Source organism: Triticum aestivum, chromosome 1B, assembly GCF_018294505.1.
Source record: "Triticum aestivum cultivar Chinese Spring chromosome 1B, IWGSC CS RefSeq v2.1, whole genome shotgun sequence".
Classification (NCBI taxonomy): domain Eukaryota; kingdom Viridiplantae; phylum Streptophyta; class Magnoliopsida; order Poales; family Poaceae; genus Triticum; species Triticum aestivum.
Window position 1 is genome coordinate 683,414,560 of NC_057795.1, and position 72,089 is coordinate 683,486,648.

Here is a 72,089-nt window from a genome sequence, read left to right on the forward strand (position 1 = left end):
CTCTCACCAACAACTGGGAGGTTATTTCTACTAAGAATATGATGAACAGTTGAAAAGGATGGGTGACCTAAGCGATTGTGCCACCTTTCAGCAAAAAGCTTGATGGCATCATACACTTGTTTATTGTACTGGCAATACTTGGGAAGCAGAGCATAGAGACCTTCGACACAAACACCCCTATGGAGAATTTCCTTTGTGACCTGATCCTTGTTCAAAAAGAAGAATGGGTGAAATTCTAGAAACACATTATTGTCAAGAGCAATACGGTGGACAGATAGCAAAGTTTTGGAAGCTTTAGGAACATAAAAGATATCATTGAGTTCAAGATTTTTGTGTGGGGTTTTGATAAAAGATTGACCAGCATGACTTATCTCCATACCTGCATCATTTGCTGCAGTGTAGACTTGATCATGGCCATGGTATTTTCATGCATTGTCAACTTCTCCAGTTCTCCAGTGATGTGATTTGTGGCGCCTGTGTCCATATGCCAATTGGTATCTTCTCCATATGACACGTCAGCTGCAGCTGCAATTTTCTTTTTTCTGGGCATTGTTGTCATCGGCATAGCGCCAATTACAATATTTTGCAATATGATTTGTTTTCTTGCAAATTTGGCACTTGTTTTCATAACCTTCATACCCTTGGAAGTTGCTCCCTCAATTGTTGTTGCCAGGGAAGGGGGGGCGCCGATTGTTGTTGTTGCCACCATCGTAGTTGTTCTGATGGTAGTGGCCACCACCACCACCACCTTGATTGGCCCCACCATTGTTCTGTTGGAAGCCATAACCCCCGCTAGAACTAGGGTTAGGGTTTTGGTAGCCACCACCACCTCCGGCGCCATAGCCGCTGCCAGCGCCGTGGCCGCTGCCACCACCAGCGCTGTAGCCGCCGCCGCTGCTTGTGCCATAGTCACCACCGCTGCCTGGGCCATAGCCTCTGCCGCCGCAAGGGCCACCAGAACCCCTGCCCTTGCGGTAGCCACCCTTGCCGCCACCACCACGGCCGCGCAAGGCAATGTTGGCGGCCGACTTGAAACCGGTGGTGCCGTGAAACATCTCAACCCGTTGGTCATAGTTGGCCACGAGAGAGAAAAGGCCGTCGACGGTTAATGGGTCGGTGCGGACGTCCAGCACGGAGATGATGGGTCGATAGTCCATCCCCGAGTGGTTTGCCCGCCGCTGCAAGCTCATCGGAGAGGGAGCGCATATGGCCGAAGTACGCTGTGGCCGACAAGGAGCCTTCTGGGCGTTCATGAGCGCGGCGCGAAGATTGTTGGCGCGGGATAGCGACACCGCAGAGAACATGGTGGCCAAGGCTGTCCAGATCGCATGGGACATTTGAAGGGATGCGACCTGGACGAGGACCTCCTTGGATAGGTTGCGCAAGAGGTAAGCGACAATCTGTTGATCCTGGAGGAGCCAGGGGGCATAGGCAGGGTTGGAGATGACCTGATCCTTGCCGTCTTTTTTTTGGTGGTGAACTGGTGATGATCTTGGGAGGCTCCTCAATGGTGTTGTCGATGTAGCCATACAAGCCGACGCTCATTATCTGGGATCGTGCTTGAGCTTTCCAGAGGACATAGTTCGTCCGGGCAAATATACAGGAGAAGTTACATGGTGCGTAAATGACTCTTACGTATATCGTGGCGCTCTCAGCCGTTCGCCACGTGTCGATCTCTGGGCGCTTCCTTCGGATTTTGTTTTTTATTTTTCCGCACGCGTTTTCGTTTTTTTAAACATTTTTTGATTTCTTCGGCGTTTCGGTCTTCCACCGGTCTTTCTTAGCCTTTGGATCGAAAACAAATTTTGAAAAGAAATATTTTTTTTGCATGAAAAAACGCATTTTTTTTCCTTTTGTGAGAGTCACGGTTTTGGTTTACGAGAGACACGGGTTTGCTTTCGCGAGAGTCACGGCCGTGCCTCTCGGAAACGAAAAAAACGCTTTTTCTGTTTTTTTTCTTTCGCGAGAGTGTCGCTTTTGCTTCCGCGAGGTTGTGCCTCTCGAAAATCGAAAAAAACCATGTTTTCTTTTGTTTCTTTCTTTCGCGAGAGTCACGGTTTTGCTTCCGCGAGAGGCACGGTGGTGCTTTCGCGAGAGTCACGGCCGTGCCTTTCGGACACGGAAAAAACATGTTTTTTGTTTTTCTTTCTTTCACGAGAGTCACGGTTTTGCTTTCGCGAGAGGCATGGTTGTGCTTTCGCGAGAAACATGGTCGTGCCTCCTCGAAAACGAAAAAAGCGTGTTTTCTGTTTTTTCCTTCCGCGAGAGTCATGGTTTTGCTTCTGCGAGGGGCACATTTGTGATTTCATGAGAGGCACGGGCGTGCCTCTTTTGAAAAGGGAAAAAAACCCGTGCTCTCGGTTCGGTTTTTTCGTCCAGTTTTTTTCAAAAAAAAAGTTCGTCAAAACCTATCAATATGGGATCTAGTTTTGAAGATCTCGACACGAGGAATCCAACGATGAAAGCAGTTCAATAACACTAGGTAATGCGCTTCTACATTGATAAAGAGAGAAAGATGGCGACCCTCAGCAAGAAATAAAGCATGCTTCGCTAGGTAATGCGCTTCCATATTGATAAAGAGAGAAACACTCTAGCAAAAGAAATGCAAAGAAAATGCAACTAAGAAGGGGAACTGGGCCTGTGCATATGGATATGGTTCCATTTTGGTGGGCTGGGAGAGGATCCGCTCTGGCCTAAGAAACTGGGCCTGTAGTCCCTGCCCAGACGACTCTTCCATCTTGGTGCCGTGTCTCTGATCCACATTCCCCGCGCCGTGCGACTTCACCTAGATCACAGCCGCCGCCGGCATCTTGTTCATCGCCGAGCTCCAGGTATGCTGACCTCCTCTTCCTTCTGATCTTGAAAGAGAGACATCCGAGAGGAGTGCATCTCAACCCTAAACAAACTGCCTCTACCACTCGTAGCAGGAGCAGGCCCGGGGCACGGGATGGAAAAGAGGAGGAGGAAGGAGGAGGAGGAGGAGGAGGAGCAGGCCGTGGAGGGCCTCCCCAACGACCTTGTCTGGGAGTTCCTGTCGAGGGTGCCGTACCGGTCGCTGTGCCGCTTCAAGTCCGTGTCCACGTCATGGCTCACGCTGTGTTCCGACCCTACCGTCCGTCGAAGGTCGCCGCAGACGCTCTCGGGTTTCTTCGGCCTCTCACGCAGCGGCAGCATCCGTTTTGTCAACCTGTCCGGGAGAGGCCGGCCGCTGGTCGACCCTTCTCTCCCTTACCTGCACGGCTTCAAAAGCGTAAAGCTCCTAAACTGCTGCAGCGGCATCCTTCTCTGCCACGGTATGCAAGCAGACGGCGCGCAATACATTGTGTGCAACCCTGCGACCGAGGAGATCTGGGCCGTGATACCCGTGCCTGATAGGCATGAGACACCAAACCCTCTTGTTTACCGCACCATCTGCTTGTGTTTCGACCCGGCCGTCCCCTCTCGCTTCGCGGTGTTTGTAATCATTGATAATGGTCACGACATTACCATTATGGAGGTCTACTCGTCAGATACCGCAGAATGGACTTCAATGTCGAGCCGATGGGGTCACCGAATTGTGTTGTTTAACTATGAACCAGCATACTTCTTCTTAAATGGTGCTCTGCATTCGGTTGCCTATGATTCTCGCTTGGAGACATTTGACTCGAATGGTAAATCAATAAATATGGTAGTTACGGTGGACACGGGCGGGAATACTTGGAGGATAACTGGACAACCGCTCACAGCTAAATTTACTTTCATTGGGTTCTCTCAGGGACGCTTACATGGTATTGAAATGGAAGATGGTGGTGGTTACCGGATATCAGTCTGGATTCTAAAGGATTATGCTAGTGGACAATGGACCTTAAAGCACACAACCAGTGTGCAGGAGCTGCTAGGAAGGCCTTGTATAAAGAACAAAGAGTGCTACGCCTTTGTTGCGCTCCATCCAGAACATAACCTGATTTTTCTTAATGGTGGGGTGGATCCGGAACATACACTTATGTCCTATGATATGGATACCCAGAAGTTGCATGTTATCTGCAATCTTGAAGATTATGAGATGGAAGATTTTCGACCTTACATTCCCTGCTTTGTGGAATGGCGGCCGTCAAATGCTCCCTGAAGTTCAGAGCAGCTTCACATTTGGTTAGTTGGCATGACTCCTTCATGAAAATCAGTTGTTCGGTATGGTCAAGATCTTTTAGTTTTGGGCAGTGAGTTGAATAAGTCATCTACTCCAATTTGGTTTTCTTATAAGTTGGCGTCCAGGTGCATGCGTTCTTGAGGCTTTGAACAATGTTGGCTAGGCAATAAGAACTAGTAGGCTACTTTTCACTTTTGAAAAAACAAGTAAGCTACCCTTCAATCCATTATGATTTTGATGCATTTGAAATTGTTATGATCTCATTTGTTATTTGAAATGGTAATCTCTTGTTGTAGTATTACAATTATATGTTGGCGCCAACTTCTCTAGTTGCTGTATCTTGTCTGTACGAACAATATGTGGTAAACAATATGCATGCAGGGTGTTCCACTGACGGTCCCAAACAATATGTGCTAGACCGAGTTACAGAATCCTAACTTTTCTAAGGAGAGAAAACAACACACCTAATGTCATGAGTCATGACATGTTTGTAGTTACGACATGGCATGTGATGTCATGCGGGTTCGCCGTTCATTACTATTGCTCGTGCAATCCGTCGTGTGTGATGTTTGTTCTTGTCCTGACTAAGCTAGCAGTCCATGGCCAATATGTCTGTCTTGGATCCATGTTGTATGGCTGAAACAATTTCTGAAAAATCCGCCATGTAGCATTCTGAATTGCACAATGGAGTTCTTAAATATGCAAACTGGACCCTGTGTAAACTGCTGTACAACGGTTTTGAGTACGACTTCATTTGTTCAACGGCCCGGATGCTGTCGGACAAAAGATGAAGATTTACAGCTTCAGTTCAAAACGTCGGACTTTATATTATCTCAATAATAGAACTCCCCACCTGAATATATTTCAAAAAATAGTAGTTCAGAGAAGACGAAAGGTCAAAAAATAGTATGGCTGAAACAGAGCACTGGGATTACATACTCTGATGATGGTATGCTCTCACTGTGTGTATCATCGCCTTCCTGATTCGATGGCTGGCTATCAGGCTGACCATCTTGCACATGTCACTCTGCTTGGTTGATGGGCTCTGCACTTGAACATCACCTGCAAGCTGTACTCTGAACTTCTGAAGGGGGCAAGACAAGTTGTCGATGTCGAATCCATCGACTGGGTTGCTGGATTTTTTCTTCAGCAGTGTCGGCTCCGAGTGATGACGACGAAAACGACATTTGTAGCACAGGATCCTGACTTTTGTGGACGTGATGGCAGCACCACACTCCGAGGCCATAGAACGCACGCTCGCTCCGCAAATACATACTGTAGGTACCAACTGATTCAGTAAGCCTTCAGTTTTTTGCTCACTGAAAAAAATACAGTTGGACAGTCTTCAGTTATAGTTCGAGGAACGCCGGTCGGCCGGCCACCATCCCTGACGATGTGGCCGGCGGCCGCCGTGGCCCCGGTTTTCTGGTTTCAGCTGAGCAACGTCTCAAGGTCCTACTCGCACGCTCTCCTGAATCACACTCTGAAGACAGTGTTGACTGGAAGTAGACACGAAACGGTTCAGTCGTTCAACGGCCCGGATGCTGTCGGACAAAAGATGAAAATTTACAGTTTCAGTTCAAAGCGTTGGTCTTTATATTATCTCAATAATAGAACTGTATTGCCAGAGTGAGTTAACTGAAGTGCTCAAAACAAGAGTGAGATAACTGAAAGTAAACAAAGTCCCTTAAGAAAACTCCCTGTAAACAAATCCTCAATTGTGCTCTACTGTCACACCATATATGTTGGCAATTGGCGTGACTACGAAGTACTCCCTCCGTCCGGAATTACTTGTCATCAAAATGGATGAAAATTGATGTATCTAGAACTAAAATACATCTAGATACATCCATTTCAATGACAAGTATTTCCGGACGGAGGGAGTAACAACTTATTTGCACATGAGCACGTTATTGTATATCCTTGACGCCTGGATGATGCACCGCAACTTACGTCAAAGTAGCCTCGCAGGAAGCACGATTCAGAGCAACCCTTACAAAAAAAATAGACGACTTGTCTTTATTTACAGGCCAGCGCTTTTCGCCGGTCGACCGGCGCAAGCCTCGGCCAGAGAACGCCGACTGCCTAGGAGCGCTCAAACAAGAATGCGCCAAAGGGAGTAAGGAAGGAGGCTGGTAGGACATGATGGCTCGGTGAACATACAGAGGCACAACCCGTACAACTTGGTATTGTGTCGGGGAAGGTTCTTCAGACTGAGCAAGGGGGGCTTCAGCTCAATTGATGGCAATGTTTTGTGCACACATGGTAAAGTGTCGACCATCAAGAGAAGAAAGCAAGGAGAAGGGGATGCATAGGAGGGTGATGATTTTATTAATGAAGTGGTCTCCCATGAGGAGGATCACCGGGCCCAATGAGCACCCAGTGTTAGAATTATTGCGTGATTGGCGACCCCATGACAGTCGAGAGCTCAAAGAGCTCATTTGGGAGTGTGTGTTGGAGGTGGTATGTTTGTTCTAGGCGCAGCTGTCGAAACATTGGGTGGAAGGCCTCACAAGTGTGTTGGGTTATGATGAAGGTATATGGTGGCTAGCAGTGGGAGAAGTGGAGGTTTTGTCGTGTTCTGGAGGAGCCCGGTAACCTTAAGATTGCTGAATTATCCTAAGTATCACATTGAGACAGCTTGGCCAAACCAGAAAAGGAAGAGTGGAGATTAACTTGTTTTTATGGCGAGGCAAACAGAAGATTACGACAGAAAAAATGGGACATGGTGGCCTTCTTGCGCCGGGGGGGGGGGGGGGTCAACTCTGTCGTGGGCTTGCATTGGAGATTGTAGTGAGATTCATCGAAGGGGAGAACAATTGGCGCCAAATGAGAGGGATGTTGTGTAGATGGTAGGGTTCAGGGAGGCGGTTGATGTGTTGCGGGATATATGATCCGGTTGATATTAGAGTTGACAATAATTTTGAGAAGAAGGTGGCGGGTCATTATTATCAAGTCCGCTTGGACAGGGCGCTGGCCACAACAAGTTGGAGCGCCATGTTCCCTTTTGCATCGTTGTGGCAGTTGCAGCTAAGTTAGTTCATTCGCCCGTAATTCTATTTAATGATATGGGCACTGCAAATAGGAGGATAGCTATGATTGACCTTTAAGTTATGAGCAGATGTGGGAGACTCATGTTGACTTCTTTCTGATGCTTGAAAAGGTGTGGTTAGTAGGGGGGAAGGCCAAGTCTGTCATTAATATGAATCAAAAGATTGAAGCAGTGGCAGGTTTGTTTGCCGCATGGGGGGAGGTATCTTTTGGCCATGTCAGGAGTGAATTATGAGCACTAAAAAGTAGACTTTAAGATCTTAGATCTGAACCAAACCGAGAAAGCTAGTCTTATGAGGAGAAGAAAATCGAGCATCGAGTTGTGGAGGTGGACTATAGGGAGGAAATTATGTGGAGACAAAGGTCCCAAATCAAATGGTCGGAAGAAGGGGACGGGAGCACATTTTTTATTCATCGGAAGGCATATTTGTGGAAGAGGAAGAATATAATTGCTCAACTGAAGTGTGGTGATGGAACCACATGTGATAGTGATATTGAGAACGGGTAATGATTAAATATTTCTATAAAAAAACTTTATACTTCCGAGGAGACAGTGGGGGAAGGGAGGAAGTATTATCTCATATACCTTGTAAGTTTACTAATGAAATGAATGATATCCTTTGTGCCCCCTTTTCCAAATGTCCCTACAAAGGTTCCAGGACTTGATGGTTTTTTATGCATTTTTTCCAAAGGAATTGGGTTTTCTGTGGTGATGAAATTACTGAGATGATTTTGCGAGTACTTAGTGGTATAGAGTCTCCGGAGGTTATAAATAAACGTTCATTGTTCTTATCCCTTAGGTAAAAAAAGCTCAACCTCTTTTGTTAGTTTGTGCAATGTAATTTTTAAGATTATATATGAAGTGGTTAACCAGCTGAAAAAGATCTTACCGGAGATTATTTCCCAAAAGCAATCCACTTTCATCCCAAGCATGCCGATCACTGACAATGTGATTGTTGCATATGAGTGCCTTCACCTTATGAAAGTATCAAAAAGAAAAAATAAGGCTCGTCGTGCATTGAAGCTAGATATGATGAAAGCTTACGATATAGTTGAATGGAACTATACTGAGGCAAAAATGTTGAAAATTGGCTTGCATCCAAGCCGGGTCCGGAAAGTTATGCAAGGTGCAACTACTGTATCTTTTTCGGTCCTACTAAATGAGGTCCGGTTGGAGGAGTTCAGGCCAGCTAGGGATATTAGGTAGTGTGGCCCAATTTCACCTTACTTTTCTTATATTTTCTTGTTTATTAAAGGCCAAGAGTGGTAATAAAAATGTCAGAGGTGTGATGTCTGCACCCTTGGCACATTTGTTTAATCATATTCTGTTTGTTGATGATAGTTTAAATTTGGTGATGTTTAAAGCAAATCTTGAAGGAGCTACGATCATAAGGGACACTGATAAGGAGTATTGTAATGCCTTTGGTTATAGAAGGTAAACATGGCTAAATCTTCCATCTTCTTTGGAAATTGCCGGAGGACAATAGGAACATGATCAACCACACTAAATGTGCCTAATGAGATGTTGGTTGAACCGTATGTTGGTTTACTGTCTGATGTGGGGAGGTGCAACAATGTATCTTTCCAATACCTTAAGGACTGAATATGGGCGAAGGTGCAAGGATGGTGATAAATATATGCCATCGTTGGGAAAATAAATTTTGATCAAGTCGGTAGTGCAAGAAATCCTCACGTACTCCATGTTATGCTTTATAATGCCAAGAGGTTTATGTAATCATATTAACACAATGCTCAAGAAATTTTATTAGGGATTTAAGGATGGCATGTAGAAAACTGTGTGGGTCTCATGGGAGGATGTGACAATGCCAAAGAATATAGGCGGTTGGGGTTTTTGTAACACCGAGCTCTTTAGCTCGACCATGTTGGCGAAGCATAGATGGAAAATTCTACAAGAGCCCGAGTCACTTAGTGCGAAGATATTGAAAGTTTTTTCTTACCCCTTTGCAGATTTTGATTTAGAGCTTGACAACCACCCTCCGCACAGGTGTGGTGCGCTATTCATGTAGGGATGTCAAGACTTAAACATGGATTAATTCAGAGAATTAGTGATGGAGAGTCAGCAAATATCTGGAATCATAACTGGCTACCATGCAATAATATGATGTGGGCTTTATAACTGGTTTTTGCTAATCATCCATAGTTGGTTTCAGTGTTGATTGATGGTCGGTCAAGGCAACCGAATGGTGTGTGTCATCATTGAACATCTCTGTCCTATGAATGCACAAACTAAAGGAAATATGCCCTAGAGGCAATAATAAAGTTATTATTTTATATTTCCTTAATCATGATAAATGTTTATTATTCATGTTGAAATTGTATTGATCGGAAACTTAAATACATGTGTGAATATGTAAACAAATACCGTGTCCCTAGTGAGCCTCTACTAGACTAGCTCGTCGATCAAAGATGGTTAAGGTTTCCTAACCGTGGATATGTGTTGTCATTTGATAATGGGATCACATCATTAGGAGAATGATGTGATGGACAAGACCCATCTGTTAGCTTAGCATATTGATCATTCAGTTTATTTCTATTGCTTTCTTCATGTCAAATACATATTCCTTCGACTATGAGATATTGCAACTCCCAGATACCGGAGAAATACCTTGTATGCTATCAAATGTCACAATGTAACTGGGTGATCATAAAGATGCTCTACAGGTGTCTCCGAAGGTGTTTGTTGAGTTGGCATAGATCGAGATTAAGATTTGTCACTCTGAGTATCAGAGAGGTATCTCTGGGCCCTCTCGGTAATATACATCATAAGCTTGCAAGCAAATGACTAAGGAGTTAGTTACGAGGTGATGTATTATGGAACGAGTAAAGAGACTTGCCGGTAACGACATTGAAATAGGTATGAAGATACCGACGATCAAATCTCGGGCAATTAACATATACCGATGGACAAAGGAAATTATGTATGTTGTCATAATGGTTCGACCGATAAAGATCTTCATAGAATATGTAGGAGCCAATATGGGCATCCAGGTTCCGCTATTGGTTATTGACTGGAGAGGTGTCTCGGTCATGTCTACATATTCCCGAACCCGTAGGGTCCGCATGCTTAACGTTCGTTGACGATATAGTGTTATATTAGTTATATGATTTGGTGACCGAATGTTGCTCGAGTCCCGAATGAGATCATGGACGTGATGAGGATTACCGAAATGATCGAGAGGTAAATATTGATATATAGGACGATGATATTCGGACACCAGAATAGTTTCGGAGTGCACCGGGTAGTCTTCGGGTCACCAAAAGGGGTTCCGGACACCCCCGGCAAGTGTATGGGCCTTATGGGCCATAGGAGGGGACAGACCAGCCCACTAGGGGGCTGGTGCGCCCATCTACATGGCTGGCCGGCCCTAGGGGAAGGAAAGAGGAGGGATGGCCCCACGTGCATTTCCCTCCTCGGGAGAGAAAGGAAAGGGGGGCGCCACCTCCTCCTTCCTTTCTCCCGCACTCCAAATAAGGAAGGGGGCGCCACTTTGGGGAGGACCCCAAGTAGGATTCGACCTACTTGGGGGCGCCTCCTGGTTGCTTCCTCCACCCTGTCACCTATATATATATATATGTGGGAGGGGACGCCTAGCACAACCACAACATTGTCTTAGCCGTGTGCGGCACCCCCTGCTACGTCTTGAGCTAGCGTTGGTTTTCCCCGAAGAGGAGAGGGTGATGCAGCAAAGTGTAGCATAAGTATTTCCCTCAGTTTTGAGAACCAAGGTATCAATCCAGTAGGAGGCTCCTCAAAAGTCCCACGCACCTACACAAACAAACTGAGAACTCGCAACCAACGCAATAAAGGGGTTGTCAATCCCTTCACGGTCACTTACGAAAGTGAGATCTGATAGAGATAGTATGATAAGATAAATATATTTTTGGTATTTTATAATATAGATGCAGAAAAGTAAAGATGCAAATAAAAGTAGATTAAAAGCAAATATGATAAGAGATAGACCCGGGGGCATAGGTTTCACTAGAGGCTTCTCTCGAGAGCATAAGTATTACGGTGGGTGAACAAATTACTGTCGAGCAATTGATAGAAAAGCGAATAATTATGACATTATCTAGGCATGATCATGTATATAGGCATCACGTCCATAACAAGTAGACCGACTCCTGCCTGCATCTACTACTATTACTCCACACATCGACCGACTCCTGCCTGCATCTAGAGTATTAAGTTCATAAGAACAGAGTAACGCCTTAAGCAAAATGACATGATGTTGAGGGATAAACACATGCAATATGATATAAAACCCATCTTGTTATCCTCGATGGCAACAATACAATACGTGTCTTGTAACCCTTTCTGTCACTAGGTAAGATCACCGCAAGATTGAACCCAAAGCTAAACACTTCTCCCATGGCAAGAAAGATCAATCTAGTAGGCCAAACCAAACCGATAATTCGGAGAGACTTGTAAAGATAACTCAATCATACATAAAAAATTCAGAGAAGATTCCAATATTATTCATAGATAAACTTGATCATAAACCCACAATTCATCGGATCTCGACAAACACACCTCAAAAAGAGATTACATCGAATAGATCTCCACAAGAGAGGGGGAGAACATTGTATTGAGATCCAAAAAGAGAGAAGAATCCATCCAGCTAATAACTATGGACGCGTAGGTCTGTGGTAAACTACTCACAACTCATCGGAGAGGCTATGGTGTTGATGTAGAAGCCCTCCATGGTCGATTCCCCCCTCCGGCAGAGTGCCGACGAAGGCTCCAAGATGGAGTCCCGCGGATACAGAAGGTTACGGCGGTGGAAATTGTGTTTTGTGGTGCTCCTGCATGTTTTCGGGGTCCGTGGACATATATAGGAGGAAGAAGTACGTCGGTGGACGCCCGAGGGGCCCACGAGACAGGGGGGCGCGCCCTATAGGGGGGCGCCCTCTATCTCGTGGGGCCTTCGGAGCTTTCTTGACTTGCACTCCAGGCTTTCTGGATCAGATTTGTTCCAAAAATAGCGCTCCCGAAGGTTTCATTCCGTTTGGACTCCGTTTGATATTCCTTTTCTTCGAAATACTGAAATAGCCAAAAAAACAACAATATGGGCTGGGCCTCCGGTTAGTAGGTTAGTCCCAAAAATGATATAAATGTGTAGAATAAAGCCCATAAACATCCAAAAGGGGTAATATAATAGCATGGAACAATAAAAAATTATAGATACGTTGGAGACGTATCAAGCATCCCCAAGCTTAATTCATGCTCGTCCTCGAGTAGGTAAATGATAAAAAGAGAATTTTTGATGTGGAATGCTACCTAGCATAATTCATAATGTAATTTTCTTTCATTGTGGCATGACTGTTCAGATCCCAAATAATACAAAATAAAAGTTCATAAAGACATAAGAAATAGTAATACTTCAAGCATACTAATCAAGGTAATCATGTCTTCTCAAACTAACATGGCTAAAGAAAGTTATCCCTACAAAATCATATAGTCTGGCTATGCTTCATCCTCATCACACAAAGTATTTAATCATGCACAACCCCGATGACGAGCCAAGCAATTGTTTCATACTTTAATAATCTCAAACTCTTTCAACTTTCACGCAATACATGAGCGTGAGCCATGGACATAGCACTATATGTGGAATAGAATGGTGGTTGTGGAGAAGACAAAAAGGAGAAGATAGTCTCACATCAACTAGGCGTATCAACGGACTATGGAGATGCCCATTAATAGATATCAATGTGAGTGAGTAGGGATTGCCATGCAACGGATGCACTAGAGCTATAAATATATGAAAGCTCAACAAAAGAAACTAAGTGGGTGTGCATCCAACTTGCTTGCTCACAAAGACCTAGGGCACTTTTGAGGAAGCCCATCATTGGAATATACAAGCCAAGTTCTATAATGAAAAATTCCCACTAGTATATGAAAGTGACAACATATGAGACTCTCTATCATGAAGATCATGGTGCTATTTTGAAGCACAAGTGTGGGAAAAGAGATATTAGCATTGTCCCTTCTCTCTTTTTCTCTCATTTTATTTTTTCCTTTTTCTTTCTCTTTTTCTTCTTCTTTTTTCTTTGGCCTTCTCTTTTTTTTGGCCTTTTCTTTTTTCTTTCTTTCTTTTTTTTCTTTTTGTAAAGTCCGAAGTCTCATCCCGACTTGTGGGGGAATCATAGCCTTCATCATCCTTTCCTCACGAGGACAATGCTCTAATAATGAAGATCATCACACTTTTATGGATTTACAACTCAAAGCTAGAACAAAATATGACTCTATATGAATGCCTCCGGCGGTGTACCGGGATATGCAATGACTCAAGAGCGACATGTATGAAAATTATGAAGGTGGCCTTGCCACAAATACGATGTCAACTACATGATCATGCAAAGAGCAATATGACAAAAGTAATGTGTGTCATATGAACGGAACGGTGGAAAGTTGCATGGCAATATATCTCGGAATGGCTATGGAAATGCCATAATAGGTAGGTATGGTGGCTGTTTTGAGGAAGGAGTATGGTGGGTGTATGGTACCGGCGAAAATTGCGCGGCACAAGAGAGGCTAGCAATGGTGGAAGGGTGAAAGGGTGCGTATAATCCATGGACTCAACATTAATCAAAAGAACTCATATACTTGTTGCAAAAATTTAGAAGTCATCAAAAATCAAAGCACTATGCGCATGCTCCTAGGGGGATAGATTGGTAGGAAAAGACCATCGCTCGTCCCCGACTGCCACTCATAAGGAAGACAATCAATAAATAAAATTGTGCTCCAACTTCATCACAAAGCGGTTCACCATACGTGCATGCTACGGGAATCACAAACTTCAACACAAGCATTCTTTAAACCATAATCACCCAACTAGCATGACTTAATATTACTACCTCCATATCTCAAAACAATTATCAAGTATCAAGTTGATCATAGCATCCAATTCACTTCCTATCATAGTTTTTATTATACCCAACTTGGATGCTCATCATTCTAGGACCAACTTTGTAACAATAGCAAATACCATGCTGTTCTAAAAGACTCTCAAAATGATATAAGTGAAGCATGAGAGACTAGCAATTTCTTCAAAATTAAGACACCACTGTCGTGCTCTAAAAGATATAAGTGAAGCACTAGAGCAAAAACTATCAAGCTCAAAAGATATAAGTGAAGCACATAGAGTATTCTAGCAAATTCTAATCAAATAGGCTTCTCCCAAAAGGTGTGTTACAGCAAGGATGATTGTGGTAAACTAACAAGCAAAGACAAATATAATACACGACGCTCCAAGCAAAACACATATCATGTGGCAAATAAAAATATAGCTTCAAGTAAAGTTACCAATGAACGAAGACGAAAGAGGGGATGCCTTCTCGGGGCATCCCCAAGCTTAGGCTTTTGGCTACTCTTGAATATCTTGGGGTGCCATGGGCATCCCCAAGCTTAGGCTCTTGCCACCCTTTATTCCATAGTCCATAAAGGCTTTACCCAAAACTTGAAAACTTCACAACACAAAACTCAACAGGAAATCTTATAAGCTCCGTTAATGAAAGAAAACAAAACCACCACATAAGGTACTGCAATGAACTCATTCTTTATTTATTTATTTTTGTGTTAAACCTACTGTATTCCAACTTCCTTCTGGTTTATAAACTAATTTATTAGCCATAGATGCATTGAAATACGCAAACAACACACGAAAAACAGAATCTGTCAAAAACAGAACAATCTGTAGCAATCTGTAACTAACGCAAACTTCTGGAACTCTAAAAATCCTACCAAAATAGGAAGTACTGTACAATTTATCTATTGATCAGCAGCAAAACGAATCAATGCAAAATCACGTTTCTGTGATTTATTGAATTTTTTCTCGTGAACGCAAAGTTTCTGTTTTTCAGCAGAATCAAATCAACTATCATCATAGTTTATCCTATAAGTTCTACTTGGCACAAATACTAACTAAAAGATAAAAACACATCTAAACAGAGAGTAGATTCAAGATTTATTCCTAAACAGGGGCAAAAACAAAAAACATAAAGAAAAATTGGGTTGCCTCCCAACTAGCGCTATCGTTTAATGTCCCTAGCTAGGCATAAAAGCAAGGATAGATCTAACTAGTGCCATCTTTGGTACTAGGTTCCTCAATAGAGCACTTATAATCTTTAGGAGGTTCTCCCCTTTCAGCAATGATTAAACCTTTGGGCAAAAATTCAAGAAATTCTGTTGTAGCAAAAGGTTCCTTAATGATAGAAAGACAATTGGGATAAACACTTATGGAGTTGAGGTCCGCGTCTTCCTTACTAGAGGTTTCACCCTTATTTTTAGGAACATAAATAAACTTGGTGGTTTTTGTAGGGGGGTTTTGGAGTGTTTTTTATGGGAGAAAACGCGGAACCTAAGTTGTTAATTATATCCTCAAGTTTACCAATTCTAACAGAATCAAGATCTATTTTTTCTTTAACTATAGGTTCTTTCTCTTTAAGATTTTTCAAAGTGACTCCAACCCTAGATTCATATTGAGTGATATGATTATGAATCTTTTTATCCAAATTTTCAACCAACTCAACAGTGGCAATTTTGTTTTCAATAATATCAAGCCGTTGCATAACGTGTTCTAAGCTTAAAACAGTTCCATTGACTAAAAGAGGTGGTGAGCCAAACAAATCTAACATAGCATTATAAGCATCAAATGTATGGCTACTCAAGAAATCACCTCCGGCGACAGTATCAAGAACACATCTATTCCAAGGAGTGATGCCTACATAAAAATTGCGGAGAAGAACGGAAGTGGAAAGCTTCCTAGTAGATCTATTCTGAGCAATGCAAATTCTATGCCAAGCATCTTTTAAATTTTCTCCCTCCCATTGTTTAAAATTGAGGATTTCATGTTCGGGAGTAATAACAAGGATAGGAAGACTAGCCATAATGACGGAGAAAACGAGCAAACACATGGGCCACGGGAAAAGGCAAGCGAAAATAGAGGAGGAGATTGGGAAAGATAGGGCGAATAAAACGGCAAGGGTGAAGTGGGGGAGAGGAAAACGAGAGGAAAATAATGTAAATGCAAGGGAGATGGGTTTGTGATGGGTACTTGGTATGTCTTGACTTGAGTAAAGACCTCCCCGGCAACGGCGCCAGAAATCCTTCTTGCTACGTCTTGAGCTAGCGTTGGTTTTCCCCGAAGAGGAGAGGGTGATGCAGCAAAGTGTAGCGTAAGTATTTCCCTCAGTTTTGAGAACCAAGGTATCAATCCAGTAGGAGGCTCCTCAAAAGTTAAACACTTCTCCCATGGCAAGAAAGATCAATCTAGTAGGCCAAACCAAACTGATAATTCGAAGAGACTTGTAAAGATACCTCAATCATACATAAAAGAATTGAGAGAAGATTCCAATATTATTCATAGATAAACTTGATCATAAACCCACAATTCATCGGATCTCGACAAACACACCGCAAAAAGAGATTACATCGAATAGATCTCCACAAGAGAGGAGGAGAACATTGTATTGAGATCCAAAAAGAGAGAAGAAGCCATCTAGATAATAACTATGGACCCGTAGGTCTGTGGTAAACTACTCACAACTCATCGGAGAGGCTATGGTGTTGATGTAGAAGCCCTCCGTGGTTGATTCCCCCTCCGGCAGAGTGCCAGCGAAGGCTCCAAGATGGAATCTCGCGGATACAGAAGGTTACGGCGGTGGAAATTGTGTTTCGTGGTGCTCCTGGATGTTTTCGGGGTCCGTGGACATATATAGGAGGAAGAAGTACGTCGGTGGACGCCAGGGGCCCAAGAGACAGGGGGGCGCGCCCTAAGGGGGGGGTGGCGCCCTCCTATCTCGTGGGGCCCTCGGAGCTTTCTTGACTTGCACTCCAAGCTCTCCGGATCAGATTTGTTCCAAAAATAGCGCCCCCGAAGGTTTCATTCCGTTTGGACTCTGTTTGATATTCCTTTTCTTCGAAATACTGAAATAGGCAAAAAAACAGCAATATGGGCTGGGCCTCCGGTTAGTAGGTTAGTCCCAAAAATGATATAAATGTGTAGAATAAAGCCCATAAACATCCAAAAGGGGTAATATAATAGCATGGAACAATAAAAAATTATAGATACGTTGGAGACGTATCACCCCCCTTCACCGTTTACACCCCGGTCATATTTTCGTAGTGCTTAGGCGAAACCTTGCGGAGATAGCATCATCATCACCGTCACCATGCCGTCGTGCTGCCGAAACTCATCCACTACCTCGCCGTCTTGCTGGATCAAGAAGGCAGAGGAGGTCACTGAGCTGAACGTGTGCTGAACACGGAGGTGCCTATGTTCGGTACTTGATCGGTTGGAGCGCGAAGAAGTTTGACTACATCAACCACGTTATTAAACACTTCCACTTACGGTCTATGAGGGTACGTAGACATAATCTCCCCCTCTCGTTGCTATGCATCTCCATGGATGGATCTTGCGTGTGCGTAGAATTTTTTTTGTTTTCCATGCAACGTTTCCCAACACAAACCATACTCAATATACCTCTGAGGATGATTTCAACAGAACACTGTTGGCCCTGGAACTATGAACGGTCAGGTAACTTCTCGGTGAAGTCAGGAAGCAGCTACCTCTGAGGATAATTGCAACAGAAGACTGTTGGGCCTGGAACTATGAACGGTCAGGTAACTTCTTGGTGAAGTCGGCCAACAGCTACTTGTGGATACGAAGTGTCGGAGGGAAGATTGGTTACACTACAGGAATCAACTTATTTTTCGTCTACCATGGCGGACGACAAAGGCACCGAAAGAGGATGGCAAACCTCTTTGCTGTCTGCCACCGATGGAAAACCTGCCCGGGAAAGAGAGTGGCGGTAAACAGGTTCTTTGCCGTCTGCTTCCACAAAGCGGATGGCAAAGGCCCTTTGTCATCGGTGGCAGACGGCAAAGAACTTGGATGACAAAAAAGAGACGTTAGCTCGGGAGGATTTGCCATCTTCCAGTTGACGACAAAACGTGACGTCACCCCACGTACCCAGCGTGATGTGTGGCGTCCAACCGCGTTGTTCGGTCAAAACAACACACGTCGCCCGGTCAAACTGCGTTGTCTGCCACCTCCGATGCCCCGTCCCGTCGACGGCCGCCTCGCCTTCCACCCCCCGCCGTCCCGTCCCATCGTCGCGTCCCGTCCCGAGGCACTGGCATTAATCAGCAGTAATGTCGGCCGCCCACCTCCCGTCGCCCGAATGGCTATAAGACCCCGCCTCGGCGCTGCCCCTCCCCCCCACCCCGACCTCACACCCCACGTCCTGCCTCCGACGAGAAAACCAACACAGCGCCGGTGATGTCCTACCACCGCGGGAGCAGCAGCCCCGGCGGCGACAACGACGCCCCGAGCTCCTGGCCGCCGAGCCTCGACAATCCGGAGACGGCGGAGCTGTGCCGGTACGACCTCCTCATGCCGCAGGGCTGCCGTCTTCCCCGACAGTGGAAGATCAGCGCGGACGGCTATCCGACGCTCGGCCCTGGCGCGATGAAGGAGGAGCTCCGGACCCACATTGGCGACCGCCACAACATCATAGCTAGGCCGTCATGCCATCTGGAAAGGCAAGGTCTACGACGACGTTATCGCCGCCTTTCGGCTGGAGGCGGTCGGCATCACCCCCGACCTCACTGGCGCGAGCGGCCGCCTTAGCACCCGGCACCAGTGCACGACCCAACCCCACGGGGGCGCTGTCATGGAGCTGCCCGCCAGCCAGCACCCCCGGCAGCTGCGCCCGACGCGCACCGGCCGTTCCCCCCTCCGTGGAGCTGCCGCCGGAACAAGTGGTCCTCCACGAGGATGGTGATCCGGATGACACTCTGGGTTGGCACGTCGCCCTACAGGCATCGGAAGCGGCGGCGGCAGCTGCTGCTGCGAGGGAGGCCGCCGAGATAGCGGCCGCAATCAAAGCCGCCGCACCCATGGCGGCAGAGGAGGCCATGATGGCGCCGACGGAGGACTAGGAGGCGGCGCCAGCGGCGATGGAGCAGTAGGACGATGACCCCGTTGACTGGGATGACAGCAGCAGCAAAGACGGCGGTTAGAGTGAAGGCGCCGTCCTGATCGACCTGCTAGCAGCTAGTGACGATGATTAATGTCGTTCTAAGTTTTAATTATGTTGGACTATGTAAAATATATCTATATATGTTGAATGAAAATGCAATGAGAAAATATGTGTTTGTTTAAAATAATACCGGAGAGCTCGAGGAGGCCGGCGGCGTGCAGGAGCGGCGGGACGTCGGGGGAGGGGAGTTGTGTGGGACACCAGGGCGACGTGCAGGAGCGGCGGGCGTCGGGGGGGGGGGAGGGGCGTGGAGCCGGGGGGCCTTAGCGGCGGGCGGCGGGTCGGGGCGGCATGAGGTCGGGGCGGCGTCGGGGTGCGGTCGAGGAGAGAGAGAAGGGGGTGGGAGACAGAGTGAGAGGAGGCGGGGTGGGAGATAGAGAGATAAGAGAGTGAGGAGGGGGTGGGGGGAGAGAGAGAGAGAGAGAGGAGGGGTGGGGGCAGGGCATTAGCGCCGTTAGGTAGATTTTTGTTTGCCGTCCGCTAGCTGATGGCAAAGATACTTTGCCGTCAGCTAGCGGACATCAAAGAGGTGGGGGGGAGATGGGCCGTCAGGATATCCGCCCTCCGCTGGACCCACGAACTTCTTTGCCGTCGGCTAGCAGACGACAAAGTAGCTTCCGCCGTCAGCTAGCCAACCACAAAGAACTGGCTGACGGCAAACTACATCTTTGCCATCAGCCAGTTCTTTGCTGTCCGTTTTTTGTGAGCTGACGGCAAAGAATAAGCCGACGGCAAATTATCTGATTCCAATAGTGTTAGAGAACCGGTCAAGTCATTCAGATACTAGAGGTTCTCAGAATCAATGGATCAAGTTGTGGAGGGCCAACATTCCTGCTGAGATGAGAAGTTTTGTCTGGCGTTTAGCAAATAATTCTATCTAACCTGGGGGGCTAATAGTTGGAGAGCTCGGGGGTCCATGGCAGAGGTGATGGCTACGGCTCGCCCAAGTTGCGTGCTCGTCAGCAAGCTTCGGGTGTGGTCACCCAACTCGATTCCGAGCACTCCTGGTCAGGCAATTTGGTCAGGGTGTGTGGTCGGTCATGACGAACATGAGGGTCACAACAGCAAAGCCAAAATGATGCTTACCTTGCCGGAATCAATGGTGTGATGACGACGCGACTCGGGTGTCGTTGTGGACATTTTACCGGGGAGGGGGTGCGCTTGGTGTCCAGACAATGCGCTATTAGCGAGGGACCGAACGGTGGTGAGGTCGGGGCTCGGGGTGGAGTAGCTCACCGGAATTTCATCACTAGCTAAGATGACTCAATTTAATCAACTCCTACTCACCATAATATCAATCAATTCAATCTTACTCCTAGTCGCCGGAATTATTTTGAGCCACAATATCAATCAACTCCTAGTCACCACTAGCTAAGATCAACCAATCACGAAAAAAATATATTTTAATTCACTCTAATTTAATACTCCCTCCGTTCTTAAATGTTTGTTTTTTTAAAGATTTCAAATAGACTACCACATACATACATACATACATACACACACACACACACACACACACACATATATATATATATATATATATATATATATATATATATATATAGGGAAAATGCATCCTACTAACGGGTGTAGCTACACCCATTTCTCATATACTACCATGTGGTAGTATATACTCTATTTTATTATTTTTAATATGTTAATATACTATATATAAGATACTCCAAAGTGAGTTATATGAAAAAATTGCAAGTGAGCTCATGGTTTTATTGTATTTGTGGAATACATACATATTTATACGCGAAATAGAGTATGCAAAAAATATGATACTTACTACCAACAAAGTAGTATATATACTACCTAAACATTCTTATATAATAATGTTTAGGTAGTATATATACTATTTTTATGTAGTATATAGTATATTTTGAGCATACTCCTTTTTACGTACAAATATGTACGTATTTCACAAATATTATAAAAACATAGGCTCACATGCAATTTTTTCACATAATTCGCTTTGGAGTATCTTAGATATAATATATGAGCATACTAAAAGTAATAAAGTAGAGTATATACTACCACATGGTAGTATATGAGAAATGAGTGTAACTACACCCGGTAGTAGGATGAGAGTGTAGATTCACTCATTTTGCTTCATATGTAGTCACTTGTCGAGATCTCTAGAAAGATAAATATTTAGGAATAGAGGGAGTAGTTCACATTTAAAAAATTGTCGAAAACTTAGGATTTGGATTTATTTTTTCAGAGAGTTTTATTTTTATTTTTGAGGAACTTTTGAGAGAGATAGGATGGTCTTGGGCCGGGTCTCCTTCCATCAAGGCCGGCCTAGTAGTTTGCTGCGGGGAATCCGAGCCCAGCCCAACCAACGAAGGCTCCTCCTTTGGTTTATAGCCGAGGCAGAGCCGCGGAGGAGGCGGTGCTGCTTTGCTTCGCGGGAGGGGAAGCCGGCCACCTTCCCGCTGCCGGCGTCGGCGTCGCCGTCGGTCGCGTCTCCGGCCGCAGGTCAGCCTCCACCCGCCCCTCCCCTCCCCTCCGCCTCCCCCGCCTAGGGTTTTGTGCTTCACCAAGCAGAGCTGACGAGCATTTCCCCCGTTCCGTTGTTCGTCGCAGCCGCAGGCCCCGCCGCCTCTGACCTCCTCTCCGGCGAGCTCGGCGACTCCCTCGCCGCGGAATCCGACGCTCCTCCCGCTTCCGCACGCCCGCAGGTGCAGGTGAGAAGCGCGCGCCCTCACCTCCCTCCCCCTCCCCCCTCCCCGACTCCCGCAGCAGCGCCATCCTAGTCAGCAGTTAATCGACGGGACGGAGGGCCCGCGCTTCCGCCCGGGCGCCGTACGTCCCTCGGCCGACGTTCGCATTCGGGGTCGGGATTTTGGCCGGGAATGTTTCCCTGCGAACTGCTCTTGGCCGACAGATCGTTTCTGCAAATTTTGGCCGGGATTTGGGATGGGGATTTTGGCCGGGATTCGCGTCCCAGGCTCCCGGCTGTTCTGTTCTTAGTTTTCACTGCAGGTATCATATTACTTGAGTTCTTCAGTTATGTGCTGTGATTCGTGAATCATGCCAATCTGTGCTAGCGTATTCCGAGCAGATATTTCAACCGATTGCTTAGTGCTATGGTGATCTGTTTACCGAGTGGCATGAGATTTTACTTGACTTGTTCTTAGTGCGTTGCTTAGCCCAATTTGTGTGCCATCGCTGTAAGATGAGCTGTGCTGTATGATGTTCCTTTACGATGACAGGTTCTGTCTGCCTTGCATTCGGATGCATTTTTAATTGAGATTCATTTGCTAACTGCTAGTTTACTCATATTCTTACTTACTGGTGTGATTCATGAATGCTTGTTAGCGTGTTCTGAGCGAAAAATCTTTCTGATTTTGTTAGTTTCTGAGCCAAATTGGTTGCTGAACCCATTATATATCTGTCAACCCTTGCTGAGTGTTAAGTACTAGGTGGTTTCTAGGATACAGATGCTTTAAAAAAGTTAATTAGTTTCAATTCTCCAGGCAAGCATTCATCTTCTTTTGATTGGCATTCATCTTGCATTGCGTCGAATGCAGTATGCAACCTACGGTGTAAAATGCTGGCTTATTTCATATGCCAAGTGTGTAGGTGGATACATGTATTTTCTGCCTAGACATGATTGAGCGCGTGTTCTCCCGAATTAGTTCTAGTTCATTGTTGAGTAATTATATTGCTTGCGTTCTTACTTATTGTTGCGATTCATGAATGCTTGCCGATGGCGGCACGGCTGTTTTGTTTGTGACTTTATTCCAAGCAGATATTGCAAGTGATTGCTTGCGCTCTGGTGATCTTCTTACTGAGAGGCATGTTATTTCACTTGACTTGTTTTTAGTGCGTTGCTTAACCCAATTTGTATGCACATTGCTGTAGGGTGAGCTGTGTTGTGTGATGTTCCTTTATGATGATAGACTCTGTATTTCCTGCATTCGGTTACATTTGTACCTGAGTCACCTGCTGATGTTGAGATTCATTTGCTAGTTTACTCACTTTCTAAGTTATTAGTTATTACTTGAGTTCTTATGTTATGTGCTGTGATTCGTGAATCATGCCAATATTGGATGGATCAGCAGGGGAGCAGATATTGCAACTGATTGCTTAGTGCTATGGTGATTTATTTACCGTGTGACATGCAATTTTACTTGACTTTTTCTTATTGCGTTGCTTAGCCCAATTTGTGTGCACATTGCTGTAAGATGAGCTGTGCTGTATGATGTTCCCTTACGATGACAGGTTCTGTCTGCCTTGCATTCGGATGCATTTGTATTTCAATCATCTGCTGATGCATTTGTATTTACTTGCTTTCTAAGTTACTGGTATGATTCATCAATGCTTGCTAAGGGTGCCACCTACTGTATTGTTTGTTAGGTATTCTGAGCAAAAAATCATTCTGATTTTGTTAGTTTCTGAGCAAAATTGGTTGCTGAACCCATTATATATCTGTCAACCTTGGCTGAGTGTTAAGTACTGGGTGTTTTCTAGGATACGGATGCTTTCACAAAGTTAATTAGCTCCGATTCTCCAGGCAAGCATTCATCTTCTTTTGATTGACATTTGTCTTGCATTGCGTCGAATGCAGCATACAACCTACGGTGTAAAATGCTGGCCTATTTCATACGCCAACCGTGTAGGTGGATGCATGTATTTTCTGCCTAGACAAGATTGCGCGCGTGTGTTCTCCCGAATTAGCTCTAGTTCATTGTTGAGTATGGTCTGTAAATTCTATGGGCATGGTGCATTTGGATGCATAATTAATGAACTATTACATTTTATTAAAAAAATTTGGTTCCTGCTCTAAACCATATGTATTTATTGCATCTGCTGATGTTGAGATCCATCTGCTATAATATATAGTTTACTTGCGTTCTTAGTTATTTGTGTAACTCATGAATGATTGTTAATGGTGCGACCAACTCTTTTGTTTGTTACCATATTCTCAGCAAAAAATCGTACCAACTGTTTTGTTTGTTAGCGCATTCTCAGAAAAAGAATCCCTCTGATTTAGTTTCTGAGCAAAATTGGTTGCTGAGCCCTTTATATTTATCTCTGCCCTTGCTGAGTGTCAATATTCAGTTGATTCCACAAAATTAATTAGTCAAGTACTAGTTGGTTCATCTGCTATAATATATAGTTTACTTCAGTTCTTAGTTGCTGGGGTGGTTCGTGAGTGCTTGCTAATGGTGCGACGACTGTTTTGTCCGTTACTGTATTCTGAGCAGATATGGCAGCAGATTGTTTGACCTCTCGTGATCTTCTTACTGAGTGGCATGCAATTTCAGCTGACGTGTTTTCAGTGCGTTGCCTAGCCCAACCTGTATGCAGACTGCTGTAAGATGGGCTGTGCTGTGGGATGTTCTGTTGGAATTAACTTACTGCATGGAGTATACTAGTACTTCCTATTTTGTTTGTTCCCAAGAAAGATTCTTGATGTGCTTTCGATGCTTTGCTGCTTTGTGATGATGAAAGCTGAACCTGAATGTCGATGGTATGTGTCGTCCAGAATTAGTTCTAGTGAATTGTTTGAGTTAGTTGTTCTTCTTTGCAATAATGAATTGTTGACAAGTTGGTGCCTCCTTCACAAATTGTGTAGCTGAACAGAAACAGTTCTTTTTCTTCACTTTTGATTTGTACTAGTTTTGTTTTACGGGCAAAAAAAAAAAAAACTAGAGCTGATCGAATGACTGAATCGATTTATCTCCCAATCAAGTACCATCTGTTCGATACTACATACTTACAAAATTATGCATCGCGTTGCAGAGATACCTCGTCATTGGTGTCCACAATGTCGCAGACAACTTGCAACTGCCCCAACAAGTGTTTCCAAGGGTATGTGTACAAGCGCACACATTTAGAATGACCTGAACCTGATCTATCCAGTCAGCTGGTTAAGGCTAATTGCTTTGTTATGTGCAGCACTTGTGACTGTTTAATAAGGAATGCGTTATGCTGTTCGGGATGCAACTGCGGTGGTGACTGCCAGAAAGACTTGTCTCTTGGAACAATCAACCCGGCTGCTGCCCAAGGTACCACCCCAACGCTTGCCTCTGGCTCTTCTGCTGCCCAAGATACTGCTCAAACAGAACCGCTTGCCCCGAGCTCTTCTACTGCCCAAGGTATCACTCAACCACAACCACTTGCCCCGAGCTCTTCTACTGCGGCGGTGCCAAAGCCAGAGGCAGTGGTGAAGTGCAACTGCAGCTTTACCAAATGCCTAAACTGGTATGTTCAAACACAGTGGCTGAATTATCTGAACCAGATGTATCCAGTCAACTACTCCCTCCGTCCGGAAATACTCATCGGAAAGATGGATGTATCTAGACGTATTTTAGTTCTACATACATCCATTTTTATTAATTTCTCCGACAAGTATTTCCGGACGGAGGGAGTAGTAGTTAAGTGGTATATTAGTTGTCCAAAGCTGCCATCTAACTGTTGCTTGATATATTGCGTGCAGCCAATGCACATGTTTCAGGGAGGGTTTGAGTTGCATTATGGGACGCTGCAAGTGCTATGACTGCGAGAACAACGATGATTGGCTGGTAAGATATTCGTTAGAGGGCACTGCATTCATGAACACCGTGCTGCTCTGGTGTTTGCCAAGAACCTGAAACAAATATGTTGCACTTATTCCAGGCCGACGAGGATTACGTGGAGTGCGCGTGCAAAACCAAAAACTGCAAAACTGGAGCCTGCGGTTGCAACAAGGTGCACGGTCCTTCCTTCCTGTGTATTCGTGTCAGCATTATCTCCTTTGCAAAAGACTAGACATGCTTATTCTTTCTCTGATCCTGACTGAGGCTAGTTGGTTCTTGTTTTGAAGAAACTGAAAGGGTGTATGCATCGGGTGTGATAATGGCTACGGGATGAAAGAGGGTGTGTGCATGACACTTTCTTCTTTTATGTGTGTTGTTTCATTCGTAGCTTGGATAATCATGCTAGTGTATATCTCTGTTGCTCTGCATGTACAAAGCAGCTGATAAGTCCAATGCTGGACCGGGAGGTACGGGTGGCACAAGTGACGCCGGAGGCTCAGGTTCCAACAAGCAAATAAGAATCGGGGTAAGTTTGTGCTTCCACTTGCGTAGTTTGTTGAGAGAAATCATAGGTTAATTATGTGTGTGTCTGCCCCAATCTGTTCAGGGATAAGCAACTAATCCAGGTGATGTGCTCCTTTTGTGCAGTGATGACAGTAGGCTTGAGACATACCAGAGCATGATGCAAGTCACCTTACTTTCTTACCATCCTCAAGTCACCTCCTGTTGAGATATCTCCCACTGTAAAGCACAGCCAGGTTCCTGTAGATTCCTTGTAATGGTTGGTTACTCGAAGCAAGCACGGCGAAAACTCCATGTTCCTCAGCCCTCAGGGGGCTCCAGTGGACCTAGATTGATCAGGCTGATACACTTTAGAACATATATATACTTCTGAGTCGCATAAGAATAGTTGCCGTCATCGGTTATGCTGCCCGGAAATGGGTGCTTCAGTTCGTTCTTATACATGCACAGTCTTGCAAAGGATTTCTCTTATACTTGAAGAGGATTCTGGTAGTATGAATATGGTTTGCAACTTTGCATATTCTGGTAGTATGAAGTGATATGGTTATTCTTTGTATAGACCAGTTACACAAGAATGACATCTTAGATATTGGGTTCCATTTGGTTCAGTAAGCCTTCATTTTTGCTCCACCGACTAAATTCAGCACGAAGCATGCACTCTTTGTAGTGTTACGGGCAAGGCATGTCCGGAAAGCTATGAGGCCTACCTGCTTGGCGCACGCAGTGTTTTGGGCGAAAGTATCAGGCGCACCCAATGTGGTGCTACCGCTCCAACAGGTTCAAAATGAGCATTGTTTACATATTCATTTTTTGCCCGTGGCATCGCATGGGCAGTCTACTAGTCTTATTAAAAAGTCTATTTGCGAATGGTGAATGTTCTAGGAAAACCCCAAAAAAAGTTAAGTTGTGGTAGTAACAAGATGGTGGGTAATTTGATAAGGCAATGGGTTGAGGCATAGCCTAGCAACCCGATGTATTTGTACAAAGGATCGATGAAATGACTTTGAATATTTATATATAGTCATGTATGTGCTCGATTGCAACAGAGTTGTCTCTTGTCTCTTTCTCGTTCTAAGGCCCCGCGGGTACCCAGAATCCCGGAGATCGATCAAGAAGAAGGTAAGGAGCGAATGCTATTATGAACACAAGTGACCGAAAGATTTAGTATGGTTGCGGAAAGCCAATCCTTGAGGATCGATGTAGTCATTAAACACCCAACGTTTTTGCCCGAATATTTATTCTTATTAACCAAGATAATAAGGGACGGTTTGCCCGAATATATTTATTCTTATTAACTGAGATAATAAGGGACGGTTGGACAAATGAATTTGTTAACAAAGACTTGTTAGAGTCTTTATCGTAGTGCACATCCTCTCGCGGATTCGATAACTCAGGGTCACACCTTTGCGAAAAGGCCAGATGATACCTTACAATCTGAGTCTCCACAACACAAAGTACCGTCAATGCACAATCTCATGCAAGGTCGCGCAACTCATGTACCCCGCGGGATCTCCCAATCCGCGACAGTTCCAACATAGGGTATTCATTGCTCGTTCCTCCTCAACGGAGGCCACCGGCCAATTCAACTTCTGATGTAACTGACTTGCTCGGGAATCCCTTTCTTTGCTCTCTTACGTTCCTTCGGTGACACATACACTCGCGGGGGCGAGTGGAATAGCATTCCCTCCCCATAGTGGCAATGAACTGGCAACCATGCTCTTTGATGCATTTGGTTCCGTCACCCCCCACTAAAATACCCAATAGGGCTATGCGTAACAGATAGGGTTTTCAATGAAACATATTCATTGAACTAAACATGCCCTCAATTTCCTTTAATGAGTTGATATTATATTAATTGAATCCCCTCAACCCTATCCCCCCACCCCTGCACGCGCGAAGTAGTAGCATTCTTTCCTTTCAAAATCCACATCAGAGAGGTCTAACTTCTTCCTTGCTGCAGTCCCACCACCCACCATTGTTCCTGTCCTCCTCTCCTTTTGCTAGTGGCTTCAAGGGCCTCGCAGCCGAGAGTCATCAAGATCCTCATCCTCATCTTCGAGACCCGCACCACCCGACAAGTGCTTCCTAGGGACATATGTGTTCCAACCTCGACCTGCACCATGATACATCTGAAATGTATTTATAATTTTTGATTGTTTCATGTTATTATAATACCACTTTCGGATACTTTTTATAGCAATTTTATCATTTTTTCTGGGCTAACCTGTTAATTCGGTGTCCAGAGCTAGTTGCATTTTTCTGCTTGCTTTTGACTTTCCAGAAAAATCCATATCTACGGACCTCCAAAAACACCAGGGATTTTTTTCAAGTCCAGAGGATACCAAGAGTTGTCGGGATGGGCCAGGGGGACCCTGGCCTTCACGCGGCCTAGCGGAGCGACCAGGGGACCACCCGTGTGGCTTTGCCGTGTGGGCCCCTGTGCACCGCCTTACATCATTTCTTCCGCATATAAAACCCATAATTCGAGAAACCATCAGTACCATTTTCTCGTGATTTTTCCCGCCACCGCAAGTTCATGTTCCAGGGAGATTCAATCTGGAGGCATGTTCTGGTATCCCGCCGAACAGTGAATCCATCACTAGAGCCATCTTCATCGACCTTGCTGCCACCATGACCATGCTTGAGTAGTTTCCTTAGGAGCTTAGGGTCCATAGCAGTAGCTAGATGGAATCCTCTCTCCCTTCTGATTCAATTAGCTGCCTCACATGATCGGGATGAATATGATCTAATCGGTGGTTGTGTTTGTTGAGATATGATGAATTTTCTCTTTATGATCAGTTTGGTCATTGAATTATATTGAATCTTATGAAGTTTCTTTGTTGTATAATTAAGTAGCCACCTATGCTTTCAGATTTATTTGTCATCTATGGCAACAATTGATAGGTAGTTCTTCAGAGAGAGTTGTGCATGGTAGTGAGTTTAATCTTGCGGTGATCTACCCCAATGACTATACGTATTGTATTGTTGCTATTAATGATAAAAAGATGGTTTGTTTATCACTCTTAGATGGTGGTTTTACTGTTTACATTATGTCATCATGCTTATTACAATGCTTTGTTTGACATGAATTTAATACTTTGAGATGCATGATGGATATCTGTCTTGGGTGGAGCATTAGTTGTGTTGGGGAACGTAGTAATTTCAAAAAAAATCGTATGCACACGCAAGATCATGGTGATGCAGAGCAACGAGAGGGGAGAGTGTGTCCACGTACCCTCGTAGACCGAAAGCGGAAGCGTTAGCACAACGCGGTTGATGTAGTCGTACGTCTTCACGGCCCGACCGATCAAGCACCGAAACTACGGCACCTCCGAGTTCTAACACACGTTCAGCTCGATGACGTCCCTCGAACTCCGATCTAGCCGAGTGTCAAGGGAGAGTTTCATCAGCATGACGGCGTGGTGACGATCTTGATATTCTACCGTCGCAGGGCTTCGCCTAAGCACCGCTACAATATTATCGAGGAGGACTATGGTGGAGGGGGGCACCGCACACGGCTAAGAGATCAAGAGATCAATTGTTGTGTCTAGAGGTGCCCCCCGTATATAAAGGAGCAAGGGAGGAGGGGGCGGCCGGCCTAGGAGGGGGGGGCATGGGGAGTCCTACTCCCACCGGGAGTAGGACTCCCTCCTTCCTTGTTGGACTAGGAGAGGGGGAAGGAAAGGGAGAGGAGGAGAAGGAAAGAGGGGGGCCGACCCCCTTGCCCCAAACCAACTCAGTTTGGGCTTGGGGGGGGGGGGGGCGCCCCCCACACTCCCCTTGCTGCCCTCTATTTCCACTAAGGCCCATGTAGGCCCATTAAGCTCCCGGGGGGTTCCGGTAACCTCTTGGTACTCTGGTAAAATCCCGATTTCACCCGGAACACTTCCGATATCCAAATATAGGCTTCCAATATATCAATCTTCATGTCTCGACCATTTCGAGACTCCTCATCATGTCCGTAATCACATCCAGGGCTCCGAACAACCTTTGGTACATCAAAACTCATAAACTCATAATATAACTGGAAGGAAATATGCCCTAGAGGCAATAATAAAGTTATTATTTATTTCCTTATTTCATGATAAATGTTTATTATTCATGCTAGAATTGTATTAACCGGAAACATGATACATGTGTGAATACATAGACATACATAGTGTCACTAGTATGCCTCTACTTGACTAGCTCGTTTATCAAAGATGGTTATGTTTCCTAACCATGGACAAAAGAGTTGTCATTTGATTAACGGGATCACATCATTAGGAGAATGATGTGATTGACTTGACCCATTCCGTTAGCCTTAGCACTTGATCGTTTAGTATGTTGCTACTGCTTTCTTCATGACTTATACATGTTCCTGTAACTATGAGATTATGCAACTCCCGTTTACTGGAGGAACACTTTGGGTGCTACCAAACGTCACAACGTAACAGGGTGATTATAAAGGAGTACTACAGGTGTCTTCAAAGGTACATGTTGGGTTGGCGTATTTCGAGATTAGGTTTTGTCACTCCGATTATCGGAGAGGTATCTCTGGGCCCTCTCGGTAATGCACATCACTATAAGCCTTGCAAGCAATGTGACCAATGAGTTGGTTACGGGATGATGCATTACGTAACGAGTAAAGAGACTTGCCGGTAACGAGATTGAACTAGGTATTGGATACCGACGATCAAATCTCGGGCAAGTAACATACCGATGACAAAGGGAACAACGTATGTCGTTATGCGGTTTGACCGATAAAGATCTTCGTAGAATATGTAGGAACCAATATGAGCATCCAGGTTCCGCTATTGGTTATTGACCGAGAATAGTTCTAGGTCATGTCTACATAGTTCTCGAACCCGTAGGGTCCGCACGCTTAACGTTACGATGACAGTTTTATTATGAGTTTATAAGTTTTGATGTACCGAAGTTTGTTCAGAGTCCCGGATGTGATCACGGACGTAACGAGGAGTCTCGAAATGGTTGAGACATAAAGATTGATATATTAGAAGCCTATATTTGGACATCGGAATCGTTCCGGGTGAAATCGGCATTTTACCGGAGCACCGGGAGGTTACCGGAACCCCCCGGGGGGTTATTGGGCCTACATGGGCCTCGAGGGAGAAGAGGGAAGGAGGCAGGAGGGGGCCGCGCGCCCCTCCCCTTCCTAGTCCGAATAGGACAAGGGAAGGGGGCGGCGCCCCCCCTTTCCTTCCCCTCTTCCTCCTCTTTCCCCCCTTCTCCTATTCCAACTAGGAAAGAAGGGAGTCCTACTCCCGGTGGGAGTAGGACTCCCCCCTTGGCGCGCCCTCCTTGGCCGGCCGCCTCCTCCTCCCTGGCTCCTTTATATACGGGGGCGGGGGGGGGGGGCACCCCATAGACACACAAGTTGATCTACGAATCGTTCCTTAGCCGTGTGCGGTGCCCCCCTCCACCATATTCCACCTCGGACATATCATCGCGAAGCTTAGGCGAAGCCCTGCACCGGTATAACATCATCATCGTCACCACGCCGTCGTGCTGACGGAACTCATCCCCGAAGCTTTGCTGGATCGGAGCCCGGGGATCGTCATCGAGCTGAACGTGTGCTGAACTCGGAGGTGCCGTATGTTCGGTGCTTGGATCGGTCGGATCGTGAAGACGTACGACTACATCAACCGTGTTGTGCTAACACTTCCGCTTACGGTCTACGAGGGTACGTGGACAACACTCTCCCCTCTCGTTGCTATGCCATCACCATGATCTTGCGTGTGCATAGGAATTTTTTTGAAATTACTATGTTCCCCAACAGTGGCATCCGAGCCTAGGTTTTATGTGTAGATGTTATATGCACGAGTAGAACACAAGTGAGTTGTGGGCGATATAAGTCATACTGCTTACCAGCATGTCATACTTTGGTTCGGCGGTATTGTTGGATGAAGCGGCCCGGACCGACATTACGCGTACGCTTACGCGAGACTGGTTCTACCGACGTGCTTTGCACACAGGTGGCTGGCGGGTGTCAGTTTCTCCAACTTTAGTTGAATCGAGTGTGGCTACGCCCGGTCCTTGCGAAGGATAAAACAGCACCAACTTGACAAACTATCGTTGTGGTTTTGATGCGTAGGTAAGAACGGTTCTTGCTCAGCCCGTAGCAGCCACGTAAAATTTGCAACAACAAAGTAGAGGACGTCTAACTTGTTTTTGCAGGGCATGTTGTGATGTGATATGGTCAAGACGTGATGAGATATAAGTTGTTGTATGAGATGATCATGTTTTGTTGAAGTTATCGGCAACTGGCAGAAGCCCTATGGTTGTCTCTTTGTTGCATAAGATGCAAGTGCCAAATAATTGCTTTACTTTATCGCTATGCGATAGCAATAGTTGGCGAGACGACCATGTGACGACACATTGATATAGATCAAGATGATGAAGATCATGGTGTCGTGCCGGTAACGATAGAGATCATGATAGTACTTTGGAGATGGAGATCAAAGGCGCAAGATGATCATGGCCATATCATGTCACATATTTTGATTGCATATGATGTTTATCTGTTATACATCTTATTCTGTTTTGTTTGACGGTAGCATTTTAAGATGATATCTCACTAATTATCAAGAAGTGTTCTCCCTGAGTATGCACCGTTGCGAAAGTTCTTCGTGCTGAGACACCACGTGATGATCGGGTGTGATAGGCTCTACGTTCAAATACAACGGGTGCAAAACAGTTGCACACGCGGAATACTCGGGTTAAACTTGACGAGCCTAGCATATACAGATATGGCCTCGGAACACGGAGACCGAAAGGTCGAGCGTGAATCATATAGTAGATATGATCAACATAGTGATGTTCACCATTGAAAACTACTCCATCTCACGTGATGATCGGACATGGTTTAGTTGATTTGGATCACGTGATCACTTAGATGACTAGAGAGATGTCTGTCTAAGTGGGAGTTCTTAAGTAATATGATTAATTGAACTTTAATTTATCATGAACTTAGTCCTGGTAGTATTTTGCAAATTATGTTGTAGATCAATAGCTTGCGTTGTTGCTTTCATATGTTTATTTTGATATGTTCCTGGAGAAAATTGTGTTGAAAGATGTTAGTAGCAATGATGCGGATTGGATCCGTGATCTGAGGTTTATCCTCATTGCTGCACAGAAGAATTATGTCCTTAATGTACCGCTAGGTGACAGACCTATTGCAGGAGCAGATGCAGACGTTATGAACGTTTGGCTAGCTCAATATGATGACTACTTGATAGTTTTGTGCACCATGCTTAACGGCTTAGAATCGGGACTTCAAAGACGTTTTGAACGTCATGGACCATATGAGATGTTCCAGGAGTTGAAGTTAATATTTCAAGCAAATACCCGAGTTGAGAGATATGAAGTCTCCAACAAGTTCTATGGCTAAAAGATGGAGGAGAATCGCTCAACTAGTGAGCATGTGCTCAGATTGTCTGGGTACTACAATCGCTTGAATCAAGTGGGAGTTAATCTTCCAGATAAGATAGTGATTGACAGAATTCTCTAGTCACCATCACCAAGTTAGTAGAACTTTGTGATGAACTATAGTATGCAAGGGATGACGAAAACGATTCCCGAGCTCTTCGTGATGTTGAAATCGACGAAGGTAGAAATCAAGAAAGAGCATCAAGTGTTGATGATTGACAAGACCACTAGTTTCAAGAAAAGGGCAAAGGGAAAGAAAGGGAACTTCAAGTAGAATGGCAAGCAAGTTGTCACTCCCGTGAAGAAGACCAAAGCTGGACCAAAGCCTGAAACTGAGTGCTTACACTGCAAAGGAAATGGTCACTGGAAGCGGAAATGCCCTAAATATTTGGTGGATAAGAAGGATGGCAAAGTGAACAAAGGTATATTTGATATACATGTGTTTGATGTGTGCCTTACTAGTGTTTATAGTAGCCCCTGAGTATTTTGATACTTGTTCGGTTGCTAAGATTAGTAACTCGAAACAGGAGTTACAGAATAAACAGAAACTAGTTGAGGGTGAAGTGACGATGTGTGTTGGAAGTGGTTCCAAGATTGATATGATCATCATCGCACACTCCCTATACTTTCGGGATTAGTGTTGAACCTAAATAAATGTTATTTGGCGTTTGCGTTGAGCATGAATATGATTTGATCATGTTTATTGCAATACGGTTATTCATTTAAAATTAGAGAATAATTGTTGTTCTTTTTAAATGAATAAAACCTTTGATGGTCATACACCCAATAAAAATAGTTTGTTGGATCTCGATTGTAGTGATACACATATTCATAATATTGATGCCAAAAGATGCAAAGTTGATAATGATAGTGCAACTTATTTGTGGCACTGCCGTTTGGGTCATATCGGTGTAAAGCGCATGAAGAAACTCCATAAAGATGGACTTTCGGAATCACTTGGTTATGAATCATTTGATGCTTGCGAACCGTGCCTTTTGGGCAAGATGACTAAAACTCCATTCTCCGGAACAATGGAACGAGCTACTGACTTATTGGAGACAATACATACCGATGTATGCGGTCCAATGAGTGTTGATGCTCGTGGCAGGTATCGTTATTTTCTGACCTTCACAAGATGATTTGAGCAGATATGAGTATATCTACTTAATGAAGCACAAGTCTGAAACATTTGAAATGTTCAAAGAATTTCAGAGTGAAGTGAAGAATCATCGTAACAAGAAAATAAAGTTTCTACGATTTGATCACAGAGACAAATATTTAGTTATGAGTTTGGCCTTCATATAAAACTATGTGGAATAGTTTCACAGCTCACGCCACATGGAACACCACAACGTAATGGTGTGTCCGAACGTCATAACCGCACTTTATTGGATATGGCGCGATCTATGATGTATCTTACCAATTTACCACTATTGTTTTGGGGTTATGTATTAAAGACAGCTGCATTCACTTTAAATATGGCACCATCTAAATCCGTTGAGATGACACCATATGAACTATGGTTTAGCAATAAACCTAAGCTGTCGTTTCTTAAAGTTTTGAGTTGCGATGCTTATATGAAAAGGATTTTCAACCTAATAAGCTCGAACCCAAATCGGAGAAGTGCGTCTTCATAGAATACCCAAAGGAAACTGTTGGGTACTCCTTCTATCACAAATCCAAAGGCAAAACAGGATCCTTTCTAGAGAAGGAGTTTCTCTCGAAAGAAGTGAGTGGGAGGAAAGTAGAACTTGATGAGGTAACAGTACCTGCTCCCTTATTTGAAAGTAGTTCATCACAGAAATCTGTTCCTGTGACCACTACACCAATGAGTGAGGAAGCTAATGATGATGATCATGAAACTTCAGATCAAGTTACTACAGAACCTCGTAGGTCTTCCAGAGTAAGATCCGCACCAGAGTGGTACGGTAATCCTATTCTGGAAGTCATGTTACTTGACCATGGCGAACCTATGAACTATGAGGAAGCGACGATGAGCCCAGATTCGGCAAAATGGCTGGAGGCCATAAAATCTGAGATATGATCCATGTATGAGAACAAAGTATGGACTTTGATTGACTTGCTCGATGATCAGCAAGCCATGTTAAATAAATGGATCTTCAAGAGGAAGACGGACACTGATAGTAGTGTTACTATCTACAAAGCTCGACTTGTCACAAAAAGGTTTTCGACAAAGTTCAAAATGTTGACTACAATGAGATTTTCTCAACTGTAGCGATGCTTAAGTCTGTTCGAATCATGTTAGCAATTGCCACATTTTATGAAATCTGGCAAATGGATGTCAAAACTGCATTCCTTAATGGATTTATTAAAGAAGAGTTGCATATGATGCAACCAGAAGGTTTTGTCAATCCTAAAGGTGCTAACAAATTGTGCAAGCTCCAGCGATCCATCTATGGACTGGTGCAAGCATCTCAGAGTTAGAATATACGCTTTGATGAGTTGATCAAAGCATATGGTTTTATACAGACTTTTGAAGAAGCCTGTATTTACAAGAAAGTGAGTGGGAGCTCTGTAGCATTTCTAATATCATATGTGGATGACATATTGTTAATTGGAAACGATATGGAAATTCTGGACAGCATGAAAGGATACTTGAATAAGAGTTTTTCAAAGCAAGACCTCGGTGAAGCTGCTTACACATTGAGCATCAAGATCTATATAGATAGATCAAGACGCTTGATAAGTTTTTTCAATGAGTACATACCTTGATAAATTTTTGAAATAGTTCAAAATGGAACAGTCAAAGAAGGAGTTCTTGCCTGTGTTACAAGGTGTGAAGTTGAGTAAGACTCAAGACCCGACCATTGCAGAAAATAGAAAGAGAATGAAAAGGCATTCCCTATGCCTCAGTCACAGGTTCTATAAAGTATGCTATGCTGTGAACCAGACCTATTGTATACCTTTCTCTGTTTGGCAAAGGAATACAATTTTGATCTAATAAGTAGATCACTGGACATGGGTCAAGAATATCCTTAGTGAGGACTAAGGAGATGTTTCTCGATTATGGAGGTGATAAAAGAGCCCGTCGTAAAAGTTACAATGATGCAAGCTTTTACACCAATCCAGATGACTCTAAGTCTCAATCTGGATACATATTGAAAGTTGGAGCAATTAGCTAGAGTAGCTCCGTGCAGAGCATTGTGGACGTAGAATATTTGCGAAATACATACGGCTCTGAATATGACAGACCCATTGACTAAGCTTCTCTCACGAGCAAAACATGATCATACCTTAGTACTCTTTTGGGTGTTAATCACATAGCGATGTGAACTAGATTATTGACTCTAGTAAACCCTTTGGGTGTTGATCACATGATGATGTGAACTATGGGTATTAATCACACGCAGATGTGAATATTGGTGTTAAATCACATAGCGATGTGAACTAGATTATTGACTCTAGTGCAAGTGGGAGACTGAAGGAAATATGCCCTAGAGGCAATAATAAAGTTATTATTTATTTCCTTATTTCATGATAAATGTTTATTATTCATGCTAGAATTGTATTAACCGGAAACATGATACATGTGTGAATACATAGACATACATAGTGTCACTAGTATGCCTCTACTTGACTAGCTCGTTTATCAAAGATGGTTATGTTTCCTAACCATGGACAAAAGAGTTGTCATTTGATTAACGGGATCACATCATTAGGAGAATGATGTGATTGACTTGACCCATTCCGTTAGCCTTAGCACTTGATCGTTTAGTATGTTGCTACTGCTTTCTTCATGACTTATACATGTTCCTGTAACTATGAGATTATGCAACTCCCGTTTACTGGAGGAACACTTTGGGTGCTACCAAATGTCACAACGTAACTGGGTGATTATAAAGGAGTACTACAGGTGTCTCCAAAGGTACATGTTGGGTTGGCGTATTTCGAGATTAGGTTTTGTCACTCCGATTATCGGAGAGGTATCTCTGGGCTCTCTCGATAATGCACATCACTATAAGCCTTGCAAGCAATGTGACCAATGAGTTGGTTATGGGATAATGCATTACGTAACGAGTAAAGAGACTTGCCGGTAACGAGATTGAACTAGGTATTGGATACCGACGATCAAATCTCGGGCAAGTAACATACCGATGACAAAGGGAACAACGTATGTTGTTATGCGGTTTGACCGATAAAGATCTTCGTAGAATATGTAGAAACCAATATGAGCATCCAGGTTCCGCTATTGGTTATTGACCGAGAATAGTTCTAGGTCATGTCTACATAGTTCTCGAACCCGTAGGGTCCGCACGCTTAACGTTACAATGACAGTTTTATTATGAGTTTATAAGTTTTGATGTATCGAAGTTTGTTCACAGTCCCGGATGTGATCACGGACGTAACGAGGAGTCTCGAAATGGTCTAGACATAAAGATTGATATATTGGAAGCCTATATTTGGACATCGGAATCGTTCCGGGTGAAATCAGCATTTTACCGGAGCACCGGGAGGTTACCGGAACCCCCTGAGGGGTTATTGGGCCTACATGGGCCTCGAGGGAGAAGAGGGAAGGAGGCAGGAGTGGACCGCGCGCCCCTCCCCTTCCTAGTCCGAATAGGACAAGGGAAGGGGGGCGGCGCCCCCCTTTCCTTCCCCTCTTCCTCCTCTTTCCCCCCTTCTCCTATTCCAACTAGGAAAGAAGGGAGTCCTACTCCCGGTGGGAGTAGGACTCCCCCCTTGGCGCGCCCTCCTTGGCCGGCCGCCTCCTCCCCCCTGGCTCCTTTATATACGGGGGCAGGGGGGCACCCCATAGACACACAAGTTGATCTACAGATCGTTCCTTAGCCGTGTGCGGTGCCCCCCTCCACCATATTCCACCTCGGTCATATCGTCGCGAAGCTTAGGCAAAGCCCTACGCCGGTAGAACATCATCATCGTCACCACGCCGTCGTGCTGACGGAACTCATCCCCGAAGCTTTGCTGGATCGGAGCCCGGGGATCGTCATCGAGCTGAACGTGTGTTGAACTCGGAGGTGCCGTACGTTCGGTGCTTGGATCGGTCGGATCGTGAAGACGTACGACTACATCAACCGCGTTGTGCTAACGCTTCCGCTTACGGTCTACGAGGGTACGTGGACAACACTCTCCCCTCTCGTTGCTATGCCATCACCATGATCTTGCGTGTGCGTAGGAAATTTTTTGAAATTACTGCGTTCCCCAACATAACTGTCATCGAAACCTTAAGCGTGCGGACCCTACGGGTTCGAGAACTATGTAGACATGACCGAGAACCGTTTCCGGTCAATAACCAATAGCGGAACCTGGATGCTCATATTGGTTCCTACATATTCTACGAAGATCTTTATCGGTCAAAACCGCATAACAACATACGTTGTTCCCTTTATCATCGGTATGTTACTTGCCCGAGATTCGATTGTCGGTATCCAATACCTAGTTCAACCTCATTACCGGCAAGTCTCTTTACTCGTTACGTAATGCATCATTCCGTAACTAACTCATTAGCTACATTGCTTGCAAGGCTTATAGTGATGTGCATTACCGAGAGGGCCCAGACATACCTCTCCGACAATCGGAGTGACAAAACCTAATCTCGAAATACGCCAACTCAACATGTACCTTTGGAGACACCTGTAGAGCTCCTTTATAATCACCCAGCTACGTTGTGACGTTTGGTAGCACACAAAGTGTTCCTCCGGTAAACGGGAGTTGCATAATCTCATAGTTGTAGGAACTTTTATAAGTCATGAAGAAAGCAATAGCAACATACTAAACGATCAAGTGCTAAGCTAACGGAATGGGTCAAGTCAATCACATCATTCTCCTAATGATGTAATCCCGTTAATCAAATGACAACACATGTCTATGGTTTAGGAAACATAACCATCTTTGATTAATGAGCTAGTCAAGTAAAGGCATACTAGTGACATTTAAGTTTATCTATGTATTCACACATGTATCATGTTTCCGGTTAATACAATTCTAGCATGAATAATAAACATTTATCATGATATGAGGAAATAAATAATAACCTTATTATTGCCTCTAGGGCACATTTCCTTCACACTACTAGGGAAAAGCCTATACACAGAAAGTTACTAGTAGTGAGGGTTAAAAACCCTCGCTACTGCTACTTACGAGTAGCGCAGGTTTTTAAACCTTGCTACTACTAAGTTGATAGCAGTAGCGCGGATTTCTAACCCTCGCTACTACTAAGCGGTCTCTACCGTGCCCCCCGGGACATGCCATAGTAGTAGCGCGGGTTTTTAAAACCTTGCTACTACTAAGTTTGATAGTAGTAGCGTTGGTTTTTAGCCCTCGCTACTACTAAGTGGTGCCATAGTAGTAGCGAGGGGGTAAAAAACCGCTCTGCTACTAAAGGTCCCATTTTCAGCCTCTACACCCCCCCCATGGATCGCCTTTTCAGTTTTAAAAAAAATAAAAGAAAATGATGAAAATGTCAAAAAAATAAAAGAAAATAAGTTTCCCATGTGATATGTGGTCTAGTTGTTGGGAAAATTTGCAAATATGAATTTTAACATTATTTGCAAAATCTCTCGAGAATTTGTAAAAATGGGCATAACTTTTGCATACTAACTCGGATGAAAAAGTTTTTTGTATGAAAAATCATCTACTCGAAAAGTTACATCCAAATTTAACTGGGGGAACCCCGTTAAACATTTTCAAAATCCTCAAAAACCAAACAGAAAAAAGTTACAGGGCTTTTAAGATCTAGAATGGAAAAAATCAAAAAAATTTCAAACTGTGTGGTCAAACTGTAGTCAAACAATGGCCAAACTAATTATTCTAGAATATTAGTGTTCCTAAATAATTATTTTAGTTTTTTGAATTTTGGTCAAATCTGGTCAAACTATGGCCAAACTGTGGTCAAACTGTGGTCAAACTAATTATTCAAGAAATATTAGTGTTACTAATTTTTTAGAGCAATAGTTTCAAACTCAAATAGTGAAATGTGTGACTTCATGCTCAAGCTAAATTCTTGAGGTTAATAGGATTGACATCTTACTATTGTCAGGAAAACAACAAGTGCAGACTTGGAAACGAGGGAGAATAGAACCCGGAAGTTAAGCGTGCTCACGCTGGGGTAGTGAGAGGATGGGTGACCGTCCAGGAAGTTAGATGATTTGGAATGATGAGGGGTGATTAGAGATTAAATTGAGCAGCGATGAGGGGTGAATAGAGATTTCAGGTTAAAATAATTCAGAAATTTGAAAATTAGGGGAAAAATCGAAATATTTTTTTGAAAAAATTCAAAAAAAACCCGCGCTGGTAGTAGTAGCGCGGGTTTTTACCCACGCTACTACTAAAGGACGTAGTAGTAGCGCGGGTGGCACCCGCACTACCGCTATACGTTAGCTGTAGCGCCTTATTAGTAGCACCGGCCCCCGCGCTGCTAATAGGCCCAAAACCCGCGCTGCTGCTAGGCTTTTCCCCAGTAGTGTCAGTCTCCCACTTGCACTAGAGTCAATAATCTAGATTACACAGTAATGATTCTAACACCCATGGAGTGTTGGTGCTAATCATGTTTTGCTCGTGGAAGAGGCTTAGTCAACGGGTCTGCAATATTCAGATCCGTATGTATCTTGCAAATCTCTATGTCTCCCACCTGGACTTGGTCCCGGATGGAATTGAAGTGTCTCTTGATGTGCTTGGTCCTCTTGTGAAATCTGGATTCCTTTGCCAAGGCAATTGCACCAGTATTGTCACAGAAGATCTTCATTGGTCCCGATGCACTAGGTATGACACCTAGATCGGAAATGAACTCCTTCATCTAGACTCCTCCATTTGTTGCTTCCAAAGCAGCTATGTACTCCGCTTCGCCCGCCACGACGCTTTGTTTAGAACTGCACCAACTGACAGCTCCACCGTTCAATATAAACACGTATCTGGTTTGCGGTTTAGAATCGTCCGGATCAGTGTCAAAGCTTGCATCAACGTAACCATTTACGACTAGCTCTTTGTCACCTCCATAAACGAGAAACATATCCTTAGTCCTTTTCAGGTATTTCAGGATGTTCTTGACCGTTGTCCAGTGATCCACTCCTGGATTACTTTGGTACCTCCCTGCTAAACTTATTGCTAAGCATACATCAGGTCTGGTACACAGCATTGCATACATGATAGGGCCTATGGCTGAAGCATAGGGAACATCTTTCATTTTCTCTCTATCTTCTGCTATGGCCGGGCACTGAGTCTGACTCAATTTCACACCTTGTAATACAGGTAAGAACCCTTTCTTTGGCTGATCCATTTTGAACTTTTTCAAAACTTTATCAAGGTATGTGCTTTGTGAAAGTCCAATTAAGCATCTTGATCTATCTCTATACATCTTGATGCCCAATATGTAAGCAGCTTCACCAGATCTTTCATTGAAAAACTTTTATTCAAGTATCCCTTTATGTTATCCAGAAATTCTATATCATTTCCAATCAATAATATGTCGTCTACATATAATATCAGAAATGCTACAGAGCTCCCACTCACTTTCTTGTAAATACAGGCTTCTCCAAAAGTCTGTATAAAACCATATGCTTTGATTACACTATCAAAGCGTTTATTCCAACTCTGAGAGGCTTGCACCAGTCCATAAATGGATCGCTGGAGCTTGCACACTTTGTTAGCACCTTTTGGATCGACAAAACCTTCCGGTTGCATCATATACAACTCTTCTTCCAGAAATCCATTCAGGAATGCAGTTTTGACATCCATTTGCCATATTTCATAATCATAAAATGCAGCTATTGCTAACATGATTCGGACAGACTTAAGCATCGCTATGGATGAGAAAGTCTCATTGTAGTCCCAAATGGGTTTCATGCCCAAAAGACTGGCTAGTTTTTACGTTGGCTCGCCAACACTAGTAGAAAAGGGGCATCAGTCCCGGTTGGTAAGGCCCTTTAGTCCCGGTTTTTGAACCGGGACTAAAGGGTCGTTACTAATGCCTCCCCCCTTTAGTCCTGGTTCAAACTAGAACCGGGACTAAAGGTCGCGGCCACGTGGAGCTCCACATTTAGTCCCCGTTGGTAACACCAACCGGGACTAAAGGAAATTTTATGATTTTTTTTGAATTTTTTTTAATTTTTTTTATTTTCAAATTTCTGAATTATTTTAACCTCTAATCTCTAATCACCACCCCTCATCACTGCTCAATTTATCCTCTAATCTCTAATCACCCCTCATCATTCCTAATCATCCAACTTCCCGAACGGTCACCCATCCTCCCACTCCCCCAGCCTGAGCACGCTTAACTTCCGGGTTCTATTCTCCCTCGTTTCCAAGTCTGCACTTGTTGTTTTCCTGACAATAGTAAGATGTCAATTCTATTAACCCTCGGGAATTTTGCGTGAGCATGAAGTGACACATTTCACTGTTTGAGTTTGAAACTATTGTTTTAAAAAACAATAATTATTTAGTAACACTAATATTTCTTGAATAATTATTTTGACCATTGTTTAACCACAGTTTGACCATAGTTTGATCAGATTTGACCAAAATTCAAAATAACTGAAATAATTATTTAGTAACACTAATATTCTAAAATAATTAGTTTTACCATTGTTTGACCACAGTTTGAAATTTTTTCGATTTTTTCCACTCTAGATCTTAAAAGCCCCGTAACTTTTTTCTGTTAGGTTTTTGAGGATTTTGAAAATGTAACTTTTCGAGTAGATGATTTTTCATATAAAAAACTTTTTCATCCGAGTTAGTATGCAAAAGTTATGCCCATTTTACTAAATTCTAGAGAGATTTTGCAAATAAAGTTGAAATTCATATTTGTAAATTTTCCCAACAACTAGACCATATATCACATGGAAAACTTATTTTTTTATTTTTTTGACATTTTCATTATTTTCTTTTATTTATTTTAAAACTGAAAGGCGATCCACGCGGGGGGGGGGGGGGGTGGAGTTTGAAAATGGGACCTTTAGTACCGGTTCGTGCCATGAACCGGTACTAATGCCTCAAACCCCATTAGTCCCAGTTCGTGGCACGAACTGGGACTAAAGGTCTAACCTTCTAGTCCCGGTTGGTGCCACGAACCGGGACTAATGGGCATCGCACCCTTTAGTCCCGGTTCGTGACACCAACCGGGACTAAAAGGTCCAGACGAACTGGGACAAATGGCCCACGTGGCCCCTGGGCGCACGAACCGGGACTAATGCCCCCATTAGTCCCGGTTCTAGACTGAACCGGGACTAATGGGCTAACCCGGGGTGGACCAAAGCCCTCTTTTCTACTAGTGCAAGCCTATCACACCCTTAGATAATGAAACCCTTCCACAAGGACTTTCCAGGAGATCACCCATCCTAGTACTACTCTCGCTCAAATGGGTTTCATACCTATGGGACTGGCTAGTTTTTACGTTGGCTCGCCAAGCCTATCACAACCCTCCTCCTTTACCCGGTCTTGGGACCGGCTATGCCTAGAAGGCATAGGCGGAGTTAGAGGGTTTAATACTGTATCTCGAATTCTCGATCATATGAATATAAATTCACATTATGACTGAATGAAAGATATGGTTTGAACGAACTTGCGTTTTTCTCTCTTAATGTACAGACTTATCAAACAATTTTCTTTTGAAAAAAATGTCAATGGTATTTAAATATAAAACATTCATTGCAAACGTTTTAGTTAGAACACCCGTATGCAAACCAACAGCTTCCCCTCCAAGGGAAAATGTGCCGAGCAGGATTTTCTGTAGCTCTTGATCGCAAACGTTTTAGATGGAACACCCGTATGCAAAGTGAGAGCTATGGTCTTCCCTCGCGCAGTGCATGATTTGTGCATCCCTTCAATGCAAACAGTTGTTTTGCATGACCCGTGTACAACCACGTACAAACAATTGGGTAAGATTTGCATATCTGTCATTTTGGGTATGTTGCCATTTGTCAAACTGGAAAAATTGACATTTGTTTATCTAGTAACATTGCCATTTGTCAACCTTGTAACACTGTGATTTGTCAAAATATGTAGCTAAAAATCACTAGCACTATCTCATTTTTGCAACTAAAATCACTAGCACTGTTCATATGGACACCACTAGCAGGCGTGAGTTGATGGACGCATATGCAAATGTACCATTGATTACATACAACAAGTCATCAACCCACAACGACAACAAGAATACATGTTGGATTATAGATCATTTCCAACAAAACATTCTAGTAAAGTAAAGTTTTTCTCACACAACAAATAACAAAGCGATGAAATGAACTTCGGCTCAACCTCTCATCGACGTTGGAAACGCTTGCTTTGAACCAGAAGTGATTCTCTCGGAAGTTCCAACTACTGTCAATCTCGAGACGAACGCAGGACTGATCATCCAGGCTGAAGCGGGCTATGTCAGGACCCATATTGTGATGGTAGGGAAGCATAGCAATGACTGAGGTATAGATACAGTTGCTTCTCATAAATGGTAGTAACGTTGTGTCAACAACAGATGGATCGCCTTTCACCATCATTGGATAGTTTTCTTCAAGGAAGAGCGAGTTTCCTCCAAGACTTCCAATACTGAACCAGGGAGAAGGTGTTGGCGCTAGTACACTAGTATCCATCCCGAATACCCTGCAACATATGTTGGAATAGGTCCGGAGAGTGCGACCATGCAAGACAACACCTGCTTTCTTAGTATCATCAGCAGTGCCCTGTATACAGACAAGAAGAGGTGATCCATCGAAATAAGTTGCCAGGCGCCACTGAGTATATGGGTCCTGCTCGTCCTCAAGCTCATGATCATCACCATCATCATCTCCCCCTTGGTTATAAAATTTTTCAAGTATAGGTGGTGAAATGTTCACAGGACCTTGGAAACACAAGAAGGTTAATTAGTAAAGGGAAACTAGCTAGCTAACCCGCATGCATGTGGATGAAACAATTATAATTACGTTGGAAGACAAACGTACCGAAACCATAAGGATTCCATGCAAAAACAGTGCCACGAGTGGTGGCAGCAAACACAAGACCCTCGTATTGAATTGCATCACAGTACTCATCCGTGTACAATAATTGATTTTTGAGCAATATCCATCGAGTCGTGGAAGCAAGGACGACAACAAGCTTGTCAAAGATAGCAACAACTTCATAGTTCGTGTAATTCCAAGAGCAGTTGGGACCTCGACAAATTGCAATCTTCCGTAGACGACAGTCACCATGATCGTATTTGAACGTGCGTAGAATACCGGTGTGCTCAACCTCTGGGCAGTCTGAGATTTTTGGAAGTGGAACCTGGTGACGAGTGTACACATTCACAAGTTCCCACTCCCAGTTGTACCCAATATAAACAACCCAATCTCCATTTGCGCCTGCCCAAGCCTTACGCTCAAGCGATGGCATCTTAACATCACGCGTATCATTATCAAGCGGCATCAACTTGCACAAGGCAAGGCTTCCGCCGTCCCCGCGCCAGTCAGCAGGGTCACGGCGAAGAAGATAGGGGAGATCAAACCGCTCCTGGGCCCTTGGGTTCCTTGTAATGATGTTATTAGTTAAGTCGAGAATGGTCTTGAATGAACCTGTCATGCTAGCTGAGGTGATGACGTCACACCGACCAATGAGTTCCTCCATCACGTCATCTTTCAGATCGGGGCAAGAATAACGGGGTCGTTTCCGGCCTGTTCCCTCCATGGAGAAGATGATCGAACAATGACAGAAGGAAGGGTGAAGGCAAATGGAGGGAGGAAGAGCGTGAGACAGCAGTTCCAAATCGAGAGGGAAAGGCGAAGAGGCGGTGGACGGTTGTCACGGTATAAGAAGAGGCTAGTGGGGAGTGAACGGTTGCCACAGAGTTCACACACTAACGATAAGGCCGAGTGAACCGCATGCCGTATATCGCACACACCTTGATCTGGCTGACCGTTTTTTTTGTGTTGCCTAATAACAAACAGTTCATCCGAGTAAACCGCATGTCGTATATCGCACACACCTTGATCTGTCTGACTGTTTCTTTTGTGTTGCCTAATCACAAACAATTCATCCGAGTGAACCGTATGATGTAGATCGCACACACCTTCATCTGGCTGCCCGTTTCTTTTGTTCCTCCTCATCGCAAACAGTTAATTGAGCTGAACCGTATGCGCCGCATCGCACACGCAACTAAAATCTGAACCGTGTTTGATGCATCCTCCATCGCAAACATTTTGCACCTTTTTGATGGTTTTTTACACCACCGTTTGCGATTATGGCATCGCACACAGTTTCGTCGAAGGTCTCTGATCATAGTGTCGCGATAGCAGCATCCTGCAGTAGTGTACATTCGGCTCGCTGCCAACCACTGTTGCAACTCTCCTCATCGCAGCATCGTCGCTTCCTCGCCGTACCTGCCGCTGACCTCACAACATCTCACCGTCGTTCTTCTTCGGACGCCGTTGCAGCATCGTCACCTTGTCAGTGTGCTTCTCGAAGCTCATAACATCCCTGTGGCCGCTTGCAGCATCTCGTGTTGGCTTACTGCCGTGACGGCCTCCCTTGTCACAATACCGGCCACGTGTTGCTGTGGTGGTCGCCATTGTGCTGCTCACCTCCATCTTGCAACAACGGTAGCTTCTGCAATGAAAGGGTTGTGCGGCGGCGGCGACGGTGGAAGTGCGGCCTTGTAGCGCGATGGTGGGAGGGGGATGCGGCAGCGCTAGGCGGTAGCATCGCGCGGCATGGTGGTGGTCTAAGAAAAGGAGATGGGGAAAAGGACTTCGGGAAGAAGACGTGTGTGGACGAAGATAAGATAAGGATGGAGGAGAGGTGAGTGGTCCCACGTGACGCGTGGCGGACAGAGGAAGTGGCTGCTGAGCGATTTGTTTGCATCCGGATGAAACAAAGTGTTCCATAAGATTTTTTTGGAACAATATATCCATTAGATTTTTTTGAGGCAAAAATATACTCCTCCGTATCAAAATTCTTATCTTAGATTTGTCTAGATACGGATGTATCAAAGTCACATCCGTATCTAGACAAAATCTAAGACAAAAACTTTGGGACGGAGGGTCACATCCGTATCTAGACAAATCTAAGATAAGAATTTTGGGACGGAGGGAGTATCCATTAGATTTTGTTTGACAAACAAATATATCCATTAGAATTTTTTTTTGAGAAACAAATATATCCATTAGATTTTTTTTGAGGGGATATATATCCATTAGATTTTTTTTGAGAGAAATATATATCCATTAGATGATAAATTGGGCCTGCGCATATGGATATGCGTCTATTTTGGTGGGCTGGGAGAGGATCCGTTCTGGCCTAAGAAACTGGGCCTGTAATCCCGTTCGATTTGGCTAAAAAAGAAAAATCAGAGCTGGCTCTACTCCATGCCGTTTCCCTGATCCACATTCCCCGCGCCGCCTGTCATCACCTCGATCGCCGCCGTCTCGTTTATCGACGAGCTTCAGGTATGCTGCCCTCCTCTTCCTTATGATCTTGAAAGAGAGACATCCGAGAGGAGTGCATCTCAACCCTAAACAAACTGCCTCTACCACTCGTAGCAGGAGCAGGGCCCGGGCACGGTATGGAAAAGAGGAGGAGGAAGGAGGAGGAGGAGGAGCAGGCGGTGGAGGGCCTCCCCAACGACCTTGTCTGGGAGTTCCTGTCGAGGGTGCCGTACCGGTCGCTGTGCCGCTTCAAGTCCGTGTCGACGTCATGGCTCACGCTGTGTTCCGACCCTACCGTCCACCGAAGGTCGCCGCAGACGCTCTCGGGTTTCTTCGGCCTCTCACGCAGCGGCAACATCCGTTTTGTCAACCTGTCCGGGAGAGGCCGGCCGTTGATCGACCCCGCTCTCCCTTTCCTGCACGGCTTCAAAGTTAGTGAGATATCAGTTTGGATTCTTGAGGATTATGCTAGTGGGCGGTGGACCTTAAAGCACACAACCAGCATTCTGGATCTTCTAGGAAGGCCATGTCTAGAGCACAGAGAGTACTACGTCTTTGTTGCACTCCATCCAGAACGTAACCTTATTTTTTTTAATGGTGGGGTGGAACGAGAACGGACACTTATGTCGTATGATATGGATACCCAGAAGTTGCATGTTATCTGCAATCTTGAAGATTTTCAGATGCAAAATTTTCGACCTTACACTCCCTGCTTTGTGGAATGGCCGCTGTCAAATGCTCACTCAAGTTCAGAGCAGGTTCACATTTGGTTAGTTGGCAACTTGGCATGACCCCTTCATGAAAATCGGTTGTTCGGTATGGTCAAGATCTTCTAGTTTTTGGCAGTGGCTTGAATAAGGCTTACATCTACTCTAATTTGGTTTTCTTATCAGTTAGCGTCCAGGTGCAAGCATTTTTGTGGGCTTTGAACAATGTTGGCTAGGCAATGAGAACTAGCAGGCCACGCTTCACTTTGGAAAAAAAAATGTAAGCTACCATTCAATTGGTTATGAGCACCTAGTCATACGACTGAACCAAGTCAATTTTGTATGCAAACTGTTATCCCAGCAATGTTGAATATTGATGGTGCCCTGTTTTGATGCACTTGAAAGTTTTATTATCTCGTTTATTATTTGAAATGGTCCTCTCTTTCTTTTGTAGTATTATAATTAAATGTTAGCGCTGACTTCTCTAGTAGTTGTATCTTGTGTGTACAAACATGGAGGTTCCTTTAGTGAAATCTGCATGCATGTTGTTCCACTGATGGTCCCAAACAATATGTGCTACTCATGATGTTCAAGTAGACTGAGTAACGGAATTATAAATTTTATAGGAAATAGAGCAACACACCTCTGATGTCATGACATGTTTTTAGTTGGGACTTAGGAAATGTCATGTGATGTAGTGTGTCCATGGCCAATGTGCCCTGTCTTGAATCCAGGTTGTTGCCTGGCTGAATCGATTTTCTGAAAATCCCAAGATCTTACTGTCCATAACATAATTAACTTGTGCGGAGTTTTGTTATCCGCTATGTAGCATTCTGAATTGTGTGCATGGAGTTCTTAAATACCCAAACTGGGCTATGTTCAAACTGCTATGTAACGGTTTTGAGTACGACTTCATCTTCATTTAGACTGATAATCTTCACTCTGCTTGGTTGATGGGCTCTACACATGAAAATTGCCTGCAAGCTGTACTCTGAAAGAGGCAAGACAAGTTGTCCATGTCGAATCCATCGACTGGGTTGCTGGATTCTTTTCTTCAGCAGCGTTGGTTCCGAGCGATGACGACAAACGCAATTGTAGCAAAGGATCCTGACTCTTGTGGACGTGATTGCAGGTGCAGCACCACGCTCGCCCTGCAAATACATACTGTATGCACCAACTGATTCAGTAAGCGTTCAGTTTTCTGCTCACTGGAAAAATACAGTTGTACAGTCTTCAGTTATAGTTCGAGGAACGTCGGCTGGCCACCACCCCTGGCACAGTGTCCGGCGGCTGCCGTGACCCTCGGTTTTTCTGGGGGCAGCGGAGGAACGTCTCAAGGTCCTAGTCGCACCCTCTCCTGAATCACACTCTGAAGACTGTCGACTGGAAGTCGACACTAAACGGTTCAGTCGTTCAACGGCCCAGATGCTCTCAGACAAAAGATGAAGGTCTACGGTTTCATTTCAAATCGTTTTCGGCGATGCTCCTCACTCGCTCTCCTTTCTCTGTCACGGGCTTCCGCCGCCGCCGCAATTGATCCTCTCCTCGTCAGCAGTTGTAACGGGAGCGGGGCACATGTGCTTTGCTTCCCGATTAGTAGCCACAGGAATCCATTGGAAGTGGCGCCCCTCCATGGCCGCATCGGTTGCTCACTCTCTTCTTTGGCGTTCGTAATGGGGGGATGGCGGTGCAGGTCCTAACGGTGTCCTGGATTGGGTCTGCACACCACGTCGGCCTGGCATTCATGGGCCGGGCCGAGGACCCATCCACAATTGAAGAACGGGTCCCGCATGCCCTAGCACTCAGCGTTGTCAAGATGAAATCCTCCGAAGACTTGACGTAAAATTTAAGGTATGTTTGAATGATCGACATATTTCTCTCTAGATTGTAACCGACTATGCGTAAGCCCTAAATACCCCCGGTGTCTATATAAGCCGAGGGATTTTAGTCTGCAGAGACACGCGTTCAAGGCTTAGAGGTTAGAACTCATTCATTCGATCTTGAGTAGATCATATGTACTTTAACCCCATCCACAATCAATACAATGTAAGCAGGACGTAGGGTTTTACCTCTTCAAGAGGGCCCGAACATAGGTAAAACTATGTCCCCTTTACTTAATTTATGTTCAGTATCGTGCCAAGATCACCTGCTCGGGACCCCTTACCCGAGATCCGCTAGCTTTAGCACCGACATGTCTGCATGGCATTCCTTTTTTTGGGGGGGGGGGGGGGGGGGGGGGGGGGGGGGAGTGCAACGGAGGGATTCAAGGAACAGGCGCGAGCGGTGGCACGGTTTCATCACAGCGCCATAGTTTTGCCCCCCTCTCTTGTCCGCACGTCTACGCACCCACGGTAGCAAGGTCCTTCTAGTGATCCTCTCCATTTATTTTTGTTTCCGCGCAGGTTTGTGGGGTGGTTGTGGTGTTTTGTTCCCATGATTTTTTGACTGCTTAAAGTGTGTGGTTGGGATTGTTGGGATTAGTTTTGAATGCTGATGGTGCTCAATTCATGCGGACGAGATGGTAGTTTTCGATGTTGTTAGTCGATTATGACTGGATGGGAGGCGCCCGTGGTGATTGTTTTTGTTCATTTGAGCACTGAAACGAGCCGATGCTGTTTGGGTATCGATGGGGAGCACATAGGATGTGTGCTGGTTTGGCATGCTCGACCGGAGGAGTATTGTTGATGGCAAAATTGAAGGGGGCGGGGACTAGAGACGACGGGGGTATCATGAACATTAGAGGGGGGGGGGGGGCGAAAACTTACAGGATCCATTTGCCATGTGACCAGTCCAAATTTTTCTAAATTGACCATGAATGAGAACATATTTTTCTAAACTTTTTATGATTTGGTGAACTAATTTTTCCTAATTGAAGTTGTCATATTATCCCTGGATCAGTACATGAAATTAGTCATTTCCGAGCTTCTGACCCTTTGCCCAAAGCTTTTCATTGCGCAGATGGCAAAGGCCAACCTAAGCCATAGTAAACCAAAAACAAGTCGACAATGACACAAACTTACAGGATCCATTTGCCATGTGACCAGTCCAAATTTTTCTAAATTGGCCATGAATGAGAACATATTTTTCTAAACTTTTTATGATTTGGTGAACTAATTTTTCCTAATTGAAGTTGTCATATTATCCCTGGATCAGTACATGAAATTAGTCATTTCCGAGCTTCTGACCCTTTGCCCAAAGCTCTTCATTGCGCAGATGGCAAAGGCCAACCTAAGCCATCACTAGTAGAAAAACACCTAATAGTCCCGGTTCGTGAGGGCCTTTAGTCCCGGTTCATGAACCGAGACTAATGGGCCGTTACTAATACCTCCACTCATTAGTCCCGATTCAAACAAGAACCGAGACTAATGTGCCTCCACGTGGCTCTGTGTGCCCAGCCCAGTCAGGGGGCCTCCAAAAGTCCATGTTTTTTTGGAAAGTGGCTGCTTTAGGGGTTTTGGGGGTTATTTTTAGGTTGTTATATTAGCTAGCTAATAGAGAGAAGTGTCCTCTCTTATATCTTCGTCCTTGGTTTACCAACGCTGCTGCTATATATGTTTATTTTACCCGCTGATATAATAACTCATGCATGCTCGCATACGTCAGCATATATAATAACAAGTACTCGTCCTATACTAATCATGCATCATCATACAACTTCTACTCGTTATTAATAATAAGTCATACGATCATCATCCTCATAGTCATCGAACCCAACCCTACATAATTGTTCTTAACACATGATCATCAGTATCAGGTAGGACCTAAACACCCTTAAGGTAAAATAGCATAAAACAATATAGACCCTGACTCTCCATTATAAAGAATGGCGATCATCCTGTCTCCAATTTTTGCCCTTCGCTGAATGTTGCTTCCAAGAAGCTCCTTACGACTGTCCATACATTTTTTCCATTCTTTGATTGTTATGTCTCCACTTCTTTTAGAAACCCGGTATGGACAGTTGAGATTCGTAGGACGACCTGGTTGTATGTTCAAAACATGAAGGATACCGTGTGTATACATCAGATGAGGCACACAATCATTCGGGATTATCTGTTGAAAAACATAGTAATAACTTCGTAGTTAGCAATGATATGATGTACTAATTTTAGAAGTGTGCAAAAAGATGCACGGATGTTGTAATAGTAAATTTTTTTACCAGGGTATCTCCATGGTAGTTACCGTAGTTCAACACGTGCACTAGTGGCACGTATTGACCATAATGTTGAGGAGTTCGATTGTAGACATTGTAATTCTCAAGATCAGTACAAAATGCGACCAGATGATTTTTCTCCTGATAAGTTAGTTCGGAGCCTTCGGTGTAGTAGGTTCTGTATACCATCTTCCGCACATTCTTTGAAGAATGAAAATAAGCTGTCAATGGAGAATAAGTTGTCAACTATTTTGAAATAAATAATATAAATTACTTAATAACTATGTTAAGCTCACATGGGGAAAGAATTGGAGGTGTATCCACAAGGACGAAAATCGTAGGTCTCTCTTGCTCGACTGTAGGATCACCAAGATCCATGGTAACAAGCATACCCTCATCAAAACCATACATCTTGCAAAGTGCTTCCCAATTTTTGCAACCAAAATGGGTTACACTCTGAGCATTGTACAACTTTACTTGAAAATCCACACCATGATGGGTACTTAGGATAATTTTTTTGGTTTCAAAACTTTCATGGTCTTCAAAACCCATCCTCTCCAAGACATAGCGTCTTGCAAAGCATGGGATAAGCTAGTCAAATTGGAAAAGATGAAAAATGTTGTCATGATTAAAATAGTTGAAGTCATGAGTAATTACGAAAAAACTATTATCGTCGGTTGCGTACCATATGAACATCGAAGGTCTCCTCGAGCTTAATGCTAAAGCGACGATCTTCGTCCAGCACAATGAACATGTCGCAGATACCTCGGTCGTCGTGGCACCAGTCGCACTCCCCCGGGCGGTTTTCGTCGTCCAATGAGTACAACATTTCCGGCCTACGTTCATAATTCAAATATTAAACTAGATCATTATTATTAATCACGGGTTGACTGTCGATGATCGATGTACGTAGCTCCTCCTTTCATTCCCGAATGCATTATTATATCAAATTGTCTAGCACACGGGAATGAAGGAGAACTTATCCAATATGAGCATTCAATAAGCAAAACCAAATCATAAAATAAAGTATAGTATTCAAATTAGCATGCATTCAATAATTATAAGCAAAAGTACATCATCTCTTGGTGTCCGTACATCGTCGAATATTATCACTAATACAACCGTAGCGCCCGACGGGTATCAACGCGGGCGGTGGACACCCAAAGATAAGGAACCATCACAGGATCATAACTCCAGTGAGATCCCTAAAGAACCTGCCAGGTATTGTCGAATCTGCCCTCCAATAATGCAACCATGTAGCGACGGACGTGCTCGTCCTCCTCGCTGACACGGTGACGTACCACCTCCCCGGTGTCCGGATGCCTCACCACCGTCACTGGCCCACGCGACCGCCACCAAACAAGGATCGGGTCAACAACGGGCTGCCTTCTCACCAACCTACGTCCCCCGGAAGGTAGCACCTCCCAATACCAGCCCGGCGGAGCCCAGTCCCGAACATGGCCCTGATCAAGCAGGCCTCCACCGCCGAGTCGACAACGACGAGGATGCGGGATAGGCATCGCCGACGTCGATGCGGCAACTACTTCTATATATAGTTAAATAAAAGTAGTTTTATTAATTAAATCAACTATCTAGTTCAACTACTAAGCACTTACTATAAATAAATAAGTAGTACTTACTAAAAACAAACTACTTCTATATATAGTCAAATAAATTAGTTTATTAAATCAACTAGCTAGTTCAACTATATATAAACTACTTCTTACTTTTTTCCTTTTTCTAAATACTATGAACAAAAAAATAATTAAAATTCTATGAACAAAATTAATTACTACACATCTAATCAAAAAAAAAATCTATGAACTACATATCAAAATTACTACACATCTAATCTAATAAAAAAATCTAATTAATCTAACAAAAAATCTAACATAATATAAACAAATTAATTACTACACATGTAATCTAAAAAAAATTAATCTAACAAAAAAATCTATGAACTACATATCTAAATTACTACACACATCTAATCTAACAAAAAAATCTAATTAATCTAACAAAAAAATCTAACATAATATAAACAAATTAATTACTACACATCTAATCTAACAAAAAAAATCTAATCTAACAAAAAAATCTATGAACTACATATCTAAATTACTACACATCTAATCTAACAAAAAAAACTAATTAATCTAACAAAAAATCTAACATAATATAAACAAATTAATTACTACACATCTAATCTAACAAAAAAAATCTAATCTATCTAAATTACTACACATCTAACCTAACAAAAAATCTAATTAAATCTAACAAAAAAACTAATTAAATCTAAATTACGGCCGGCGAAGGCGACGGCGAGGTGCTCACGTACGGCCGGCGACGGCGACGGCGAGGTGCGGAGCGGGGCGGCGATGGTGTCGAGGCGGCGTGGGCCGGGGCGGCGACGTCGATCGGGGCGGCGCGGGCGGGCTGGGCGGGGCACGTGGGCGGCGACGGCGCGGGGCGGCGACGGCGCGGGGCGGCGACGACGTCGGGGCGTGGCGGCGACGGCGTCGGGGCGGGGCGGCGACGGCGAGGTGGCGGCAGAGACGCGCGGTGACGGGAGTGGAGCAGAAGAGATCGAAGTCGCGCTAAGTGCTGTATATATAGCAGAAGCTTTGGTCCCGGTTCGTGTCACCAACCGGGACCAATGCCCCCCTTTAGTCCCGGCTGGTGCCACCACCCGGGACCAAAGGCCTCTTTTCAGCAGCCCAAAGGGCGGGAAACGAAGGCCTTTGGTCCCGGTTGGTGGCACCAACCGGGACTAAAGGGGGGGCATTGGTACCGGTCGGTGCCACGAACCGGTACCAATGCCCCCCTTTAGTTCGGGTTGGTGCCACCAACCGGGACTAAAGGCCATGTGCTGTCCGCGTCGCGGCACGAAAGTTTAGTCCCACCTCGCTAGCTGAGGGAGCTCGAGAGTGATTTATAAGCCCCAGTCCCGCTGCCCTCTCGAGCTCCTCTCAAATGCAGGCTTATGGGCCTAAACGCATTATATGTGCCTGTGGGCCTATTGGGCCTATTGCGGGCCTGAATCCTGGCCCATTGTTGGGTTTCTAGTCGTATTCAGGCTATGGTAGCCCTTTAGGTGGCACTTTCTTTTATTTATTTTGATTCTTCCTGCAACTATTTTTTTAGTCCCACCTTGCCAAGCGAGAGGCACTCGCAGCTGTTTATAAGCCCTGAGTGCAGAGACGATGACAAAGAGGCCCAATGCTCCTGCACGTTGGTTAGCTTCAAGCCTTGAGGAATACGGTAGACTGCACAGAGCTATGTGCAGTGCAGTTGACACTATTTCGAAAGGCTTGAAGCAAATTAACAAGCATTGCGCCTCTTTTTTATTTTTAATGACTTATTACAATTGAGAAATAAAAAGGAAAAAATAAATATAGCTGAAAAGAAAAAAAAACTATATAGAGAACTACTCAGAAATGAATTGAAGCAAAAAATAGTTGTGATTAACTGTACTAAAAAAGGAGCATAGATGCTTATTTTTAATGACTTATTACAACTCAGAAATAAAAAGAAAAGAAAATAGTTGTGATTAACTTTACTAAAATATGAGCATAGATGCTTATTTTTAATGACTTATTACAATTCAAAAATAAATAGAAGAAAAAATAGTTATGATTAACTTTACTAAAAAATGAGCATAGATGCTTATTTTTAATGAATTATTACAACTGAGAAATAAAAAGAAAAAAATAAATATAGTTGAAAAGAAAAAAAAACTATATAGAAAACTACTCAGAAATGAATTGAAGCAAAAAATAGTTGTGATTAACTGTACTAAAAAAGGAGCATAGATGCTTATTTTTAATGACTTATTACAACTCAGAAATAAAAAGAAAAGAAAATAGTTGTGATTAACTTTACTAAAATATGAGCATAGATGCTTATTTTTAATGACTTATTACAATTCAAAAATAAATAGAAGAAAAAATAGTTATGATTAACTTTACTAAAAAATGAGCATAGATGCTTATTTTTAATGACTTATTACAACTGAGAAATAAAAAGAAAAAAATAAATATAGCTGAAAAGAAAAAAAACTATATAGAAAACTACTCAGAAATGAATTGAAGCAAAAAATAGTTGTGATTAACTGTACTAAAAAAGGAGCATAGATGCTTATTTTTAATGACTTATTACAACTCAGAAATAAAAAGAAAAAAAATAAATATAGCAGAAAAGAAAAAAAAACTATATAAAAGATACTCAGAAATGAATTGAAGCAAAAAATAGTTGTGATTAACTGTACTAAAAAGGAGCATAGATGCTTATTTTTAATGACTTATTACAACTCAGAAATAAAAAGAAGAAAAAATAGTTGTGATTAACTTTACTAAAATATGAGCATAGATGCTTATTTTTAATGACTTATTACAATTCAAAAATAAATAGAAGAAAAAATAGTTATGATTAATTTTACTAAAAAATGAGCATAGATGCTTATTTTTAATGACTTATTACAACTCAGAAATAAAAAGAAAGAAATAAATATAGCAGAAAAGAAAAAAAAACTATATAAAAAGCTACTCAGAAATGAGCATAGATGCGCTTATAGAGGAAATTCAAATTAAATTCATAACAAATTTCAAGAGAAATTTGTATGAATTTAGCCTAAATTCCCTATATAAGGGCATCTATTTTCATTTTCAGAGAAGCTCAATAAGGCAGAGAGGGAGGGGCTTATAAACCGGTCTGATTCCCCTCCGGTTGGCGAGGTGGGACTAAACTTTGGCCGCAACGAGGACCAACCCTTTAGTCCCGGTTGGTGGAATGGACCGGGACTAATGGTCGTCCTTTGGTCCCGGTTCAGGCCACCAACCGGGACCAATGGTGGTGGGCCAGGAGCGAGGGCCATTGGTCCCGGTTCGTCCCACCAACCGGGACCAATAGGTCTAGACGAACCGGGACCAATGGCCCACATGGCCCGGCCGGCCGCTGGGGCTCACGAACCGGGTCCAATGCCCCCATTGGTCCCGGTTCTGGATTGAACCGGGACTAATGGGCTGGACCGGCCTGGACCATTGGCCCCTTTTCTACTAGTGCATAGTAAACCAAAAACAAATCGACAATGACACAACTCTCAATAGAGTAGAAAAGAAAAACCGACAACAATGAAAGCAGTTGGCAAAGGATGGACAAAGTCCTGGTAGAGAAAACTTTCGGCCACCATGCTACACATGCACCCCCTCGCTTGTCATTGACAGAGATAAGACAGAGCGGCTCTCTTTGCCGACAGTCTAATGTTAGAGCAATAACATTTTTCTTTTTCTTATTTATTTGAAGGTTTGCTGACAGTCAAACAACAGGCACATGACAAAGATCTTTTTCTATTTTATTTATTCATTTTGATAGGCAACTGTTGGTACCACAAAGATCTTTTTTCTGTTATTCTTCTTTGCTGACAATCACAGCGCAGACATGCGACAAAGATGTTTTTTTCTTTATAAAATTTTCTTTCTTTCTCATTTGTGTTTCTTTCTTTCCCTAGATTTAACACTAAACCTAACCTAAGACATAAACCCTAGATCTAACCCAAGACCTAAACCCTATAGCCAAATACTATACTTAAACCATATATCTAAGCCTTAGACATAAATCCTAGAGCCAAACCCTATACATAAAGCCTACACCTAAGCCCTTGACTAACGCAAAACCTAAACCCTAGAGCCAAACCTTATCCTTAATCAATAGACCTTCCCAAGACCTATACCCTAGATCTAACCCAAGACTTAAAACCTAGAAATGAACCAAAGGTCTAAACCCTAGACCTAACACAAGACCGGAAGCCTATGCTTAAACCCTAGATCTAACCACTAGGCATAAACCCTAGTGCCAACCCTATACCAAAAGCCTAGAACAAAACCATATACGTAAACCCTAGACCTAAATCATGCAAGGAAGTGTCGAAACCACTCCTCCTTTTGCATGGGTAATAACATGGGGGTATAAAGAGTGTTTTGATGAGTAAAAGGCAATATCCAACTTTGAGGTGTCACCGATTTCTCAAATCGGACCATCCTGCATGAAGGTTCAAGACTTCAGTGCGAAGCTCCCACCTTCTAAGGCCGCTAGCCCAAGTCCCGCCAAGAGTGGGCCTATCTCTAGGTTGGTCATAATAAAACACGGCGTGATCCATTCGAAATAAAATCAAAGGCTAAACGATGCGGGGTCTGCCAGAGAGGAGGCACACGAATTGGTGTGAGGAAGTGTTAGAGCCACTATTCCTTTTGCATGGGGTCATTAAATGGGTAAGAAAGGGTGGTGTGATCAGTAAAAAGTCAATACACAACTTTGAGGCGGCACGTCCTTTAGAAATCGGGCTTAGGCCTGCACGAAGGTCCATGTTTCCAGTGTGACCCCCTCCCCCTTCTCGGGGCCTCTGACCGAACTCCTGCAAAGAGTGGGCCTTTCTTTTGGTTGATCATTACCCTATGGAATACAACAACACAAACAAAGACTAAAAGTCACATGGACTGGCCCCTTCCAAATAAAATCGAGGGCCAAATGACGCAGGGCCTACCAGAGAGAGGGGCGCACGTAATCATGTGATGAAGTGTCAGAACCACTCATGCTTTAGCATGGAGTCATATATGGGTATAAAAGAGTGGTGTGATGAATAAAATGAAAAATACAAACCGAAGTCGAGGGGAGCTGAGTAATATGATAAAAACTCTGGCAAATCATCGGAGGAGTCTAAACGCTAGGCTCCATAAGTCACATCTTCCCCATTTTTTCCCATAAGCCGCATCTCTTATTCATTGGGACCTGTAAACTAGTTATGAGATAACTAATTTAGAAGTCTCAACGAATTTGGGGAACACCTTATTTGTTAAACTGGGGAGAGACTGCTTTTTTAGCCGCCCAGAAGAAGTGGCCCATAATGTAGGGTTATGATAGAGTAGGTCGGTTTTTTTCGAAAAAAATCAAAATCACATTTTATGTTACAATTTTTTTTGAAAAAACCCACACACGATTATATTGATGTGTTTCACATGTGTGTAAAGTCTGGCGATGAGCATTTTTTTATAGTGAACAGTGCGTGTACCATTCATCGTTTCAAATTTGTGTAGCTCTCACCATAAAGTATGTCATTTTCAAATTTTACACACATGTACTATACATCCGTCTGTACGAGTGTGGTTTTTTTAGATTTATTTGAAACTTTAAAATGTGGTTTTCAGAATAAAGGGCTCTATGGAGCTGCCATGCATTTAGTAATAAGCTGATTGGAGGGGTAAGCTTTTTTTGAGCGAACTAGGGGGTGCGTTTTTTTATACTAGAACAGAAGAAGAAGAAGACGAAAAGAAAAGGAAACCACTCCTCCTTTTGCATGGGGTAATAACATGAGGGTATAAGAAAGTGTTTTGATGAAAGGCAACATCCAACTTTGAGGTGTCACCGATTTCTCAAATCGGACCATCCCGCATGAAGGTTCAAGACTTCAGTGCGAAGCTCCATCCTTCGAAGGCCGCCAGCCCAAGTCTTGCCAAGAGTGGGCCTATCTCTAGGTTGGTCATAATAAAACACGGCGTGATCCCTTCGAAATAAAATGAAAGGCTAGACGATGTGGGGTTTGCCGGAGAGGGGGCACACGAACTGGTGTGAGGAAGTGTTGGAACCACTATTCCTTTTGCATGGGGTCATTAAATGGGTAAGAAAGGGTGGTGTGATAAGTAAAAAGTCAATACCCAACTTTGAGGTGGCACATCCTTTAGAAATCGGGCTTAGGTCTGCACGAAGGTCTAGGTTTCCATTGCGAACCCTCCCCTTTTCGGGGCCTCTGACCAAACTCTTGCAAAGAGTGGGCCTTTCTTTTGGTTGGTCATTATCTTATGGAATACAACAACACAAACAAATAGTAAAAGTCACATGGGGTGGCCCCTTATGGAGAAAATTGAGGGCCAAACGACATGGGGCCTACCAGAGAGAGGGGCACACAGAATCATGTGAGGAAGTGTGAGAACCACTCCTTTGGCATGGGGTCATACATGGGTATAAAAGGGCGGTGTGATGAATAAAAAGAAAATATAAACCGAAGTCGAGGGGGATTGATCCTGGAGTAATCTGATACAAACTGGTAAAATTGTTGGAGGAGTCTAAACGTTGGGCGCCCTGCTAAGGGAGTCTACGAGGAGGTTTGTGTGCTTTCTAAACATATATGAGCTAGTTCTTTTGGTATCTTAAAAATTAAGCCGCCCCCTCCCCGGGTTTTCCTATAAACCGCATCTCTTAGTCATTGTGGCTTCTAAGTTAGTTATGGGATAATTAATTTAAAAGTTTCAACGAATTTGAGTGGCTTATATTTTAAGCTGGTGAGAGGCAGCTTATTTTTTAGCCGCCATAAAGAACTGGCCCATAATATAGGGTTATCATAGAATAGGGTATCTTGGTGGATGAGCTCCATGGAGCTCTTTTTTGAAAAAAAATTCATATTTTTTTATGTTTCAAAAAATCCTAGAAAAATTATGCACGTTCATATTGATGTGTTTTGTATGTGTGAAGTCTCTTGATGAAATATTTTATGGTGGAGCTAGAAAAAAATCATGCATTTTTTTACTCCCTTCATTTTTTAATATAAGATGTATTTATTTATAATAACATTTCACATTGTAAGGTGCATTTCTTCCAGTTCTTCATAATTCGTTTCTTAGCCCTCTAGAAAAAAAGGAATGTATCTCTCTCTTGATATCATGTATCTATTCTTAGAGGAAAAGAAGGAACGTACCTCTCTCTTGATTGCATGTATCTCTTCCTTTACATGACTAATTGATTTACTCGCCGGTCACCAAGAAATTAACCAAGGGTAATTTTTTCCCCTAAATTCTATAAAATTCCATGCATTGGTCACGTGTAAAAAAATACACCTTACATAAAGAAACATAGAGAGTAGTGAGCTGTGCCTGTACTGTTCACCATTTCAAAATGACGACTCTCATTTTTGTGTAGCTCTCAAATAATGTATATCATGTTCAAATTTTACACACATTTATTATACATCCGTCTATACTTGTGTGGTTGTTTTAGATTTTTTTGAAACTTCAAATATGTGATTTTCAAAAATCTCAAAATAAAGGGTTCCATGGAGCTTATCCTCCGTTTAGCAATTTAGGTTATAAAAAGCGAGACCAACCCAAGGGCTAACCCTCGTTGACATTTTTTTATAGGAGAAACTCCGTGCGTCCGAGCTGAGGCTCAAACTCGGGTGGGCTGGCAGCTACCCAGCTGCCCAGCCAATGGGTCGACGCCCCGTCCTCAACAATTTTGGGTTATCATGCCTTGTGTAGTGCTCCCTCCATTCTTTTATGTAAGGTGTATTATTTTCGGTACGGTGACCAAGTTACATAATATAGACAATTGAGGGCGAAATTACACTAGTCTAATTCATTGAACAGTGACAAGTAAATCGTTTAGGTTAGGAACAAAGAGATGCATGCAATTGGGAGAGAGATAATTTTTTTTCTCTACAAGGAGAGATACATGCAGTGAGGTGAGAGATACTTTCCTTCTAGAAATTAGAAATTAAAATAAATGTACCTTACATTGTGAAATTTATTAAAAAAATAAATACACCTAATATAAAGGAAGGGAGAAAGTAATAACTAGAGGGGTAGGTTTTTTTTGAGCGAACTAGAGGGGTGCGGTTTTTTATACTAAACAGAAGAAGAGAAAAGGAAGACAGAAACTTGAGGGGCACGTAAGGAGGGAAAGGCGGTATCAATCGACCGGGCCCGTGCAGCCCGCGCCAGCCCGGCCCGACCCGACCCGACCCGACCCAGGCCGCGCATCCATCCATTTAAAGTTGGAAGCGAAGCCGTGCAACGGCTGCCTGCCTTGCCTCCGCTTCGCCACCGACCACCATCCACGCGGGCAGGCCGGGGAGCGGCGACGACGCGGCGCGGCGCGGCCCGGCGGCGACCGCGGCGGCCCCCGCTTCCTCTTCCTCCTCCTCCCCCTCCTCGTCTCGGTTAGTCGCTTCCCCGCCCCCGCTTCCTCCTCCCCTTTCTGCTCCTAGCTACAGTCCCGCGGGCGGCCTCCCCGCACCGCGCCGCTCTTCCCGGCGAGTGCGCGCGCGCCGGGGCGAGGCTGAGGCGCTCCTCCTTACCGCTCCGCCGCTGCGCGCCCGTAGGCCTGATGCGGGCAAGCAGCCTCTCGCCGCGCCGACCGCGACGAGAGCACCCCCCGCCACGCGCTCCTCCCATGCGCCGGGGAGGAACCGCCGCGCTCCTCCGTAGCGCTCGCACCGCTGCGCGTCCGTAGGCGCGACGCGAGCAAGCACCACGCGTCTCTCCCCAACCCCGCCTGCAGAAGCATACCCGCCGCTGCGCGCGCGCCCGCATGCGTGGTGCGAGCAAGCGCGCGTGCCTCTCTGCCTCTCGCGACGCGCCCCTCCGACGTGCTCCTCGGACGCGCGTCGCCGTTGATGGATTGTGTGGGAAGAAATCGTGTGTGTCCAGTATGTATGCGGTTCATCATCCAGCGTTAGCTGAGTAGATTCTTGTAGATTTGGTCGTTTCGTTGCTGGCTACTGGTCATGTTCCTGAATCCTGAGCAAAATCGATCAGACTGCGTGCACTCAGGCTGTTCGACCGATTGCCTGTCTGTCTGCGTGCACTCAGACTTAGTGCTATGCTGATCTATTTACCGAGTGGCATGCAATTTTACTTGACTTGTTCTTGGTGCATTGCTTAGCCCAATTTGTGTGCACATTGCTGTAAAGATGAGCTGTCCTGTATGATGTTCCTTTACGATGACAGGTTCTGTCTGTCTTGCATTCGGATGCATTTGTATTTCAATCTTCTGCTTGATGTTGAGATTCATTTGCTAGTTTACTTGCGTTCTAAGTTACTGGTATCATTCATGAATGCTTGCTAATGGTGCCACCTACTGTATTGTTTGTTAGGTATTCTGAGCAAAAAATCCTTCTGATTTTGTTAGTTTCTGAGCAAAATTGGTTGCTGAACCCATTATATATCTGTCAACCTTGGCTGAGTGTTAAATACTGGGTGTTTTCTAGGATACAGATGTTTTCACAAAGTTAATTAGCTCTGATTCTCCAGGCAAGCATTCATCTTCTTTTGATTGACATTCGTCTTGCATTGCGTCGAATGCAGCATACAACTTACGGTGTAAAATGCTGGCCTATTTCATATGCCAACCGTGTAGGTGGATGCATGTATTTTCTGCCTAGACAAGATTGCGCGCGTGTGTTCTCCCGAATTAGTTCTAGTTCATTGTTGAGTATAGTCTGTAAATTCTATGGGCATGGTGCATTTGGATGCATAATTAATGAACTATTTCATTTTGTTAAAATTTCTTGGTTCCTGCTCTAAACCATATGTATTTATTGCACCTGCTGATGTTGAGATCCATCTGCTATAATATATAGTTTACTTGGGTTCTTAATTATTTGTGTAATTCATGAATAATTGTTAATGATGCCGCCAACTCTTTTGTTTGTTACCGTATTCTCGGCAAAAAAAAATCCTACCAACTGTTTTGTTTGTTAGCGCATTCTCAGAAAAAAATCCTCCTGATTTTCTTAGTTTCTGAGCAAAATTGGTTGCTGAACCCATTATATTTATCTCTCCCCTTGCTGAGTGTCAATATTCAGTTGCTTCCACAAAGGTAATTAGTCAAGTACTAGTTGGTTCATCTGCTATAATGTATAGTTTACTTGAGTTCTTAGTTGCTGGCATGGTTCGTGAATGCTTGCTGGCTGTAGATTTAACTCTGAACTCTGACGCTTGGAAACTTTGTCCTGTAATGCGGATTGAAAAATCTTTGATATCTGCTGCTGTGCATATTGCTTTGGATTGCAGTAAGTTTGAGCATGTTGAGATCTCTGATATCTAGTTGGATGCATGCATTTTTCCTATTCAATTGTACGTACTAGTATAGATTTTTGAGCACAATCCCACTGTTGGTTTATCTGAACTGAATGCCTTCTTCAGAAATTGTCCAGCTGAACATAAGTTTTCTGAGCAAGTTTGATCGTGCATCCCACAGCATGCATCCTATCTCATACCGTGCATCTCATATTCTCATTGCAGCTAGCTCCTCATCATTGGCCATGATGCCGCAATCGCAGAAGTGCTCGTGTGCCAACCACAATTGCTTCCATGAGTACGTGCAAAACCACCAACAATTCAAATGACATGAACCTGATCTATCCAGATTTTTTTAACTGATCCATCCAACCAGTTTGCTAATTGTTTTGTTATGTACAGGGGTTGTGCTTGTTTCACAAAGGAAGGGGTCTGCTCTAAGGACTGCAAGTGTCGTGGTAAGTGCGAGAACATCTTGGATAATGAAGACACGATCGCAGAGAAATTTGCTGAACACACCAAGAACAAAGCTCCTGCCGCTCAAACGCTTCACTCGGGCTCTGTTGTGGCGGTCCTCGCGCCGGATACCAGGGCTAAGCCATTCCCAGCACGAAAACCAGGGTCTAGGCCACTGTGCAGCTGTCCCACCTCCCAGTGCGAAAACGGGTATGCAGAGTTGAATTATGTCAACCAGATGCATCCATCAACTAGCTAGTTAATTGATACATTATTTGTCCGGTGCTGCAATTTTACTGTTGCTTGTTGATATGCGGCGTGCAGGAACTGCAGATGTGTCAGGGCTGTCTTGCCTTGCTGTGACCGTTGCAAGTGCAAGGACTGCAGAAATCGGGGGAAGCTCCAGGATCTATTCCCGGGCAGCGGGATCAAGGAAGAGGTTCCTGCTTCAGGTCCGACCATGACGACTCGTGGGGCGGCGCAGGTATCTTCTTCTTTAGAGAGCACACTACACTCATGAATACCGGTGGAAATGCTCTGACCTCTGCCAAGTACCTGAAATGCGACACGCTTATTTCAGGCTGCCAAGGAGTCCACCGCTGGGTGTAAATGCCAAACCGAATGCGCCAGTCGCTGCGGTTGCGTGAGGCGTAAAATCAAGTGCACCTCCAAATGCAAGTGCCAAGTGTGCGGCAATGACGACGGGAGCAGATTTCGTGAGCACACCCCTTTCTCTTCTCTTTATTTATGCGCCTCTTCCCTGAGTGATCAATCACACTCACTCGTGTAATTTTCTCTCTTTTTCTGCGTTTATGTACACAACAGACAATAAGTCCAAGGCTGGAGCAGGGGGTCAAGGGAGTACTCGCAGGAGCAGCAGCGCCGTCGAATCGACAGGCAAACGGCCAAAACGCGTTGTAAGTTTGCTCCTCTGCTTACTTGTGCATAGAAATCTATGTATGTCTGTTCATCAGTGATAAGCAACTAATCCAGGTGATCTGCTCCTTTTGTGCAGTGACGACAGCAGGCTTCAGACATAGCAGAGCATGATGCAAGTCACCTTACATACTTACCATCCTCAAGACATACCAGAGCATGATGCAAGTCACCTTACCTACTTACCATCCTCAAGTCACCTCCTGTTGAGATATCTCCCACTGTAAAGCACAGCCAGGTTCCTGTAGATTCCTTGTAATGGTTGGTTACTCGAAGCAAGCACGGCGAAAACTCCATGATCTGCGATGTCGTTAGCCTCAGAACGTGGTGTTGATCAGACGGATAGATACTTGAGAACATACATATACATACTCATGTAGGAATATCAGTCGGCGTCTATACATACCGCGTGCCTGGAAAGGGTTGGTTCAGCTACTTCTTATGCATACAATACATAGTTCCTGCAAATGATTTCTCTCTTATATACTTTAGGAATATTTTGATGAGTGTTTGAAACCCAATGTAGTATGGATCTGATGTGCATAAACAAAGATGCCTGGTGGCGTTATGATCTGCATTGCGTTACATAATCTGATGATATGCTCTCACTCATGTTTGCATCATCATATTCTTAATTCTATGGCTGTATCTTGCACTCTTCTTTATTGATGGTTCTGCTCTGGAAAATGGGGGTGGGTTAGAAGAACAATGATGGTGATTCATCTGTGACGCCGGACAAATCGCATGCAAGCTCTACTCTGAAGGAGGCAAAACAGATTAGTGATGTCGAATTGATCGATGCCGCAATTCTTTTCCATTTTCTGCAGTAGAGTTGGTTGGCTTGCCCTATGCGCGTTCACCTACCATCTGGTGCAGTAAGCGTTCAGTTTTTTGTCCACTGAGAAAATACAGTTGCATAGCCGTCAGTTATACGAAGCTCAACTGATGATGCAAGATACTCACTAACTAAAAATAGATAGTAAAGACGCAAACGACATCCACAATTCAAGTGTTCGAGCATCAAACAAGAGATGCCTACAAGATCTTCCGTTCAGTCCTCCAATGGCTCAGATGCTCTCGGACAAACTATGAAGAACTACGGCTTCGGTGCAAAACGTTTGTTTTTTCTAGACGCAAACTATGAAGGCCTGACGTTAAATAAATGACGCCATGAAAACAGGAACTGGCGAAAGATACAGGTTACATGACACTGCACGATCAGCTAACAAGACACTCGCACTAGTGCAGAATCAGGCTTTAGTGTCGGTTCAGCAACCTGCACTAAAGGGTGGGGACTAAAGCGCCCCCCCCCCCCTCTTTAGTCCCTGTTCAACACGGCCCGGGACCAAAGGCCCACCACGTGGCACGAGCCGGCGCCGGGGGCTGGGGGAGCTTTAGTTCCGGTTGGTGACACCAACCGGGACTAAAATCTGGCGGGGTTTAGGTTTTGAATTATGGTTTATTTTTCCTTTTAATTTTGTGTTTTTCATTGGGTTTATGAATTATGGTTTATTTTTCCTTTTAATTTTGTGTTTTCCATTTAATTCTTTTTCATTTCAAACATATTTTACGCTACATATATTCCTACATATTCAACTTGGTCACTTGGATACATCCACTTTAATCTAATATGTGTTTCTTCCACCCTAATGATATACAATTCATATCATCATCATAATGATATATATATAACAACTCATCATCATCGTAGTCATATATACAACTCATCTTGATTCGTAGTGATATAACAATCTCATCATTATGATCATCATAAGTTAACCACTACTAGGTAATTAACGTGCTAGTGATATAACAATTTCACCATTATGATCATCATAAGTTAACCAACTGCACTAGGTAAGGGAGTCCTGGATTAGGGGGGACCCCGGGCGTCCGGGCTATGTGACATGGGCCGGACTGGTGGGCCGTGAAGACACAAGATAGAAGGCTTCCCCCCGTGTCCGGATGGGACTATCCTTTGCGTGGATGGCAAGCTTGGCGTTCGGATATAAAGATTCCTTTCTCTGTAAACCGACTCTGTATAACCCTAGGCCCCTCCGGTGTCTATATAAACCGGAGGGTTTAGTCCGTAGAGGCAATCATAATCATACACGCTAGACATCTAGGGTTTAGCCATTACGATCTCGAGGTAGATCAACTCTTGTAATCCCTATACTCATCAAAGTCAATCAAGCCGGAAGTAGGGTATTACTTGCATTAAGAGGGCCCGAACCTGGGTAAACATCGTGTCCCCTGCCTCCTGTTACCTTCGATCCTCAGACGCACAGTTCGGGACCCCTTACTCGAGATCGGCCGGTTTTGACAGCGACATTGGCACTTTTATTGAGAGTTCCTCTGTGCTGTCAACGGAAGGTTCGATGGCTCGTTCGATCAACTACAATGATGTTGTTTCGGGGGAGACTTCCCCCAGGCAAATTTTCGTATTCGGCGGCTTCGCATTGCGTGCCAACTCGATTGGCCACCTTGAGCAGATCGACAGCTACGCCCCTGGTCATCGGAACAGTTTCTGGAACCTAAACTATGTCGCCGATATCCGAGGAGACTTGATCTTCGAAGGATTCGCGGCCCCGACCACCGCTCTGGCCTTAAATCTAGAGCAGACTACCAGGTCCGAAGATGGGAGTTTAGAGCCCACCGGACTACCTGCAATTATAGAACCTGCTACTGGAGATCTGGAGGCGACGGCGTCATCGGCAAACCCAAGGACGAACCAAGCTCCCCTTGTCGCTAAAGTATCAGACTCTCCCTCGGACTCTAAATCCGAACTCTCGAGGTCCACGTCGAGCGGGTGCGGCCAGGAGGCTCTCACCCCGGCCAGCCCGATGCACTCTCGCTTCTCTGTCCAAGCCTCGCTCTTAAACGAGGCTCTAGACTTAATGCGATCCCTTGCCATTACAGAGGAATTGCTTCCGAATTACGCCTAGCCTGGACTAGGGGCTGAGAGCGGGGAATTTTACGTCCCACCCACCACCCAATTCATAGCCACTGTAGAAGATCTAACCGACATGTTGGACTACGCCTCCGAAGACATCGACGGTATGGGCGACGATGCCGGAGACGAACAAGGCCAAGACCCTCCGTTTACCGGAGTTGGACGACCACCTCCAAAGAGAAGGAACCGTCACATGATCATAGCTCGGGTGAGATCCCCAAAGAACCTGCCAGGTATTGGAGAACCTGACGTCCATAGAATCCATGTAGCGACATACGTGCTCGTCCTCCTCCCTGACACGCGACGTACCACCTCCGGCGGCTCCATCCGCACCGAAAGTAGCCCACGCGAACTCCACCAAAGGAGCTCAGGGTCGACGATGGGACCCATTGTCGGTGTCAAAACCGGCGGATCTCGGGTAGGGGGTCCCGAACTGTGCGTCTAAGGATGATGGTAACAGGAGACAGGGGACACAATGTTTACCCAGGTTCGGGCCTTCACTATGGAGGTAATACCCTACTTCCTGCTTGATTGATCTTGATGAATATGAGTATTACAAGAGTTGATCTACCATGAGATAGTAATGGCTAAACCCTAAAAGCCTAGCCTGTATGACTATGGTTATGAGTATTCGGTCCTACAGACCTAACCCTCCGGTTTATATAGACACCGGAGGGATCTAGGGTTACACAAAGTCGGTTACAGAGAAAGAGAATCTTCATAGTTGTTCGTCAAGCTTGTTTTCCACGCCAAGGAGAGTCCCATCCGGACACGGGTGAGAGTCTTCGGTCTTGATATCTTCACAACCCATCAGTCTGGCCCATGGCTAATTAACAGGCCGGATTCGAGGACCCTTTAGTCCAGGACTCCCTCAGTAGCCCCTGAACCAGGCTTCAATGACGAGGTGTCCGGCGCGCAGATTGTCTTCGGCATTGCAAGGCGGGTTCCCCTTTCCGAATACTCCTCAATGGTCTTCGAACGTAAAAAATGTCCCGGCTCTGTAACATGAGTTTCGCATATCCCCACAGAGCTCATTAATTTCTAAGTCCAATCCTCTGACAACCGTTCAAATCATGATGACACGTCACTGCCTGGTCATTATTTTGAAACGTTTGTCAGTCTGCCGCCCCGCGTTTCGAGGCGCGGCTTTATTGGCACGTCTTATCCAAGCTAAGATCGTGTCCCCTTATCAAGGGATTCTTGTCAACACGGACGTGGGTAACCCAATCGTCTCTTGGGTACAACTCCCTGGGGATAGGCAAGTTTTAAGGCCCAGGAGTAGACGTTCGATACTCGCAGCCTTTATAAAGGGGTATAGACCCGTCTCTTTCCTCCATGCTTGCTCTTTCCTCAGCCTTTGCTATATTGAGTTCTAACGCCCAAGTTTCGATCGCCACAAGCCTCCGTCATGTCCGGATCCAACCTTCAAGGCCGGTGGGTGGCTTCCTCCATTAAAGAGGAGGATATTGCAAAGCTTAGGGCGGCAAGATATCTGACAGCAGAAATTCTTCATCGGCTTCCGGCAGAAGGGCAGGTTATCCCTACCCCTAGATCCGGTGAGAGGGCCGTGTTTGTCCCTCACTTCCTCCGTGGGTTAGGGTTCGCCCTTAATCCCTTTGTCCGTGGGCTCATGTTCTATTATGGGCTGGATTTCCATGATCTGGCCCCGAACTCTGTCCTTCTCATATCGGCGTTTATTGTCACGTGCGAAGCCTTCCTCCGAATCCGCCCACACTTCGGCTTGTGGCTCAAGACCTTCAATGTGAAGCCGCAGGTGATCAAGGGGAGACAGGCGGAGTGTGGTGGTGCCACAGTGAGCAAACTTTCTAGCGCTCCTTGGCTAAAAGGATCCTTCATAGAATCCTCCGACTTATGGCAGCAGGAATGGTTCTATATCACCGAGCCCCGTGGTTCCAAGTGGGCGGCTGCGCCTGCGTTTCGATCCAGCCCTCCGATTCAGCTTGCATCATGGATTAATAAGGGGTTGGACTGGGGATCAGTTGATGAGGTGTAGACTCTACAGAGCCGCATCCGGAGCCTCCTCGAGAGGGACATTAATCTCATCAACATTATTCAGGTAATGCTGGTTCGTCGGGCCCTGCCATGCGAGAGAAGGCCTCTCCGCATGTGGGAGTTTAATCCAGAAGGGCCACGGACTCCTCAACACTTCTTTGGCACTACACACAAAGGAATGTGGAAATTATTTTTTGGGAAGCGAAAACAATGGCCGGATACTACCGAAGACATCGGCCTTGACTACAACCATCCGGATACCTCGGTAAGTGCTCAACTCCCGAACACCTTATAGTTAAGTGCGTCGTAATATATTAATGAGCAAGCCATCTCCTTGCAGGGTTGGATAAAGAAAGCGGAGCGAGTTAGGTGCTCGGCCCCTCTTCCCGAAGACTCAGCGGATGCCCTACTAACAAGGATGCTGGCCCCGGCACCGTACCAGATGCCTGTGGAGGAAGACACAGCGGAAAGGGAGAAGACAAGAAGCGGCCTCCACCCCGAAGGTATATCAAGCACTGTGCCCAGGGGAATCAAAATTCCATCGTATGAAGACAAAAGTGAGGGAGAAGTCAAGGTATCTTCCCCCCAGGGTAAGAAAAGGGCCGCCTTCGAAGATTGGGAGGAAAAGGCTCCCAAGCGAGGCAAGATGCCATATTTAGGCGGCTCAGGCTTGGGGGACAACGTTGTTGCACAGTTCCATAGCAAGGATAGGCCTCTAGCCAAATCATAAGTTAAACAAGGGAGTTCTAAAACATATCCCGTTCCTTTCCCGCTGCCAATGTAACATTGGGAATATATATTTTGCAGTCCGGCACCCCGTCCTTTTCAACAATCCTCCTCTTCGGGGGACCTTCTTCCGGAGATGATGGAGAGTGAAACACCTCCACCGGCTTCCTCGCCCAATAAAGCGACCGACTGTGAAGTGTCGTCCCGGAGGGTCTC

At 44.5% G+C, this 72,089-nt stretch overlaps 1 protein-coding gene and 1 long non-coding RNA gene across 2 annotated transcripts; both read left to right on the plus strand.

Annotated features, from left to right (window-relative positions):
• The first annotated feature begins 21,599 nt into the window (after positions 1–21,599).
• Positions 21,600–26,852, plus strand: LOC123149058 (uncharacterized). Its single transcript, XR_006474339.1, has 9 exons — positions 21,600–21,727; positions 21,836–21,936; positions 25,001–25,069; positions 25,157–25,462; positions 25,698–25,782; positions 25,877–25,948; positions 26,064–26,116; positions 26,217–26,302; positions 26,425–26,852. It is a non-coding gene; the product is annotated as an uncharacterized lncRNA (long non-coding RNA).
• A 35,948-nt stretch (positions 26,853–62,800) lies between these two features.
• LOC123149066 (protein tesmin/TSO1-like CXC 2) lies at positions 62,801–66,649 on the plus strand. Its single transcript, XM_044568603.1, has 7 exons — positions 62,801–62,928; positions 65,015–65,087; positions 65,192–65,455; positions 65,570–65,729; positions 65,826–65,961; positions 66,071–66,162; positions 66,261–66,649. Exons 2-7 carry the CDS (start codon positions 65,035–65,037, stop codon positions 66,261–66,263), a joined length of 708 nt encoding a protein of 235 aa, XP_044424538.1. The 5' UTR covers positions 62,801–62,928; positions 65,015–65,034; the 3' UTR covers positions 66,264–66,649.
• The last annotated feature ends 5,440 nt before the right edge of the window (positions 66,650–72,089 follow it).

Excerpts from the sequence above, each read along its gene's own strand:
- LOC123149066 (XM_044568603.1), top strand. The coding sequence starts at position 65,035 with ATGATGCCGCAATCGCAGAAGTGCTCGTGTGCCAACCACAATTGCTTC. Across the intron at positions 65,456-65,569 it reads ACCTCCCAGTGCGAAAACGG|GAACTGCAGATGTGTCAGGG; the intron begins GTATGCAGAGTT and ends TGCGGCGTGCAG. Across the intron at positions 65,962-66,070 it reads TGACGACGGGAGCAGATTTC|ACAATAAGTCCAAGGCTGGA; the intron begins GTGAGCACACCC and ends TGTACACAACAG.